The 72,089-nt window shown below is 43.1% G+C and overlaps 1 protein-coding gene across 1 annotated transcript; it reads left to right on the forward strand.

Moving 5' to 3' along the window:
- The first annotated feature begins 27,818 nt into the window (after positions 1 to 27,818).
- On the forward strand, positions 27,819 to 59,090 carry DHDDS (dehydrodolichyl diphosphate synthase subunit). The gene is made up of 9 exons (XM_075195773.1): positions 27,819 to 27,927; positions 34,622 to 34,696; positions 35,465 to 35,581; positions 44,896 to 45,038; positions 47,407 to 47,523; positions 48,660 to 48,761; positions 49,111 to 49,225; positions 57,710 to 57,817; positions 57,971 to 59,090. The coding sequence occupies exons 2-9, from the start codon at positions 34,634 to 34,636 to the stop codon at positions 58,202 to 58,204; spliced, it is 999 nt and encodes a 332-aa protein (XP_075051874.1). The 5' UTR covers positions 27,819 to 27,927; positions 34,622 to 34,633; the 3' UTR covers positions 58,205 to 59,090.
- Positions 59,091 to 72,089: the final 12,999 nt, after the last annotated feature.

Consider the following 72,089-nt stretch of genomic DNA (forward strand, 5'->3'; position numbering starts at 1 on the left):
TTTGTTTCCTACCAGTTATGTCAACTATCATTGTTGGTTCTTCTCTCTCACTCTCAGTTAACCTCACTGGCTGTAGACTACAGGTATGACCTGACCCCTAGTGCTGACTATTGTTTTCCCGCACTGCATTTGCTGCTATAATGTGCGCGGGTAGGTATGAGTCTCCTTGTCTATCTGAAGTCCCATTTGGAGGAAATCTACGTGACCCACCCTTAGGTGTATACTGTCTTTCTTTTTTACAATCTCTTGCAAAATGTCCTTCCTCGTTACAATTGAAACACCTGATTATTCTATGTTTCTTATTATGTGGGTTGTATGCTGGTGGTCGTGTATGCATCCCCTCTAAAGTCTGTATACTTACCGTCATTAACTTATCACTTTTCTCTTCCCTTCTTTTAAAAAGATTTTTGTCATGTTCCACAGCAGACTCCCTAAGAGAATCTACTGTGATGCCTCTCCAATTAGGTAATGTGGTTTGTATCCTTGTCTTTAAATTTTCTCTAAGGCTGTCCATTAATACCCCTACAGCTACCTCTCTGTGATGTGGGTCCTCTTCTATGTTTATATCCCAGTGAACCGTGCTATCGCTGTTAAAGCTCTAGGGAAGTAATCTGATGCTGTTTCACTATCCTTCTGTTTAATGGTGAAAATTTTACTCCAATTCACCACTATTGGAAAATAGATGGCTAAATGTTTGATAATTTGTTCTATATTTTCTTGGTTAATCTCATCCGTCAAGGTGTCATCTTCCTCCAACAAACAATCTTTAATAAATTTTTGTATGTTAGTATTGGGAGGAAGACACGCCCTCAACACTACATGCCAATCCTTTTTGGTTGGTTCGTGTGCATTTCCTAAGTCTTTAACAAATTTCTGACACTTAGCCAACTCTTTTCTAGGATCTGGGAATTCAGTCATAATGGAACGTAATTCTGATCTAGTCCAGGGACAATGCATTGTAACATTCTTTAAAGGAACTACACCATCCTTATCGGCCTTCCCATTGGGAACTGATATTGTGCGGACTCGATACGTACCCACTGGTTCACTGTCTTCAGAGGTCACTACTGGATTTGCTGTTTCAGTATTTTGAATGCTATCACTCCTAGGGGTCACACTACTCTCACCTATCTCAGCCATTGCTCCTTTCCCATACTTACACTGAACCTCTAGCATATTAAGAGCATGGGCAATGGCTGAAATTACAGTGGGTTCTTCTTCGTGTTCTGATACACTTGTTTTAAACTGACTTAAAACAGGATATAACTTAGCAATTTCTCTTTTTTCAGTTTTAATAATGGCTGTACTTACCCCTCCCGCCACATAGGGTGGCGGGGGTGCGCTTGCGCTGAGTTCACTGCGCTTCTCAATGGCTACTTCCGCCGCGCTATTTCTCTCTTTCGTTGACTTAATCAACCACACTTTATCTTTTACATTATTTAGTACCTCCGAATTAAAACTTCCTATTGTTGGGAAAGGCCTAACACACTCCTTGGTCATCTTGACCCACGTGTCGCAATAAACCGTTGAGTATTCACCATATTTCTTACACATAAGAAACCTCGCTGAACCAATAGGCCCTTCCTTAGGCAGTACACTGGCCATCTCTAGCGTATGCTTAGCACCCATGTTGAACAATACCTTCTACACGGAACATAGACACACCGCAATGCTCTGTTCTTTCCAGCAAACAATACCCTTTTATGTGGAACACAGATATACCGCAATACTCTGTTCTTTCCACCAAACAATTTCAACCCTGTTGCTACAATCACCGCTAGAGATCTCTAATGCCCGGTGGACGTATTTCCAAATAGCCGCGTCCACTCGCTTCTTCTCGTTCCGAACGAGAATCCCTAACACAGAAATAGTTCCTCGATAGCCCGGCTACCACAAATTTCTGTTGAGTTTATTATCACTGGAAGCACTAAGTCGATACAATCGCCAAGCCTTTCCAATATAATTCCTCCACGCACTTCCAGTTTTACACTCACGGTTGTGTTTACCGTGCGGTTAGATCGCACCGCTCATTAATACTAATTATCAGTAAACCTTGCGATCTATTGGTGGCGCTTTGCGAAAACCCGGTTTTCGCACTCGGTATACCTGCCCTGTATACCGTCCTTCAGTTGGGCAACCTCCCTCTTCAGACAGCAACTGAGCTCAATCAACAATAAAACAGTGTATCTACGACACAAAAGCACACACCATACACCTTTTCTGCGCAGAAAATCAAAAGTTCCCAACAATAGTAGTAATGTTTCAGAAGCTTTCACAAGTGATTATACTATACATGAATAACAACTATCAAAACTATTGTTTAACCACGTGGCAAATCTACCGGAAGTTCACACACGCTAAGCAGGAAGTACATATACGCTAAGCAATGTAATACATAAAAATGCAATATGACAATAAAAAGAAACAGTTTTCTCTTTTGTCCCAATATTCAGTTAGCGAACCTTAGATAATGCAATACGGACATTCGGTTTCACAACACAGAGTAAAATTCAGGTTTTGAACACATTGCATTCTTACCCGTATATGACGCGTCTCCACCCTTTGTTGGGGAACCGAAATCTGTTGGTCTTGCGTATCGTCCGGCAACGAAACCTCCAAACTCACGAGTCCCCAAATTGTTATGAGCATTTTTGTCGCTATCCAATAATGATTGTCGAATCTCGATTTGTGTTTCCAACGCACAAAGATTTATTCTCAAAAAGTAGCAGAATATAGTCAAGCGAAATAATAATAAGTACAGCCGTTACTTATCGCAGGCGCTCTGGATCCAGTGTACAGTCATTCAAGTCTGAAGTCTGTGGTCAAGGTGACTGAACACTACATGAGAGCTACTGCTTATATGCAAACAGAGATACAGTGAAACAATGCAGGGGTTACACATCATAGGCTGATTCAATCTAAGGAATCCAAAGGTGGGGGTCTCTCCAGGGGATGAGCTCTGTTCTTCCCGCCAAACTGCTCTGTTCTTCCCACTACACTCCAATTACAATCAGTCCATTTGCATTTGACAGTTAATATCATATTAAAGGTTTATTCCCTGACATCAATAACTAGAGTATGCAATGTGCGATCTCTTCGCCGAATGCACCGAACAGCTGCTGATGTAAAGGGAATGACACATTTCTTTTAACCTGAACCATATGTATCACTAATATGCATATAACTTATAATATTACACATAAACACTACTATATTTCGACATAAATAACTATGTGTTGCAACTATCATTAATGTGTACTATTTTACAAATGTGTGTGTTGGTGCGAATGTATGTAAAAGCGTAAATACTGTTGTTGCCACGTGTTGCGGCTGCGTACGCCCTTCCACGCCGTAGCGTGTCATACACATCTTTTCAGACAAAGACAACCAAGTTTTCTCAATTTTAATTGAAATGACTTTATCCAATTTACTGACTTCGACAGTTCCACCCTTTGATAGTGTAATAAACTATCACCTAATCACCGTTTCAAGTTCAGGGTTATACAACACTTCTTCACAGACCATGATCTCGGTATCTTGCACCTCCCTTTCAGTCTCGTTCTCAGAGTTTCTCCTAGAAGACTGTTTTCCACACTTCAACACAGTAGGAACACATTTAACACATAAACCAATTGCTAAGATGACACCCAGTATAAGGAGAATGAGCTTACCTACACTAGCAACCATTTCCTGTACCCATTCCCCCAGATCAGAGAACCATTTCACAGGGTTCAACCACGAGAACCATCCTGCCACCTTTTCCCCGATCTCATATAACGAAGAATTATGGTTCCTTCAAAATTCCCACTTCAGTTGCAGAATTTCATCCATCTTCCGGTCTACAATCTCCTTAGGGTCATCTGTATTATTGGTGATGTACGTGCAACATTTGACACCAAACTGGGTGGCCAACGTCACACAGTACCCGCCAGTAACAGAGGTGAGATAATTTAGTACCAGTCTATGTTGCACCAACTCCTTCTTGTACGCTTGTAGCTCCCTTCCAGTATACCTGAAAGTGTCATCATACATCTCAGTGATATTGTCTATCAATTTAGCTAGGTCTTGTATATATTTAAACTTGTATATATTTAAACCATTCCCCGAGCGGTCCTGGTGAGATCTAGAGCAACCATAACTTGAAAACCAGCGGTTTCACTAATCAATTTTGTAGCTATGCGTTCCTCCCCAGGAATCATATTTCTCTTGCCACGGTGTTCATACTGTGTGTGTATGTATGGTGGTGATGTAGTCTTGTGAGTACTAGAGATGAGCGCACTCGGATTTATGAAATCCGAGCCCACCCGAACGTTGCCGATCCGAGTCGGATCCGAGACAGATCCGGGTATTGGCGCCAAATTCAAATCTGAAACTGAGGCTCTGACTCATAATCCCGTTGTCGGATCTCGCGATACTCGGATCCTATAAATTCCCCGCTAGTCGCCGCCATCTTCACTCGGGCATTGATCAGGGTAGAGGGAGGGTGTGTTAGGTGGTCCTCTGTCCTGCTATATCTCGTGCTGTTCAGTTCAGTGCTGTGCTGTGCTGTGCTGTGCTGTGCTCAGTCCAGTGGTGCTGTGTCCTGTGCTCTGTCCTTCTGAGGTCAGTGGTGCTGCTGGGTCCTGTGCTGTGTCCTGTTCAGTCCAGTGGTGCTGTGTCCTGTGCTCTGTGCTTCTAAGGGCATAGTTATTTCCCCAATATTCCCCTGTGTTTAAAAAAATAAAAAAAAGTTATTTAAAAAAATACCAAAAACTAATTTAATTTTTTTTTAATTACCACAAAATTTGCACAACCAATCCTGCAGTATAAGCCCATTGGTACTGCAATATTACCAAGTTCACACATTCAGCAGTAAAAGTCCAGTGGTACTGCAATATTACAAAGTTCACACATTCTGCAGTATCAGTCCAGTGGTGCTGTGTCCTGTGCTCTGTCCTGCTGAGTTCCGTAGTGCTGCTGGGTCCTGTGCTGTGTCCTGTTTAGTCCAGTGGTGCTGTGTCCTGTGCTCTGTGCTTCTAAGGGCATAGTTATTTCCCCATTATTCCCAAGTTTTTAAAAAATAAAAAAAAAGTTATAAAAAAGATAAAAATATTTTTTTTTTAAAAAAAAATATAATTATAACCAAATTTGCAAAACCAATCCAGCAGTATAAGCCCATTGGTACTGCAATATTACCAAGTTCACACATTCAGCAGTAAAAGTCCAGTGGTACTGCAATATTACAAAGTTCACACATTCTGCAGTATCAGTCCAGTGGTGCTGTGTCCTGTGCTCTGTCCTGCTGAGTTCAGTAGTGCTGCTGGGTCCTGTGCTGTGTCCTGTTCAGTCCAGTGGTGCTGTGTCCTGTGCTCTGTGCTTCTAAGGGCATAGTTATTTCCCCATTATTCCCAAGTTTTTAAATAATAAAAATAAAGTTATAAAAAATATTAAAATATTTTTTTTTTTAAAAAAAAGTAATTATAACCAAATTTGCAAAAACCAATCCAGCAGTATAAGTCCATTGGTACTGCAATATTACCAAGTTCACACATTCTGCAGTATCTTGTGCTACATATAATGGAGACCAAAAATTTGGAGGATAAAGTAGGGAAAGATCAAGACCCACTTCCTCCTAATGCTGAAGCTGCTGCCACTAGTCATGACATAGATGATGAAATGCCATCAACGTCGTCTTCCAAGCCCGATGCCCAATCTCGTAGTACCAGGCATGTAAAATCCAAAAAGCCCAAGTTAAGAAAAAGTAGCAAAAAGAGAAACTTAAAATCATCTGAGGAGAAACGTAAAGTTGCCAATATGCCATTTACGACACGGAGTGGCAAGGAACGGCTTAGGCCCTGGCCCGTGTTCATGACTAGTGGTTCAGCTTCACCCACGGATCTTATCCCTCCTCCTCCTCCCCCCCCTACAAAAAATTGAAGAGAGTTATGCTGTCAGCAACAAAACAGCAAACAACTCTGCCTTCTAAAGAGAAATTATCACAAATCCTCAAGGCGAGTCCAAGGGTGTTGGTGGTTGTCAAGCCTGACCTTCCCATCACTGTACGGGAAGAGGTGGCTCGGGAGGAGCCTATTGATGATGTAGCTGGCGCTGTGGAGGAACTTGATGATGAGGATGGTGATGTGGTTATTGTAAATGAGGCACCAGGGGGGAAACAGCTGATGTCCATGGGATGAAAAAGCCCATCGTCATGCCTGGTCAGAAGACCAAAAAATGCACCTCTTCGGTCTGGAGTTATTTTTATCCAAATCCAGACAACCAATGTATGGCCATATGTAGCTTATGTAAAGCTCAAATAAGCAGGGGTAAGGATCTTGCCCACCTAGGAACATCCACCCTTATACGTCACCTGAATAACCTTCATAGTTCAGTGGTTAGTTTAGGAACTGGGGCTAGGACCCTCATCGGTACAGGGACACCTAAATCCCGGCAACACCCTCCTTGTCACCTTCCTCCACAATCTCCATCAGATTCAGTCCTGCAGCCCAAGTCAGCAGCCAGACTGAGTCCTCCTCAATACGGGATTCATCCGAGGAATCCTGCAGCGGTACGCCTACTACTGCCACTGCTGCTGTTGCTGCTGTTAGTCGGTCATCTTCCCAGAGGGGAAGTCGTAAGACCGCTAAGTCTTTCACAAAACAATTGACCGTCCAACAGTCGTTTGCCATGACCACAAAATACGATAGTAGTCACCCTATTGCAAAGCGTATAACTGCGGCTGTAACTGCAATGTTGGTGTTAGACGTGCACCCGGTGTCCGCCATCAGTGGAGTGGGATTTAGAGGGTTGATGGAGGTATTGTGTCCCCGGTACCAAATCCCGTCGAGATTCCACTTCACTAGGCAGGCGATACCAAAAATGTACAGAGAAGTACGATCAAGTGTCCTCAGTGCTCTAAAAAATGCGGTTGTACCCACTGTCCACTTAACCACGGACATGTGGACAAGTGGTTCTGGGCAAACGAAGGACTATATGACTGTGACAGCCCACTGGGTAGATGCATCCCCTTCCGCAGCAACAGCAACAGCTGCATCAGTAGCAGCATCTACAAAATGGCTGCTCATGCAAAGGCAGGCAACATTGTGTATTACAGGCTTTAATAAGAGGCACAACGCTGACAACATATTAGAGAAACTGAGGGAAATTATCTCCCAGTGGCTTACCCCACTTAGACTCTCATGGGGATTTGTGGTGTCAGACAATGCCAGTAACATTGTGCGGGCATTAAATATGGGCAATTTCCAGCACGTCCCATGTTTTGCCCACACCATTAATTTGGTGGTGCAGCATTACCTCAAGAGTGACAGGGGTGTGCAGGAGATGCTTGCGGTGGCGCGCAAAATTGCTGGATACTTTTGGCATTCAGCCAGTGCCTACCGCAGACTAGAGGCACATCAAAAAAGCATGAACCTGCCCTGCCATCACCTCAAACAAGAGGTTGTGACGCGCTGGAACTCCACCCTCTATATGCTGCAGAGGATGGAGGAGCAGCAAAAGGCCATTCATGCCTACACAGCCACCTACGACATAGGCAAAGGAGTGGGGATGCGCCTCAGTCAAGCGCAGTGGAGACTGATTTCTGTGTTGTTCAAGGTTCTGCAGCCATTTGAACTTGCCACACGAGAAGTCAGTTCCGACACTGCCAGCTTGAGTCAGGTCATTCCCCTGATCAGGCTGTTGCAGAAGCAGCTGGAGAAAGTGAGGGAGGAGCTGGTAAGCCATTGCGATTACACCAAGCATGTAGCTCTTGTGGATGTAGCCCTTCATACACTTTGCCAGGATCCGAGGGTGGTCACTCTTTTAAAGTCAGAGGAATACATTCTGGCCATCGTGCTCGATCCTCGGTTTAAAGCGTATGTTGTGTCTCTGTTTCCGGCGGACACAAGTCTACAGCGGTGCAAAGACCTGCTGGTCAGGAGATTGTCCTCTGAAGAGGACCGTGACATGCCAACAGCTCCACCCTCATTTTCTTCCACATCTATGGCTGCGAGGAAAAAGCTCAGTTTTCCCAAAAGAGGCACTGGCGGGGATGCTGATAACATCTGGTCCGGACTGAAGGACCTGCCAACCATTGCAGACATGTCTACTCTCGCTGCATTGGATGCTGTCACAATAGAAAAAATTGTGGATGATTACTTTGCTGACACCATCCAAGTAGACATGTCAGACAGTCCATATTGTTACTGGCAGGAAAAAAAGGCAGTTTGGAAGCCCCTGTACAAACTGGCTCTATTTTACCTGAGTTGTCCCCCCTCCAGTGTGTACTCGGAAAGAGTTTTTAGTGCAGCGGGGAACCTGGTCAGTGAGCGGCGAAGGAGGTTGCTTCCTCATAACGTTGAAAAAATGATGTTTATAAAAATGAATAATCAATTCCTCAATGAAGTACAGCACTGCCCTCCAGATAGTACAGAGGGACCTGTGGTTGTGGAGTCCAGCGGGGACGAATTGATAATGTGTGATGAGGAGGAAGTACACACTGTAGGGGGAGAGGAATCAGAGGTTGAGGATGAGGACGACATCTTGCCTCAGTAGAGCCTGTTTAGTCTGTACAGGGAGAGATGAATAGCTTTTTTGGTGTGGGGGCCCAAACAAACCAATCATTTCAGCCAAAGTTGTTTGGTAGGCCCTGTCGCTGAAATGATTGGTTTGTTAAAGTGTGCATGTCCTATTTCAACAACATAAGGGTGGGTGTGAGGGCCCAAGGACAATTCCATCTTGGAACTTTTTTTTTTGCATTATATGACCAATCAACAGTCGTTTGCCATGTTCAAAAAGTAAAACCAAATTTAAACAAATTCAAGAAATTAAACCAAAAGTAAAATGCCCTGTCATAATTTAAAACAAGAGGTATTGACGTGCTCTAAAACTACTGTATTGTTGTTTATATTTTATAAACACTACACTTGAAAGCTTGAGTCTTTCAATGAAAAAGTAACTGTCCATTGCACGAATATTTGCAACAGGGACAATTTTAGGGTTAAGAAAGTCAACTAATAACACTTCGACGCTGTCTGTCTTTATAAACACTACACTTGGAAGTTGGAGGAGGTATTGTGGCCCCGGCACCAAATTTACTACCGGGGCCAATCCACTGTGCAGTCCATATTTAGGTGTATCAGATATTAAACAACGGTGACAGTTGATGCCCAATTTTTTAATTATATTGTTGGCGCTGTAAAAAATTGTGTTCCGGGCACACCACACTACGCAGTCCATACCCTTTTTTGGTGGAATTCTGAACCCGTGGAGGGTTTTTTAATTATATTGTGGCCTCGGTACCAAATTGTGTACCGGGGCCACCACACTACGCAGTCAAGATAGATAGATGCGTATCATAGATAAAGTACATTCAGTGGTGTGGGGCAAATTGAAAAATATTCAAAATGCACTGACATTATCAAAAACAAGAGGTTTTCACAAACTGAAACTCCAACATGAATATGATGGAGAGGATGGAGGAGCAGCCGTATGTGCAGTGTAATGCAGACCTGTTGAAGGTTTTTTATATATTTTATTGTGGTGCCCAGTGCCCACTACTCTACGCAGTCCAGATACTACTTTTGGGTGTAATTCAGACCTGTTGAAGGTTTTCTATATATTATATTGTGGTGGCCAGTGGCCAGTCCTCTACGCAGTCCAGATACTATTTTTGGGTGTAATTCAGACCAGTTGATGGGTTTTTAATTGTATTGTGGGGAACACTCCTCTACGCAGTCCAGAAAGATACCTCGTTGCAACGTTTTGTACTAAAAAAAAAAAATTATTGTGAGGTGTTAGGTGTTCAGAATAGCCTTTAAATTAGTAGAAATTATTGTTATTGAATGTTATTGAGGTTAATAATAGCGTAGGAGTGAAAATAAGCCCAAAAACTTGATTTTTACACTTTTTAGTTTTTTTTCAAAAAAAATCCGAATCCAAAACCTTAAATCCGAACCAAAACGTTTCGGCAGGTGTTTTGCAAAACAAATCCGAACCCAAAACATCGAGAAAATCCGGATCCAAAACACAAAACACGAGACCACAAAAGTCGCCGGTGCACATCCCTAGTGAATACCGACCATTTCCTCATTAGTAATAGTCATGATTTCAGGAACCAGATTAGCTAAGAAACACAAACCCTTGGAACTCGGAGTCACCCAGGAATAAGCTTTTCTCCCACAAACAAAGTACACATCATCAGGGAGAACATAAGGAACAGTATGCCCATTAATTATATCACACAGAGTTTTGATAAAACTACCCAAGCCTAGTGTCTCCATTTGCTCAAGACACGTGTCAGCATTAATGACATTCTTACAATTATCTATAGAGACTTTTCCAATGGATACTTTCTTATGTTTGGTTATACGACCTAATTTGTGACATCCATCAACATTCCTGCCTATTGGTGACTTTGTAAGTCTCCCTCTAAAATGAGCGTGGCGAGCCATTGTCTGATCTGATGGGTCAGCTTCCCAATTCTCCAGACGCTTGGCATGAGAGATATTTAGGCACAGCAAAGATCTGTCTACAGAGTATTGTCAAAGCGTTAGACAAGGGGACCTAGTGTTATTGTATCACCCCTCTATGGGCCTCCCACCCCTCAATTTGAGTACTTCGGAGATGTTTAAAGGGAAAGGCACTAGTCCTATGTTATGCTGCCCCTGCGGCATGTGAGAGCACACCCAGCACTCGGTTTGGTTTAGGACCTTACCCACCAAGGAGTGATAATCCTCCAGAGGATGTCCGCCCACATTCAGATTACCGGTGGACTGGCATCGTTGGATGCATCTCTCTTCAACTAGGGAGTCACAGAACTTGCAGATACAATACTCATCAGACAATAGCCCCTCACACTGTCTCCGAGTTCCTGAGCTAGCAGACCTTTTCATAACCCCTGGACCAAGCTTGATAATGGGGTGCTCTGAGTACTCTAGTAATTTTTCCTCGATCTCCATCTCATCCGTATCACTGCCAGAACCTTCCTCTGTCCTCCATCCTCCTTCACAAAAATGGAATGTCCTAGAAAAAGTAAAAACAAGGAAAATCCTGGAACAAAAGAAAAACAAAAAGCGCCACTCCATCGCTGGATAGTTCTGATGCAACATCTCTGGTTCAGGTGTCTTGACTGCAGGCTTTAGGTCTCCCCGAACAGATTTACGGGTGACAGATCTGTGTTGTTCGGTCTCAGTTTATCTCGCACTTTCTCTGGGTTACTGACTCTCCTGCAGTGGGTGGAATGGACCCAAGTGTCTCTCTCTGCAACCTACAGCGATGTAGTACTGGTCAGCAGCACTTGGTACGGGCCTTCCCAACGGTCTGTTAAACAACCTGAACGTACGAAATTGCGGATCATAACATAGTCCCCAGGTTCAACATCATGACAGTTTGTTTCTGGCATACCAGGTGACAGCATTTTGAGTTTTTGTTGTTGTTGTTTCAGCTGTCTGCTCATTTTTATAAGATATTGCACAGTCACTTCATTATTACACTTTAAGTCGTCTTGCGGACTCACGATCAAATTAAGTTGTCGGCCGAACAGTATCTCAAAGGGGGACAGATTAAGAGGAGGTCTAGGAGTGGTTCGGATGCTATGGAGGACTAGTGGCAAAGCTTCAGGCCACGCCAACCGAGTTTCAGCCATTACCTTACCAAGCTTGTTATTAATAGTACTATATACTCTTTCCACCTTACCTCTGGCTTGTGGTCGGTAAGGGGTGTGAAGTCTGCTACTGATTCCCATGAGCTTACACATATTTTGGAAGATATCACCAGTAAAGTGGGTACCCCTATCACTTTCAATGATTCTAGGGATACCGAAAATCTTGTACAATTTTCTTTGCAGTGAACACAGCAGTATTAGTGGCTGACGGATATGCTTCTACCCAACCGGAAAACACATCAATACATACTAACACATACTTTAGATTCCTGCAAGGTGGTAATTGTATATATATTCAATTTGTAATACCTGAAAAGGCCCGTCTGTAGGAGGGATGTGGGATGGCTCAGTTGAAATAGTTTTCCCGAAATTTTTACTCAAGCAAGTAAGACATGATATTGCTTTCTTACCAGCTTGAGAGGAAAATCCAGGAGCACACCAGTATGCTCTCACCAGTTTGCACATACCTTCTTTACCCAGGTGAGTCAGACCGTGTGCTGTTTCAGCCAAGCTTGGATAGTACATTCGAGGAGCTACAGGCTTATCTTGTCCATCCCTCCAAAGTCCTGAGGACTCTTGACCACATCCCTTCGCCTTCCAGACCACCTTTTCCTGCAAGGAACACAAATCTTGCATTTCAATTAATTTCTGCATGTCTAATGTCTGAAAAACCATCATAGTCTCGGTCGATACAGTCATCGGTGTCCCTGCTGCCCATTTAGCAGCTTTGTCCGCCCTATTATTGCCCAATGACACCGGGTCTTCTTCAGAGGTATGGGCTTTGCACTTTATGATGGCTACCGTCTTGGGTAACTGTATCGCTGTCAAAAGTCCTTTTATGTGTTGTGAGTGTGCCACTGGCGTACCTGCTGCTGTCGTAAAGTTTCTAAGATGCCAAAGGGCCCCAAAATCATGCACTACCCCGAAGGCGTACCTAGAGTCAGTATATATATTGGCTGATTTACCCTCTGCCAACTCACACGCTCTCCTTAATGCTACTAGTTCCGCCACCTGGGCTGAGTGAGGTGGACCAAGGGGTTCAGCTTCTACCACATCCTGATCGTCTACCACCGCGTAACCAGTACATAGCTCTCCCGTCTCTGTCTGTCTATGACAACTCCAGTCTGTATAAAACGTAAAACCTACATTTTCTAAGGGGGTATCACGTATGTCGGGCCTTGCAGTAAAGGTCTGATTCAGGTGTTCCATACAGTCATGCGTGTCAGTCTTCTTGCCTAACTCATCATCAACCAGGGTCTCCTCACCTCCCACCCTTTGTGTCTCTAGAGACACATATGGAAGGTATGTAGCTGGATTTAAGGTGCTACATCGTTTGATGGTGATGTTTGAGGGTGCCATCAGGGCTAGTTCCCACTTTGTGAATCTAGCTGAAGAAACATGTCTGGTTTGGGCTGAATTTAACAGAGCTGATACAGCATGGGGTGTATAGACAGTTGAATTATGTCCTATTACTACGTCCTCGCTCTTACTTACCAGAAGAGCAGTTGCTGCTACACTTCTGAGACATGTTGGGAGTGATCTTGCCACATTGTCCAATTGTGCACTGTAGTGTGCTACCGGTCTGCTAGCGTCACCATGTTTCTGTGTGAGGACACCTGCTGCACAACTATCAGCTTCTGTACAGTATAGCTCAAAAGGCTTTTCATAATCAGGTATTCCCAATGCAGGTGCTCTAGTCAGACTATCTTTAAGATTAAAGAACGCTTGCTCTGACTCTTCTGTGTGTACGACATGTTCTGGTTTTGAGGAAGAGACTAGCTCCTGCAATGGTAATGCCAGAATAGAAAAACCTGGGATCCAGGATCTACAGTATCCACACATCCCCAGGAAAGTACGAATCTGCTTCTGGCTCTGCGGCAGAGTCATGTGTTGTATGGCCTCAATCCTGTCGGTTGTCAGGTGTCTTAGCCCCTTAGTGAGGCAGTGTCCTAAGTATTTGACCTTAGTCTGACAGGCTGTAATTTATCCTTTGCCACCTTGTGCCCTGTTTGTGAAAGATGAAGCAACAACAATTTAGTATCATGTAAACATGACATAAAAGAATCAGAGCACAGCAACAAATCGTCCACATATTGAATTAGAACAGACCCATTGTGGGGTTGAAAGGATTGCAAACAGTCATGTAAGGCTTGGGAGAAAATACTGGGGCTATCAATGAACCCCTGGGGTAGTCTGGTCCATGTGTATTGCACTCCCCGGTAGGAGAAAAGGTATTGGCAGTCAGGATGAAGAGGGACTGAGAAGAAAGCAGAACATAGGTCAATGACAGTAAAGTGACTAGCAGACGTGGAATCTGCATGAGGATGACAGCTGGATTCGGCACTACGGGGAATTGGCTCTCAACAACTTTATTAATTCCCCTTAAATCCTGGACTAATCTATAGCCCCTCCCCCCACTCTTCTTCACAGGGAAAATGGGACTATTTGCTGTACTGGCTGTACAAATTAAAATCCCTTGTTGTAACAGCCTTTCAATAACAGGATATACCCCTAGTTCCACCTCCGGTTTTAATGGATACTGTGGGAATTTTGGAAGTACAGTATATGATACATCCCATTTTACATAGCAAGTCTCTCCCTAGCAAGTTAGTAGGAGCCGCTGCAGCCAAGAGCAACGAATGCTTAGTATGCAGAGGCCCGATAGTAACTTCAGCGGGTTTAGTTAGAGGATAATGTAACACTTTTCCCGTTACCCCCATAGCTGGAATAGTTTTACTGGTCACCTGTAGATTGAAAGGAGAGGTTATTACAGATCGGGCCGCCCCTGTATCTACAAGAAAAGTTTGTTTCCTACCAGCTATGTAAACTATCATTATTGGTTCTTCTCTCTGACTCTCAGTTAACCTCACTGGCTGTAGACTACAGGTATGACCTGACCCCTAGCGCTGACTATTGCTTTCCCGCGCAGCATTTGCTGCTGTAATATGCGCGGGTAGATGTGAGTCTTCTAATCCATGTGAATTCCTCCTTGGAGGATATCTACGTGACCCACCCCTCTGTGCATTGAATCTTTCCTTTTTACAATCTCTCATGTAATGTCCTTCCTCATTACAGGTTTCTTGTTATATGGGTTGTATGCTGGTGGTCGTGTATGCATCCCCTCTAGAGCCTGTATACTTACCGTCATTAACCTATCACTTTTCTCTTACTTCTTTCTAAAAAGGTTCTTGTCATGCTCCACAGCAGACTCCCTAAGAGAATCTACTGTGATGCCTCTCCAATTAGGTAATGTGGTTTGTACTCTCGTCTTTAAATTTTCTCTAAGGCCATCCATTAATACTCCTACAGCTACCTCTCTGTGATGTGGGTCCTCACCTATGTTGGATATCCCAGTAAACCGTGTTATCGCTGCTATAGCTCTAGCAAAGTAATCTGAGGTTGTTTCACTATCCTTTTGTTTTATGGTGAAAATCTTACTCCAATTTACTACTACTGGAAAATAGATGGCTAAGTGTTTGACAATTTGTTCTATATTTTCTTGGTTAATCTCATCCGTCAAGGTGTCATCTTCGTCCAACAAATAATCTCTAATAAATTTTTGTATGTCAGTATGGGGAGAAAGACACGCTCTCAACACTACACGCCAATCCTTATTGGTTGGTTTGTGTGCATTTCCTAAGTCTTTAACAAATTTCTGACATTTTGCCAACTCTTTTCTAGGATCTGGGAATTCAGTCATAATGGAACGTAACTCTGATTTTGTCCAAGGACAATGCATTGTAACATTTCTTAAAGGAACTACACCATCCTTATCCGGTTTCCCATTGGGAACTGATATTGTGCGGACTGGGTACGCACCCACTGGTTCACTGGTTTCAGAAGTCACTACCGGATCTGCTGTTTCAAGATTTAGAACGCTATCACTCCTAGTGATCACACTACTCTCACCTATCTCAGCCATTGCTCCTTACCCATACTTACGCTGAACCTCTAGCATATTAACAGCATGAGCAATGTATACTGGCCATCTCTAGCGTATGCTTATCACCCATGTTGAACAACACCAATCTACACGGAACACAGACACACCGCAATGCTCTGTTCCTTCCGGCCAACAATACTCTTTTCTTTCCACCCAACAATTTCAACCCTGTTGCTACAATCACCACTAGAGATCTCTAATGCCCGGTGAACGTATTTCCACTAGCCGCGTCCACTCGTTTTTTCTCGCACCCGGCGAGGATCCCTAATACAGAAATATCACTGTGGGCCCCAAGGGCTATCAGCTCCTCGATACCCTGGCTCACCACAAAAATCTGCTGAATTTATTATCGCTGGGAGCGCACGTTGATAAAATCAACCTGCCTTTCCAGTATAATTCCTCCTAGCTGCTTCACCAATTCGCACTAACGGTGTGGTTAGATCGCACTGCCTACCAATACTAATTATTAGCAAACCTTGCGATCTATTGGTAGCGCTTTGCGAAAACCCAGTTTTCGCATTCGGTATACCTGCCCTGTTTACCGTCCTTCAGTTGGGCAATCTGCCTCGTCAGACAGCAACTGAGCACAATGAATAGTAAACAGTGTATCTACATTACAAAATCACACACTATACACCTTTTCTGCGCAGAAAATCAAAAGTTCCCAACAATAGTAATAATGTCTAAAACATAAATACCAAACATCAAACGGCGCTAAAAAACAATACTAACTTTAAGTCAGTAATCACATATCTTATAATATGTAATTACCTTTCTAAAATCAACATAGAAGTCCAAATTATCGGTATAGATAGAACCGAACTGGCTACAATGTTCAAAAATAGAGCAGCAATATAACTTCCACAATGGTAGTCACTTTCAAATAATACGTGGATCAATTCTTCAAAACATCACGGCGTCCTCTTAGGGAATGCACTCACCAGACCTCCGTGATCAAACAGCGGGGAATCTTTCCACGATGACGACTTCACTCCGGAGTTCACTCTCCAATGCTGGCACTGTTATCCGAGCTGCCCCGCTACTTCCAGGATACGATCTGAACGGACACACTCACCAAGCGGAGATGAGTCTCCCCCAATCAGTGATTGACCAATACCGCAACAGCTCCTGATGTATGAGAGCTGATATCCGACCGTATAATTCTTCTTATAATCACTTTCTTGGTCTGTATTTCCTCAAATACATATATATAAGTTCCGCAATCTTCATTGATTGTCACTCACAGCGGTGAAGTATAAAGCAGAAATGATATGTGGAAGAAAGCGGAGAGCACCGCATAAGATGTTAAAAATGCAAGAACAAATTATCCACAGAATCGCCTGCAATTCATCGGACTCAGTATTCACGGTAAGAGGTACAAATCCATAGAACCTCCCCAGCCAACGCGTTTCAATTCAACTGAGTGCATTCCCTAAGGGGACGCCGTGATGTTTTGAAGAATTGATCCACGTATTATTTGAAAGTGACTACCATTGTGGAAGTTATATTGCTGCTCTATTTTTGAACATTGTAGCCAGTTCGGTTCTATCTATACCGATAATTTGGACTTCTATGTTGATTTTAGAAAGGTAATTACATATTATAAGATATGTGATTACTGACTTAAAGTTAGTATTGTTTTTTAGCGCCCTTTGATGTTTGGTATTTATGTTTTAGCCATTGCATCTTTTATTAAACTCCGTTGTGGATAGGAGTTACCATACATAGGCAGCTTTGAAACTAAGAGCCCGCGCTGTTTATTCTATCTATATTTGCTTGTAATAGTAATAATGTCTCAGAGGCTTTCACAAGTAATTATACTATGCATGTATAATAGCTATCAAAACGATTGTTTAACCACGTGGCAAATCTACCGGAAGTTCGCGTACGCACAGCCGGAAATACACATACGCTATGCAACGTAATACAGTTAAAACGCACAATGACAGTAAAAAGAAACAGTTTTCTCTTTTGTCCCTAGGTTCTAGTTAGCGTGCCCTAGACAATGCAAAATGGACATTCAGTTTCACAACACAGAGTAAAATTCAGGTTTTGAACACATTGCGTTCTTACCCGTTTATGACGCGTCTCCACCCTTTGTTGCAGAACCGAAATCCGTTGGTCTTGCGTATCATCGGCAACGAAACCTCCAAAGCTGACGAGCCCCCAAATTGTTAAGTGCGTATTGTCGTTGACCAATAATGATTGTCGAACCTCGATATGTGTTTCCAAAGCACTAAGATTTATTCTCAAAAAGTAACAGAATAATTCAAGCGAAATAGTAATAATAAGTACAGCCGTTACTTATCGCAGGTGCTCTGGATCCAGTGTGCAGTCATTCAATCCTGAAGTCTGGGGACAAGATGTCTGAACACTAGATGTGAAGCTGCTGCTTATATGCACACAGAAATACAGTAATACAATGAAGATGGTATAGCTTGCTTCTATTGGTCCAGGTTTCAGGAAGGTCCAAGGGGTTGTCAATCATTGGCTAGTTCATCCTAAGGAATCCAAAGGAGGGGGTCATCTCTCCAGGGGGTATGCTCTGCTCTTACCGCCAAGATTCCTTAGTCTTAAGTAGTTCATAATTCCCTCTCATTCATAACTTGTGTATGCACTCTGCGATTCCTTCGCAGAGTGAACCAAACAGTAGCAAATGTTAAGAGGTTTATTATGATACCACACATGATATGATTCCTTCAACCTGTTCCATATATTTCACTAATGTGCATATAACTCATATTATAACACATAAATACTACTATATTTCGACATAACTGACTATGTGTTGCAACTACCATTAATGTGTACTATTTTACAAGTATGCGTATTTGTGCGAATGTATGGTAAAAGACCAAATACTGTTGCTGCCACGTGTAGTAGCTGCGTACGCCCTTCCACGCCGTAGCGTGCCCTTGTACGTCGTAGTGTACCGTATGCATCTTTTCAGACAATGACAACCAAGTTTGCTCGATTTTAATTGAAATGACTTTATCCAATTTGCTGACTTCGACAATATATATATATAAAATAATCAATTATATATATTTTCTTAAGTTGGCGAGAGGATATGCAAGATGAAAATGCAGAGAGATAGTCAGTGATGCGGGACTACACAGATGGTGAGAGATCAGGAGAGGAGAGAGAAATTTGTGTATCATTCGTATAGAGATGATACTGAAATCCAAAGGAGCTTATTAGTTTTCCAAGAGAAGTGGTGAAGATAGAGGATAGCAGAGGAAATAGGACTGAGCCTTGTGGTACTCCCAACTGATAAAGGAAGCGGACCAGAGGTGGATCCAGAGAAATTAACAATGAAAGAGCGATTAGATAGGTAGGATGAGAACTAGGATAAGGACAGTATATTGAAGGTCTAGGGATTGTAGCGTTTTTATGAGGAGAGAGTGATCAACGGTATCAAATGCAGCAGAGATCCAGGAGTATTAGAAGAGAGTAAGACTTTAGTTTAAGCTGTGATCAAATCACTGACAACCTTAGTCAACGAAGTCTCTGTGAAGAGTTAAGAAAGCCTGACTAAGGGATCCAATAGGTTGTTTGCGGTAAAAAAGTGTGTAAGGCGAGTGTAGACAATTCTCTCGAGAAGCTTGGAGGGGCATGGGAGCTGAGATATGGGGCAGTAATTTGAGAGTTTGTGTCACAATTTTTTCTTTTTTTAGAATAGGAGTAATCACTGTGTTATTGAATAGTGATGGAGAAACCAGTAGAGAGAGATAACAGATTTTAGTTGGAGGTGGAATGAGGTGGCATAGGAGACAGGGAGCTATCAATTTGTAAGGGTATAGGATCAAGAGGACAGGAGGTAGAGTAGGAAGATAAGAATAGAGTAGATACTTCCTCTTCGTTTGTGGGAGCAAATGAAGAGAGGGTGTTAGAGGGTGCTGCAATGTAATTGAGTTAATTGCTTGTCGAGGGAGATGATAACATTTCAAGTCAGATTTTATCAATCTTGTCCTTGAAGTAGGAGGCAAGCTCCTGGGCACTGATTGTAGTTGGAGGGTTTGGGGTGGGAGGGTTAAGAAGAGATTTAAATGTGTTAAAAAGGAGTTTGGGGTTAGACGCCTGAGTAGAGATGAGATATTAGAAGCATGTTTGCTTAGCAGTGTCCAGACCATTTCGATAGGAGTGGTAGATAGCAGAATATGTGAGGAAATCATTAGCGGTACAAGATTTACATCAGTGACATTCTGCTTTACGAGAACGTTTTTGAAGATTTCTGACAACAAAGTCAACCTGGCATATAAAGAGTCGCTGGAGCCACTTAATCCAGGGCAGTTGCTACGGTCTGGTAAAAATGAGGTACTGCCATATCAGCAGAGGACAATGTAGAAATTGGGAGAGAAGGTGTTGTTGAGACGTGGAAAACTGTTGAAAATTAATAGAGTTAAGATTCCGTCGGGTATGAGGAGGCTTGGAGGAGTTTGACAGCAGAGAAGTTAAAGAAATGGGGATGAGCGTGTAGCTGATAAAGTGATGATCCGAGAGGGGGAAAGAAGTGTTAAGGAAATCAGAACCTGAGCAGTCTTGAGAAATCAAGATCAAGACAGTGGTAATACCGATGAGTAGAGAAGATATATATAATCTGAATTATCTAAAGTTTGGTAGTAATGGATATTGATATTCACGAAGCTTAGTTACTGCACTATGTATTTTTGTTTATGTAGGTTGCCCTGACAACTGGAGCCAGCTTGGACGTCAGGGAACTTGTGTCCCTAAGTGGCTGTGTATCAGTTGCACCGATAGGTCTATGCTACTTGTGCTGTGGGTGTTCCAGCGGACGGAGTTGACAGGCACCAGCAGCATCCACCTGCATTGGGTAAATGGTTTACAGCTCTATGAGAAAAGACATGTCATAACGGAAATATTGGAAAGATGGAGTAAATACCTTTTTTTTATTATGATATGGTGTTATAAATCATTGAGTGCCACCTCTTCTGGCACTCAATGTAAGACATTATATGTAACTGATATTCTATGTATTACACATTAAATGAGACACGTCATGTAATGTATTAAGTCTTAATAGTAATCTATTCCTTTATAGATTATACAGGACTATATCAGGAGAACTAGCTAACTAGTTAAATAAGGTTATAAGTATCTAGCAAATATCGAAAAACAAGAAAAATCGTGGAAAAATATAAAGAAAGTAGAGAGGAAAGTTTTATGTCATAACTGAAACATTGGAAAGATGGATTAAATACCCTTTTCATTAGGATATTGTGTTATAGACCCTTGTGTGCTGCCTCCTTGTCACGGTTCTCAAACAGAAGTACAGCTAGGAGTCATGAATTCGGTGAAAAACACTGTGTTTATTTGCAGAGAGGTGATAACAGGTAATAAGGAGCAGTGATAAATACCAGGTTCCAGCTGATGCAGCAAGTAGCATGAAATGTCCAGAAACAATCAGGTAAGGACAACAGGAAATGACATCAGGATTAGGACAACAATAACCAGCAATGACTGCTGGGAGGAACAGGTATAAATAAGGGGAATGAGACACACCCAGGTGCATGAGATAATTAGTGAACATACAGGTTAACTCCTTAAGCACAAGAATAATGCACAATAGCAGCACCTCTGGGGAAAAGAGGTACTGCTGGAACACAAAATAGAAATACAAATAATAGAATGACAAAAAGGCAGGAGCTGCCATGCAAAGCAGCATGTAATGCATACGCTGTAGGCAGATCATGACAGTACCCCCTCCCTTAAGGGCGGATTCCAGACGCCCAATTACCAAAAATGTCTGAATTCATCGGAATCATAGTCCAGAATTGGGGGCCCGGCAGAAAAGTCCTCGTCCATGGGTGGATGGGCAAAGGAGACTATGCCAGCTGTCAGTTCCAGCTCTGTAGACCTTGCTCTTCTCTTACGTCCTCCTCTCTTACGGGACTTTCTCGGAATTGGGGCCTGAGCCAACTGAGTGGAGCACAAAGGTATCTCTTGGCCAGGTGAGATGGGTGGACCTGCTGACAATACAGAGGCCCCGTAACAAGGCATAGCGGGAGGTGTTGGTGAAAACTTGTTGATCACTGCCTCGACAAATAGTTGTAAGTCAGAAAGAATGGGGTGATCAGACTCAACAAAAGGGTTTGCCCATTCCATAGCCTCTCCTCTAAAATGTGTTAACAAAAACAAAACTTGCCTCTTTGGGTCACTGGCAAGGCTAGGTACTGAGGGGAAATAAGAAGCACAAAACCTCAGCAGAGCACTAAATTGAGAAAGGTGCCCCTCGAAGGTAGATGACAGCTCACACTTGGCACCCTTGGCAACGGATGGTTCGGACTTGGCAGCAGGCTTGACAGGAGACCCGGACTGGGTGGCAGGCTTGACAGCAGGCCCGGACTGGGCGGCAGACTTGGGAGCAGGCCCGGACTGGGCGGCAGACTTGGGAGCAGGCCCGGACTGGGCGGCAGACTTGGGAGCAGGCCCGGACTGGGCGGCAGACTTGCCAGCAGGCCCGGACTGGGCGGCAGACTTGCCAGCAGGCCCGGACTGGGCAGAAGGCTTGCCAGGGACAGCGCTTTGAGAAGCCTGAGGGCAGACAGCGCTTTGAGAAGCCTGAGGGCAGACAGCGCTTTGAGAAGCCTGAGGGCAGACAGCGCTTTGAGAAGCCTGAGGGCAGACAGCGCTTTGAGAAGCCTGAGGGCAGACAGCGCTTTGAGAAGCCTGAGGGCAGACAGCACTTTGAGAAGCCTGAGGGCAGACAGCACCAAGTGGTAACTCGGGCTGAACCGCATGGACTGGCAACTCGGGCTGGACCGCATGGACTGGCAACTCGGGCTGGACCGCATGGACTGGCAACTCGGGCTGGACCGCATGGACTGGCAACTCGGGCTGGACCGCATGGACTGGCAACTCGGGCTGGACCGCATGGACTGGCAACTCGGGCTGGACCGCATGGACTGGCAACTCGGGCTGGACCGCATGGACTGGCAACTCGGGCTGGACCGCAAGGACTGGCAACTCGGGCTGGACCGCAAGGACTGGCAACTCGGGCTGGACCGCAAGGACTGGCAACTCGGGCTGGACCGCATGGACTGGCAACTCGGGCTGGACCGCATGGACTGGCAACTCGGGCTGGACCGCATGGACTGGCAACTCGGGCTGGACCGCATGGACTGGCAACTCGGGCTGGACCGCATGGACTGGCAACTCGGGCTGGACCGCATGGACTGGCAACTCGGGCTGGACCGCATGGACTGGCAACTCGGGCTGGAGGGACAGAACCCCCTCTGGAGCAGACTGTAAGAGCAGCGCCCCCTCTGGAGCAGACTGGAAGGGCAGCGCCCCCTCTGGAGCAGACTGGAAGGGCAGCGCCCCCTCTGGAGCAGACTGGAAGGGCAGCGCCCCCTCTGGAGCAGACTGGAAGGGCAGCGCCCCCTCTGGAGCAGACTGGAAGGGCAGCGCCCCCTCTGGAGCAGACTGGAAGGGCAGCGCCCCCTCTGGAGCAGACTGGAAGGGCAGCGCCCCCTCTGGAGCAGACTGGAAGGGCAGCGCCCCCTCTGGAGCAGACTGGAAGGGCAGCGCCCCCTCTGGAGCAGACTGGAAGGGCAGCGCCCCCTCTGGAGCAGACTGGAAGGGCAGCGCCCCCTCTGGAGCAGACTGGAAGGGCAGCGCCCCCTCTGGAGCAGACTGGAAGGGCAGCGCCCCCTCTGGAGCAGACTGGAGCTCAGGAACAGAGACAGCGGCTGAAGACTCAAAACTGGACACAGTGGCAGGAGACTCGGAACCGGACACAGTGGCAGGAGACTCGGAACCGGACACAGTGGCAGGAGACTCGGAACCGGACACAGTGGCAGGAGACTCGGAACCGGACACAGTGGCAGGAGACTCGGAACCGGACACAGTGGCAGGAGACTCGGAACCGGACACAGTGGCAGGAGACTCGGAACCGGACACAGTGGCAGGAGACTCGGAACCGGACACAGTGGCAGGAGACTCGGAACCGGACACAGTGGCAGGAGACTCGGAACCGGACACAGTGGCAGGAGACTCGGAACCGGACACAGTGGCAGGAGACTCGGAACCGGACACAGTGGCAGGAGACTCGGAACCGGACACAGTGGCAGGAGACTCGGAACCGGACACAGTGGCAGGAGACTCGGAACCGGACACAGTGGCAGGAGACTCGGAACCGGACACAGTGGCAGGAGACTCGGAACCGGACACAGTGGCAGGAGACTCGGAACCGGACACAGTGGCAGGAGACTCGGAACCGGACACAGTGGCAGGAGACTCGGAACCGGACACAGTGGCAGGAGACTCGGAACCGGACACAGTGGCAGGAGACTCGGAACCGGACACAGTGGCAGGAGACTCGGAACCGGACACAGTGGCAGGAGACTCGGAACCGGACACAGTGGCAGGAGACTCGGAACCGGACACAGTGGCAGGAGACTCGGAACCGGACACAGTGGCAGGAGACTCGGAACCGGACACAGTGGCAGGAGACTCGGAACCGGACACAGTGGCAGGAGACTCGGAACCGGACACAGTGGCAGCAGGCTCCAAGCTGGAGGCAGATGATGTGACCTCAGAGCTGGAGGCAGATGATGTGACCTCGGCACAGGAGACAGAGGCTGGCACCTCGGCACAGGAGACAGAGGCTGGCACCTCGGCACAGGAGACAGAGGCTGGCACCTCGGCACAGGAGACAGAGGCTGGCACCTCGGCACAGGAGACAGAGGCTGGCACCTCGGCACAGGAGACAGAGGCTGGCACCTCGGCACAGGAGACAGAGGCTGGCACCTCGGCACAGGAGACAGAGGCTGGCACCTCGGCACAGGAGACAGAGGCTGGCACCTCGGCACAGGAGACAGAGGCTGGCACCTCGGCACAGGAGACAGAGGCTGGCACCTCGGCACAGGAGACAGAGGCTGGCACCTCGGCACAGGAGACAGAGGCTGGCACCTCGGCACAGGAGACAGAGGCTGGCACCTCGGCACAGGAGACAGAGGCTGGCACCTCGGCACAGGAGACAGAGGCTGGCACCTCGGCACAGGAGACAGAGGCTGGCACCTCGGCACAGGAGACAGAGGCTGGCACCTCGGCACAGGAGACAGAGGCTGGCACCTCGGCACAGGAGACAGAGGCTGGCACCTCGGCACAGGAGACAGAGGCTGGCACCTCGGCACAGGAGACAGAGGCTGGCACCTCGGCACAGGAGACAGAGGGAATGGGTGCCTCAGGACAGGCAGCTGGAGCTGGCAGATTGGGTCTCTTCGCAGAGAACAGGAATGCTGGAGCATAAACAGATTTGGAGTGCCGAGAGGAAACAACAGGAGATGGTTCAGTAAGCTGACGTGGTCTACGGACAGGACAGTCCTGCAAGAAATGTGCATTGCTGGCACAGTAGAGACACAGTTTGTTGGTTACTCTGCGCTGTCGCTCCACTTCGGTCAGATGGGGGCGTGGCCCACTTGTGAACCGGGCATTAGTTAAACTGCAGTTGTTAGTTAAATGCAAATTTGACATGGTATTATTGCAAGGTGTTGGCGGCACGGATTCAGCAGCAGACAGAGTTGGCTGGGTCAAATCAACAGCATTAGATTTCAGTGAAACCGTCTCTGATAGTCTCCTGAGTGGGTCCAAAAGCAAAGCGGAAAATCCGGCCAGCTGGGAGCGCAACAATATAATGTCCATTTGTAAGGTTTGTAGCAGGGGTAATTCCATGATAGGTAAAACAGACATGTTGCAAAAGACAAATGAAAACTTGATTGCAGCAAAAAGGTCCCAGAATAAAACAAAACTTTCACCTGACTCCAAAGCTGTTTTTTGGGCTGGTTATACTGTCACGGTTCTCAAACAGAAGTACAGCTAGGAGTCATGAATTCGGTGAAAAACACTGTGTTTATTTGCAGAGAGGTGATAACAGGTAATAAGGAGCAGTGATAAATACCAGGTTCCAGCTGATGCAGCAAGTAGCATGAAATGTCCAGAAACAATCAGGTAAGGACAACAGGAAATGACATCAGGATTAGGACAACAATAACCAGCAATGACTGCTGGGAGGAACAGGTATAAATAAGGGGAATGAGACACACCCAGGTGCATGAGATAATTAGTGAACATACAGGTTAACTCCTTAAGCACAAGAATAATGCACAATAGCAGCACCTCTGGGGAAAAGAGGTACTGCTGGAACACAAAATAGAAATACAAATAATAGAATGACAAAAAGGCAGGAGCTGCCATGCAAAGCAGCATGTAATGCATACGCTGTAGGCAGATCATGACACTCCTATGGAATATATATATTTTTTTTATATATATATCCAAAACGTATCTCCAAAACGGCAGGACTTGTGGGGTGTTCCCGGTATGCAATGGTTAGTGCCCACCAAAAGTGGTCCAAGGACAGACAACCAGTGAACCGGTGACAGGTTCATGGGCGCAAAAGCATCAATGATGAATGTGGGGAGAAAAGAACACACATTGCATCGCAGCTTGCTGCGAATGGGGCTGTAGCAGCAGACTGGTCAGCGTGCCCATGGTAATCCCAGTGCACCAATAAAAGCACCTACAATGGGCATATGAGCACCAGAACTAGATGATAGAGGAATGGAAGAAGGTGGCCTGGTGTGATGAATCTTGTTTTTTTTTCACATCATGTGGATTGCCGGGTGTGTGTGTGCTGTCTATCTGGGAAAGCGATGGCACCAGGACGCACTATGACAAGCAAGCTGGCGGAGGCAGTGTGATGCTCTGTGCAATGTTCTGCTGGGAAACCTTGGGTACTGGCATTCATGCACTGGCGTGATCAGGGGGGGGGGCGTTCGGGCAAATGCCCCTCCTAACAGTGATGTTCCGTCTGCAGGCAGACACTATGTGAGGTCCGTGTCTGCAGAGACAAATAGGCAAGGTATGCTGCCCGACCACTGAAAAGATTGTAGATCCACCCTTGCATTCATGTGCATGTTACTTTTATACATACGTAAACAGTATTCGCTGATGGCAGAGGCCTCTTTCAGCAGGATAATGCACCCTGCCACACTGCAAAAATTGTTAAGGAATAGTTTGAGGAACATGACAAAGAGTTCATGGTGTTGACTTGCCCTCAAATTCCCCAGATCTCAATCTGATCGAGCATCTGTAAGATGTGCTGGAAAAATAAGACTGAGCCATGGAGGCCCCATCTTGCAGCTTACAGGACTTACAAGGATCTGCTGCTAATGGACTGGTGCCAGATTGCACAGGAACACCTTTAGAGGTCTTGTGGAGTCCATGCTTCAATAGGTCAGAGCTGTTTTGGCAACACAAGGGGGACATGGCTGATTGGTGTATATAGTGATTACGGGTTTTAAACTGTCCCAATACAGTAACTATTGTATAGTGAACTACTGCCAATGTGTTGTTACTTAACGTGGTGAAAGCACAGAAGTAGGTATGGTTTATTAGGCAAGGTGTAAAAAGCACATGGGTATTTAATTAGATTATATATGAACGGGGAAAGGAGATAAAATGCTCATTTAAGCCGCCACTCTCCATCTTTAACAAAACTAAAATATATATATATTTTTAAACAAAACTTTTTATTTTTTAAACATTTTGTTTTTTCAGTTATTTTTTTAATGAACCAAGCTTGGGCGACGTGTAGCCCAAGCTTGGCTACATGTCTGTTATGAAATAAAAAATCCCAACATGAATTCACTCCCACAGCTGTTGAATGCAGCTAAGAACTCCACTGGGCTGGGAAGCACACCGACAATCATAACAAACATTACATGAAAATAAAATTATCTCTGCCCTTAGTATAACATTAACTGCACGACACGCTTATTACAGTACCCTATCTTGAAAGACTGAACTTGCCAAAATTGTTAAACTCGCTAGAAACTCAGTTCAATCACATTTTACACGTACGAATAGAGGAATCCTACACTTGCTTTTAAAATAAGTTATTTATATATATATATATATATATATATATATATATATATATATATATATATATATATATTATTTTTTTATTTTTATTCAAAGGGGAAGCCACAGCCATGGATTTTGCACGCCCAAAGAACTTGAAAGGTCCCTCCCATACCTATTACCAGTGCTTCCATAGTACCGTGTCACTACGTTATGGGGTAAAAGTGCCACGGCGGAAACCATTCACACCGATATAGCACGGAGCAGAACCTATCACCAGTCACTGTCATGCAAGTGGGCAGTCCTAGCGGTAGGATGTCTTCTTCATTGCTCTCATATGTTTCCGCCCACACATTGACATCACAAATCGGAGACGAAATGAGGTCAACATTGTGCGCTATGGCCGGGTGCCTGTGAGTGCGGAAGTCTTTCATGGAAAGGAGGTGATGATAGCCGGGTAAGGGAGATGGACTTTGCAATTGTATCGGTCAGTTTTCATAAAAAAGTAGCTGGTTGTGTTTGCTTGTAGGGGTGAAATATGAAGCTATAACACTACTGTCCATGTAACCTGTTGCAGTCAACTTATGGAAGTAAAAATATCAGCATACTCGTTGTAGTTCCAATACAGCTGAAGAATACATTTCATAAGCAACTTGTTCTGGCTGTGTTTTCTAAGTTCTGGTTCTAATTTATGGCTATACCTTGGTGACCTCTATGAATGGCTCACGCTTGGTTAGCCAGAAATTATGTTTTGAATTGTATTATAAACTTGTTGTTTCACTGATTCATGCTTCCATATCTCACAGAAAGTATTCATGTATCTTAGAGTTGAAAAATATAGCACGGAAGATTAACTTTAAATCCATGATATCCACGCTGTCCATGATGTTGTAGTAATGTTTTAATCTATATTGGTTGTGCCTTTTATAGAAAAACTTGTATGCTCTAAACATGACTTGTAATTGCTAGTTCCAGATCATTCAGTTTAGGAGTGGGTGACACCCAGGGGAGGGCTGGTATATTTTAGCCCGGGGGGCAAGATCTGCAGCTTATTTTAAAGGGGAAAAATGCAAGTGCTGACACCTACTAACTATCAAACTTTTACTTAAGCTTTGATACACATAAAACAACCAAGTAGGGTTGCCATTGTTTCTTGAAGTTCCTCTTCTGCATGGCTGTAAGAGTTTGCCATTTCTTGCTCTCTTAACTGTACTTCTAGTATTCAGGCTTTCAAACACTTGAAAAATCCTCTTTCAAAAAGTTTATTAACTGGATCCATAAACTATATTTCACAAACACAATCATTACTGTATATTGCCATGCTGCTTTTCATTGCTCACATACCATTAAAACTATAGGCCTCATTCACCAACAAATCAAAACTAACATAATGTGCATTGTTTTAAGAAAAACAAAAAACTAAAATAAATAAAAAATGCATGTACATCCAGTATATGCACGTTCGTATTCAACTAGGAACACATCTGAAGATAGGTCTGTTGATGAATGTGGGTGTAGGTCTGCTCTGCTCTGACAGGCAAGACCTGCAGGATACCATCAATACATATGTGGAACATCAAGTCGCAAAGAAAAAAATAAAAACTATTCAATTAATGTCACCTTTTATTAAAAAAATAAAAAAGGGGTATTTTTTTTTCTTCCCATAAATACATTTATTAGGAGGTTATTAATGTCTACTGTACAGAAAAGACATTTTTACAGTTGCTCCTAATAGAGAACACATGTTCTAGCCTGCATACACAGCTGTCGTCCACTAGTAATCTGTTCTTACACCAGGTCTTTAGCTGGTGCAAGAGATACCATTGAAAATTATGTAACTTAGAGATGCCCAAAGCTTGTATTTATTTATTATTATTAATATTTATTTATAAGGCGCCACAAGGCATCCGCAGCGCCGTACAGAGACAAACAAAATCACAATACAATGGGAGATAGCACAGTACAGTAAACACAGCAACTCAGTACGCTCAATGCACAGCTAGAGAGGGCGGGGAAGGGGGAGGGAGGATCCGCAAACGACGGGGCCCAAGAAGGAGGGCGCGGAAGACAGTGAGACCCCCAGAGGGGACGTGGGGTGGAGGACCCTCGAGGAGGAGGGCTAAGTAGCTGGAGAGCAGAGTTAGAAGTGGTGGAAACAGGAGGAGAGATGGCCCTGCTCAGAGGAGTGTACAATCTAAGGGGTGGACAGAGAGAGAGACGCAGGGGAGAGAAGGGGGACAGAGGCAGAAGATAAGGTAGGAAGTTAAGTGGGAAACAGAAAGGCTTTAAGAAAAAGGTGGGTTTTTAGGGCCCGTTTGAAGCTGGACAGATTAGGGGAAGTTCTGATGGAGGGAGGGAGCTTGTTCCAGTGGAGGGGGGCAGCGCGGGCGAAGTTTTGGATACGCACGTGGGAGGAGGTTATAAGGGGGGAAGAGAGGCGACGGTCAGAGGCAGAACGGAGAGGGCGGGATGGAGCATGAATAGAGAGGAGGGTGGAGATGTAGGGCGCAGTGGAGTTGGCGAGGGCCTTGTAGGTGAGTGTGAGGAGCTTAAAGAGGATTCTGAAGGGGAATGGGAGCCAGTGAAGGGCTAGGTAGAGGGGGGAGACAAAAGAGGAGCGGCGAGAGAGGAAAATAAGCCTAGCTGCAGCGTTAAGGACAAATCGAAGGGGATCGAGATGAGAGTGGGGGAGGCCAGTGAGGAGGAGGTTGCAGTAGTCCAGGCGGGAGATGATCAGAGAGTGGATAAGGCATTTGGTGGCATCTTGGGAGAGGAAGGGCCGGATGCGAGCGATGTTGCGCAGCTGGAAGCGGCAGGATTTAGCAAGAGAGAGGATGTGGGGGCAAAAGGAGAGAGAGGAGTCGAGGATGACACCAAGGCAGCGAAGTTGGGGGACAGGGGAGATAGAGGTGTTGTCGACAGTGATGGAGAGGTCAGAAGGGGATGGGGTATGAGAGGGAGGAAAAACTATGAGCTCAGTTTTGGCAAGGTTAAGTTTGAGGAATCGAGAGGACATCCAGGAGGAGATGGCAGAGAGGCAGGCGGACACCCTAGAGAGGAGGGAGGGAGAGAGATCAGGAGAGGAGAGGTATAGTTGAGTGTCGTCAGCGTAAAGGTGGTAGCTGAAGCCGAAGGAGCTGATGAGTTCACCCAGGGAGGAGGTGTATAGAGAGAAGAGTAAGGGTCCCAGAACAGAGCCCTGAGGGACCCCGACTGGAAGGGTGGATGGGGGGGAGAGAGACCCAGAGGTGGTGACAGAGAAGGAACGGTGAGTAAGGTAAGAGGTGAACCAGTACAGGACTGGGCCAGAGAGGCCGAAAGACTGGAGGGTGTGAAGGAGGAGGGGGTGGTCAACGGTGTCAAAGGCTGCAGAGAGGTCAAGGAGGATGAGAAGGGAGAAGTGGCCCCTGGCTTTTGCAGAGAGGAGGTCATTGGTGACTTTAGCCAGGGCAGTTTCAGTGGAGTGGAGGGGGCGGAAACCAGACTGGAGAGGATCAAGGAGGGAGTATTCAGAAAGGTAGGAGGTGAGACGGCTGCAGACGAGCCTCTCGAGAATTTTGGAGGCAAAAGGGAGAAGAGATATGGGGCGATAGTTCGAGAGAGAAGTGGGGTCGAGATTAGGTTTCTTAAGAATGGGGGATACAAGAGCATGTTTGAAGGAGGAGGGGAAGATGCCAGTGGAGAGGGAGAGATTAAAGAGGTGAGCGAGGTGGGAGCAGGTGGTGGGGGAAAGGGAGCGAAGAAGGTGGGAGGGGATGGGATCCAGGGGGCAGGTAGTGGGGGGGGAGGATAAAATGAGAGAGTGGATTTCCTCGCCGGTGGTGGGACGGAAGGAGTGGAGGGGAAGGTGGTTGGGGGGGGGGGGGGGGAGGACAGAAGAGTGGGAGGGGTGGAGGAGATTTCAAGTCGGATGGCCTCAATTTTAGAGGAGAAGAAGGAGGCGAAATCAGAGGCAGTCAGGGAGGAGGAGGTGGGGGGAGGGGAGGGGAGGGGGCCAAGAGAGTGCTGAAGGTGGCAAAGAGGCGGCGGGTGTTAGAGGACTGGGAAGAGATGAGGGATTTAAAGAAAGATTGTTTAGCGAGTGAGAGGGCAGAGCTGTAGGATGAAAGGATGAATTTAAAGTGGAGGAAGTCAGCCAGGGAGCTGGATTTTCTCCAGTGACGTTCGGCGGAACGGGAGCATTTTTGGAGGAAGCGGGTAAATTTGGAGTGCCAGGGTTGGGGTTTGGAGCAGCGGGGGTGGACGGAGTGGGCAGGGGCGACCGCGTCCAGAGCGGAGGTGAGGGTGTGATTGTAGAGGGAGACCGCCTGGTTGGGGCAGGCCTGGGAGGAAAGGGGAGAAAGGAGGTTATCGAGAGAGGAGGACAGAGAGGCAGGGTCAAGAGCATCGAGGTTGCGTATGGACAGAGTAGGTTTGGGCAGGGGGAGGGGAGCAGGAGAAGAGGAGAAAGAGAAGATGGTGGTCGGATAGAGGAAAGGGAGAGATGGAGAAGTCGGAGAGATTACATAGGTAGGAGAAGACAAGATCAAGGGAGTGACCAAGGCAGTGGGTAGAGGAGGAGGTCCATTGGGTGAGACCAAGGGAGGAAGAGAGGGTGAGCAGTTTGCTGGAAGCAGGGTAGGTGGGGTTGTCGATGGGGATATTAAAGCCACCGAGAATGATCGAGGGGAGATCGGAGGAGAGGTAGTGAGGAAGCCAGCTAGCAAAGTTGTCAAGGAAGAGGGAGGTGGGGCCAGGGGGGCGGTAGATGACAGTGACGCGGAGATGGATGGGGTAGAAGAGGCGGATGGAGTGAGCTTCAAAAGAGGAGAAGGAGAGGGAGGGTTCAGGGGGAATGACACGAAAAGTACAGGTGGAGGAGAGTAGGAGGCCAACTCCACCACCAGGGCGGGCACCAGGCCTGGCGGAGTGGGTGAAGGAGAGGCCACCATAGGAGAGGGCAGCGGGGGAAGTAGTATCAGAATCGGAGAGCCAGGTTTCAGTAACGGCAAGAAGGTTAAAGGAGTTGGATAGAAGGAGGTCGTGGATAGCAGTCAGCTTGTTGCGGACGGATCTGGCATTTCAGAGGGCACAGAAGAAAGGGGGAGAGGAGAGGGGGGAAATGGGGATGAGGTTAGCAAGATGAGCAGCGCGCGGGGGATGGCGGGGAGGAACGGGAGAGGTAGGGCGGGGGGAGAGTATGGGTATGGAGTGAGAGCGGGGAGGCATAGTAGGGAGAGAGAGTAACAGAACAGTGAGATAGTGGGGACAGTGAAAAACAGGTAAGAACAAAGGCAGGAAGACAATGAAAAGGTGGAAGATAATAACGAATTATTGTTGTATTGGAAGCTGCTGCGTGTGCTCGAGCTCAGCATGCATTTACTGTACATTGACTACATGCATACATCCAGTCCACTCCATATTCCGCTTCTGAAATTGTAGGCTGTGTTAAAGGTCCTTTGCGCCCGAAGATTAATTGGGTGTTGCTGCATTCTCTGGCATATGGTTAGCTTCTGGGCACGCACAGAGCGATTTTACGTAAAATATGGCCATCTGAGGACGACGTTAGCCATTCAATCCTATGGGGAGAGCATTGCAGGAGAGGGAACTTTTTATCCCTCTCTGGCAGAGATTCTCCTCTCCCCTGCGCTGATTAACACAAATGTCATCTGTGCATACATGGCCCTAGGTTGTGCATGTGCAGTAGAGACTCAGGGCTAGATTTACTATGCTGCGGGTTTGAAAAAGTGGGGATGTTGCCTATAGCAACCAATCAGATTCTAGCTTTCATTTATTTAGTACTTTCTACAAAATGACAGCTAGAATCTGATTGGTTGCTATAGGCAACATCCCCACTTTTTCAAACCCGCAGGTTAGTAAATCTAGCTCTCAGAATCTTCACTAGAAAAGAGTAGTTGCCGGGACTGTCTTCTATGGGATGCACTGTCCTGACATGACTTCTTTTGTAAATTCCCCCGAAAATTCATATGTTATCGTTGTGGGGCAAAAACTTGATTAACTTTATATAGGGCCCTTACACTTTCAGGGGGCACTTCCTCCCCTCTCATCCTGAGACATGGCTGATCTTCATACACAGAATGTATCAAAAGAAAATTCAATCTATATAATACTGAATCTGATATTAACATACACTCAAAATGACAGGTTTTCTTTAATACTTGTTTTATTTTCCTTTCTAAATTGTAAGCTTTTCCAAACAAGGACCTCCTGGTGTTTACTTAATATTTGCCATTTGATTTGTATGATGCTGAGGAATATGTCTGTGATAAATAATACTTTCTTGGTTACTTTAAAATGACTTTAAGCCACAGACTTGGAAAAATCTTCCTCAATTTTAGATTAGCATGGAAAATGATTAAATGTACAATTCTATTAAAATAGATTTTGCAGCCACAACTTTTACAGGTTCTATTGATCATTTGAAATCATACAATCCAAACTGCCTACATGGTATAAATTGTAGGGTCCAATTGTATGTAGGTACTCATTTTTTATTACCATTAAAATATATATCTGCTCCCAAAATCTCAAAACATTCATATGCACTCAGTTGTTGAACTGCCAAATGCAGGAACCACCAGAACATATGGACCTTATTACACAATATAGAGCATTACTGTACCTTTGCTTATGCCATATTACAGCAACATGAGTGCACCATTATACAAGCAAATACATCTGAACATCTTGATGCTACTTGTGAGTCATTAGCATCAATACGGAGTCGAGGCTTTCCACTGTCATACCAAGGATGTCAGCATGAAGTGTCAATGTATGCTAATGTAAACAAATTTAAGCTTTTTACATGTATCAGATGCCATTAGCTTTCACTGGACAATGGAACAAGGTGATATTACACTATTAGACTTTTTAATAACTACAATGGATTATCAGGTTTGAAAAATGTATTTTACTTTAATGCTTCATATATGAATATTTTAATTTGGGGGGTTTAGTAGTCCTATATATATTTTATGTTGAGGCAGCCTTGAATTTTGATATATATTTGTAAATGTTGTTGTTATTATTATTATTTTTTTTGTACAAAATGGTTTGTATATTAATGTAAATTGTCTTTTAAATGTCTGTCAATCCTTGAGATAATAAAAATGCATACATTTTCTGTTCTTACATAGTGCTCTGTTTTCTAGATCGGCCATATCATGTCTTGGATTCGGGACAAGGAGCTATCATTGGTTGAACGGCTGTGTGCAAATGTGCTGAAGGTATGAAGGCATGTTTAATACAGATATAAGGGAAACACAGGTGCGTTAGGGTAATAGTCGTGTTTCAATAAGTCCACACTGCACAGGCATCCAATTTGGATGCAAAGCAACAGAAATTTAATAGAGGGGATGCAGACAGTGAGATGATAGATTAAAGATGGCCAATAATAAATATATAGCACATTCCCAACATATTAAAAAAAAAAATATTGCAATCTATGAAATGCAGGAAAAATATCGGACAATTATTCTAGTCAAGGATATACTTCTGAAAATACATTGGTACAAGTTAGAACATAAACATCAATTCCTTGGAGGGTAGGTACTGAAATACAAGTTAATCACCAAGTAATAGATTTATGTTACCTAATAAAAAGTAGTTGTCCGACATAATGATTTCAGAAACACACACCGATCAACCACATTAAAACCACTGACAAGGGATACATCAATCTATTACACACAACTGGATATTATCAGACTATCTAGCTAAATCAACAGTATGGGGCAGATTAAAGCATAAAGGCATTAACCATACATAATTAAAATAAAAAATAAGCAGAACCCAAGTATGGGTCTGCCATCCTATCTGTAGCCAAAGGTCACATCTTTAACATAACCATTCCACTATATGACCGTGCAAAGAATCTGGCCTATGCAATAAAAGATGTCTCTGCATTCACATGTGTTTGCTGTTATTAAAACGATTTAGATTAAGTCGAACATTTTTTGGGTTAATGCAGTATATTTTGTCTCTCTTTAAAATAGGCTGGTCCAATGCCCAAACATGTTGCCTTCATCATGGATGGGAACCGAAGATATGCTCAAAAATGCCACGTGGAGAGACAAGAGGGCCATTCACAGGGATTTGAAAAGCTTGCAGAGGTTAGATGCTATACCAGGCTGGTGCTACAAAGTAGAATGTGAACAATTGTCCATTTACATTTTTTGCATTTCTAGTCTGGAGTGTAGAGTAAGCACCATATGGTATAGGCCTTCACATTAGGAATTAATACATACAGAGCCTTTTTTACAGACCATACACGCAGACATAACGCTCAGCTAACCAGTTTTGCCTTGTTGCCATTTTGAAGTTCCTCGTTTGTTGGCACCATGTACATCAAGCTACTATTTATTATATATATATATAGATATATATATATATATATATATATATATATTTATTATTATTATTATTATTATTATTATTATTATTATTATTATTATTATTATTATTATTATTTAAAACTCCCTGCTTTGTCTGTGATGGATAGTTAAATTCTGGTGACATCCCTGCTTTTGTGGAAGAAGGTCCACAAAAAAGGGCATATCTTAGATAGATAAAGCTTGATAAACACATGATATCCCATAACTTCAATCTACCACCATGGTCTTATCTGTGTAGCGTTTGTATATTCTCCCTGTGTTTGCGTGGGTTTCCTCCTGGTGCTCCGGTTTCCTCTCACACTGTAAAAACTTGCTGGTAGGTTAATTGGCTGCTAACAAATTGACGTGTGTGTGTGTGTTAGGGAATTTAGACTGTAAGCCCCAATGGGGCAGGGACTGATGTGAGTTCTCTGTACAGTGCTGCGCAATAAGTGGCACTATGTAAATAGATGATGATGATACTATTTAAGTGCCACACCAATAGAGTATCTGCTCTGTTTGATGTAATATATATATATCACCGTTCCCTATTTACTGTGGTTACTTGTAGCTGTAATTAGGTCACAATTTTGTGATGAATCCTTTGTGGCCCACCACAAAAACGGTGTCAATATAATCGGTCACTGTTTACAATTTAACCGCATTAATATCATTATTATTATTATTATTCTTTTTTTTTTTATATGGCGCCATAAAGGGTCCACTGCACCTTACACTGAGCATAGGACAAAACAGGACATGACATACAGGGAATTGCAAAAAGAGCAGGTATACACTGGGTAAGGAGGTATGAGTGAAGTTCAGAACAAAAATGAGGTAGGGGTGCCCAAAGGTAGCAGAAGGAGGAGGCGGCCAAGAGTGCCCTGCTTGCAGGAGCTTACAATCTAGAGGAAAGGGGCAGACTAACAAGAGACACAAAGTGGGGAGTCAGGGGACAAGCTATCTGAAGGGAGAGTTGAACAAGAGCAAATGGGATGAGAGGAAGAATTAGAGTGGGGTGTACTATGATTGGTGAAGAATGAAGTTTTGCTGGCTATTAGATAGAAACATGATAGAACGAAAGAGATTGTTCAGCCACATCTGTTTTTTCCCTTTTGTATGAGTGGAAATGTTGTCACAGTTATTACAGGGTAGTGAGTGATTGGCTGTTGTGCTTCATCCTTGTGCAGCAACTCTTGGAAGGGACTTTGAGCAAAAGGCCAGGCCTACTTGGGCTCCGGCATTGCCTAGACTGTGGGCCAGCTTTCCTTGCACATTCCAGTCAAGGGCCCAAGTTTATCTTAAACCTCCATCCTGAGGTAGCCTTGGGCAAAGGCCTTAATTCTGTCCAGATTGATCCTTCCAAGGAAGGTATACCTCCATCGGGTTAGTCTACATCTGGAATGGGTCAGAAGAGGAGGAATGAGAAGGCGGGACAACAATGAGGATGTGGCTCTCTGCCATTCGAAGGGAGTCTCATGGGTATATTTACTATGCGGCTGTTCCGTACCGATTCCTGGTGCTTTGTCATTTTCTTCACACGGCAGTTTTATTAAAGACAAAACCTGATGACACTTTTGTTAAAGACACAGCCTGTTTTAAAAATATGAATTCAAAGCACCGGGAATCGTTACGGAACACCCGCATAGTAAATTTACCCCGAAGTTTGTTTGTATTTTTCGGGTACTAAGGCCATCAAATGCTTCATTAAAGTAGTACATTTAGCTCTGATGTCCAGGACCAGAGTAACTAACCAGATTACATTTTTAGGAAATGCCCCGCTCACTGGTTCCTATCGCCACAGATCAGTTCTTTAATTAGGTGGTATGAGGGAAATGGACAGATCAGCTGAAGTGTTTTATTATGATGATTCAGAGCACTTTTCCAGGGATGATTTGAAATTGTGTGACAGGGTGTGCAGTGGACCTTTCAGTCTCTCTGTTCACTGAAAATAGTTCCTCTCCCTGATGTGGTGTCCTTCTTGGACCCCTCACACAAGGGAATGGAAATGTTCTGAAAAGTTGCGGTGATGACATACAAAGTTTTTGGTAGACTATACATCCAGAAAAATCTGATGATCCCTTTCCATGAAAGGAAACTGAAAACGATCATTAAAGACAACAGAGAAAGCAGAAGTGCCCTCTTATGCAAAACAGACCTAAATAAGCTTGCTCTTCATACTCTTGTTCAGCAGCCAACTATTGAAGGACCAGTCTTCAAAGTCCCAGATTAGCACAAAGGACTTTTTGTTGGACTGTGATGCCCTTTGAGAGCCAAAGAGGACAAAGGCTAAGTACTTAGAAATCAACATGTCCTAACTACTGATTGAGCTCTATGGGATTGCCATCCTTTTTTCCAGTAATGTCAGGTCTAGCTCCATGCTTGACCCCTCGGTGCTCAATATAATTGTTAGATGTACAGGATATCATTTTTAGAGTTTTTTCAATTTTGCAGCAAAACACTTCATGATACTCTCCAAGGTTTTCTGGATGCAGCAGTCATCTGCTTGGTTTCAGAGTACCAAAATGGTCAGGTTTCTACTTCAGTTCTTTCTGGTGCTCAAGAAAGACTGTTTCTTACTTTTTGTATTAGAGCTAAAAAAGCCTTCAGGAAGTTTTGTGCGATTTCAAGAGGGGGTCATTTTTGGTCATTGATTCAGGCCATGATAGGGAATTTCTGGCATCTCAACATCCCCAGCCCTGAGGACCATCAGCAATTCCTCCATTTCGCCTTCCAAGGGATGCACCTTATTTTTCAGGCGCTTCCCTTAGGCTTGTTCTCAGCCCTCCTTGGCCTCCTTGGGGGCAGCACGGAGGCTAAGTGGTTAGCAATTCTGCCTCACAGTGCTGGGGTCATGAGTTCAATTCCCAACCATGGCCTTATCTGTGTGGAGTTTGTATGTTCTCCCCGTGTTTGTGAGTGTTTCCTCCAGGTGCTCAGGTTTGCTCCCACACTTCAAAAACATACTAGTAGGTTAATTTAACTGCGATCAAAATTGACCCTAGTCGCTCTCTCTGTCTTTGTGTGTATGTTCGGAAATTTAGACTGTAAGATCCAATGGGGCAGGGACTGATGTGAACGAGTTCTATATACAGCGCTGCGGAATCGGTGGCGCTATATAAATAAATGGTGATGATGATATTACTAAAGGTATGGCCTCCATGGCAGTGCTCTTGTGACCTCATGATCTTTCCATTTCTAGATGGTCTGCTGGTGAAGGCCTGCTTCATGGACCATTGCCACAACAGATGACCTCCTTTTGTGCTTGGGCATGTGGCAGTTTTCCTTTATCATTGCTCTTAGGGAGCATGTTCTTATAAATACTTTGCCAATCAACATCTGGTAGATGTGAGACATTTCCCTTGCCTGATCACCTGGACGTTGTTCCTTCAGAGTCTGGCTTTCTGGCTTTTGTTCCAGCCATCTTGACGGAGTACATCCTGGGGTTGGACAACTAGGACACAGACTTCCTGAGCCATCAATGCCTAGGAACCAGGGATTAGTTGCTGCACTCCTAGGTTTGTACAAGTGTATGAGTGCTGCCAAAAGTAGGTATTTTGGCATTGTCTAAATCATAATCTTACACTTTACAGAACCTGTACCTGAGAGTGCTTCCCTCCAAAATATTGATGGTCCCATGGCTTTTCTGGTTCATGTACCTTTTTACCTCCATCTCTCGATTCCTTGAGTTTGCTTAAGATGCAGAAGTCTGCTTTCTTTGTTTTTGTTGTAGTACCGATTGGTGTTACTTCTGTATGATGGTGTTTCTATGGGTTGCAGGCCATATTCTGACACTTTATTGTTTTCATATTTCTAGTTAATACCTCAGTCATATGTTTGGTTCCCCCTCTAGTCACATCAGTTCCTTATGTCATGTTTCACAAGGTTAATATGGTCCTTTGTACAGTCTCGTCTTTCATTCTTAATGCAGTCTCTGGTTTTCACATGAAACAGGAGTTCGTGGTGCCATGCATATGCCCCTATCCTAGAAATCCCAAGGTGATGCATCTGCAGCTCAACTCCATTCCTGTGGGCTTATGCTGGGGCAGGGAAACCAGTATCCCAAAGACCACACTGCACTTCACCGGGGTGTTGGTCCTTCATAGGCAGTTCTTTGGCAGTCCAAGTCTGCAGATAGGCTAACTGGTTTTCCTCGCGTGCTTTTTCTAAGTTTTACAAGGTAAATGTTGCCACCTCAGCATAGGTAGTCTTCAGCAGGAATGTGTTCCAGACAGCTGATCATTGTTGGTCTTCTGTTCTTTTCTTATTATTCTCATCTATTTTCTGGGCTAGTAGAAAACTGATGGAGATTAGGAAGATTATAGGAGGGCGGAGGTGCTTTGTAAACTGATTATGTTTAACCCACAATCTAACTTGCAGCCTGTTAAGTTTCAAAAACATAAAAAAAAAACTCCAACAAAAAACCCCAGAACTTTAATATCCTTTTATTCAGTGTCCTTTTTCCTAGTGCTACTCATGAGGTACTGCTCCTGGTTTTTGTTTTTTTTGGGTTTTTCCTTTAATCCCAAGTACCTACACTATGTAATGCTGAGGAATATGTCAGTGTTGTATAAAGTACATGTGTGGAAGCCATCATAGTGCTTTCTTGGCATCAGTAAAATTACATTTCAGGCCCAGACTTGGAATGGTGTTTCTAAATGCCATAAAGCATGAAAGATAGTAAGTGGTACAGTTTTAGTAAGATAATTTTGTAATCACAACTATTAAATCGTCTGATTTAATTATCTGACTTGGCCAAAGTGTCTGTGGGCATGGGTCATGAACTGCCAGGAGATCCTATCAAAGGCCTTTTCAGCATTTAGGAATAAGATGGGAGGGAGTTTTCCTAGTGTTAAGTATGTGGATAAGGTCAGTGGTTCTCCTTGTGTTATCTCTGGCCTGCCTACCAGGGATAAATCCCACCTGATCATAGTGGACTAGGCTAGGGAGTACAGAGTTTAAATGGTTGACAAGAATCTTTGCATACAATTTCAGGTCACTGTTGAGCAGGGAAATTGGACGATGGCACAGTTCTAAGCATCTTTTTCCTCTTTGTGAATAAGGGTTATATGAGCCTCTAAGAAGTCTTTGGGCCAGGGGGTGCCTTTCAGAATAGAGTTAGAGACTGGAGAGGCTAGGGGCCAGAAGAGTTGCAAACTTTCTAAAGGGAAGCTGATGAAAACCCGTTGGGACCTGGTGCCTTGCCAGCTTTTTTAGCCTTGATAACCTGCTCCACCTCCTCCAAGGTGATGGGTTCACTAAGACGGTCAGCGGCCTGGGGGGTCAGCTTAGGAAGACGGGCGCCCTCCAGGAATTTCTCTGTACATTCCGCCTGACTCTGATGGGCAAGGGCTTGGGGGGGCTGTTAAGGGAGGTTACAGTTTTTAGTAATACTTCTGAAATTCAGAACGGATTGATTTCGGGTCATAGACCAGGACCTCAGCGGAGTCCCTGATGGCCAGGAGATTGGGGGCCGAGATTTTGGTCCTCAGCTGAGTGGTCAAGAGCTTGTCTGTCTTATCGTCCTCTTCATAAAAACGCTGATTCAGCCATTTCCACTTGTTGACCACTCACTTGGTAGGAGAGCAGAAGGTTGAGTTTGACTCTTATGGAGATTATCTGTTTAAATATAGCAGGGTCTGGGTTGGATTCATGTTGCTGGGAGGAGATAGGAAGGTGTGTTGTTAAAGCTAGTGTCTGCCTCTTGGTGCTGGCTTCCAGGGCCAGAAGATGATCTCTGATAACAGCCTTATGGGCATTCCAGATAGTCGTAGGTGAAATATCAGGGGACTCATTTGTTTCAAAATATTCAGATAATAGGGATTTGAGGTGGGTTACCGTGTTGTGGAGGAGAGATTTATTAAGTCTCCAGGAGAAGGAGGGTCAAGAGGCTAAGGAGGAGAGGTCCGATGAAATCAGGGCATGGTTTGACAACGTCATTGAATGAATATTAGAATGAATGAGTTTAAGAGTTGGGTCGTGGCTGAGCAGGATCATGTAAATTCAGGAATATGTATTGTGGATGGGGGAGTAAAAGGAATAATCTCGGACCAAAGGGTCAGAGATTCGCCATATATTGTACAGGTTGTGCAACTTCAGGAAATCTTGCAAGGCTTTAGAGTTTCTCCTATCCCTCCTGTCGGGGAGAGCAGTCAAGGGGGGGGCAGACATATCCAGTAAGTGGTAAGGACCGTGTTGAAGTCTCCTCCCACTATCGGCTCCCCCTTACGGACCTGAGAAAGTATTGTCCCTAAACGCTTAAAGAATTTGTTGGTCCTGATTCGGAGCGTAAATATTCACTAGTGTGCAAGGAAGGTGGTTCAGATTACCCACTAGGATAATAAATCTACCCTCCCTGTCGCTATGTGTATATAGAAGATCAAAAATAAGGTTGCAAGAAAGAACAATTTCCACCCCATGTCTCTTCTGGGTAGAGTCACAGGCGTGATAGGTGAGAGGGAATTGTTTGGACCTATGTTTCGGGTGGAAGTGTTTAGTAAAGTGAGTTTCCTGAAAGAAGACTAGATCACCTTTTAAGGGCATGTAGGGAGGCGTTTTCACCCTTTTTTTTGGGGGAGAAACGAGACCGTTAAAAGATATCCGGCAGAGGGTCATGAGAAAGTCAGAGGTGAGGAGTCGGGAAAGAGATCGGTGTAGCAAAATGTGGTTCTGGCTAGTTAAGGGAGTGTATAAACAGGCCGACCAGGAAAGGGGAGGCATGGTACGAGTGCAGGGAGTGTCGGAAAGGCAGAGGAGAGAGGTCAGGTGTGTGGTGCTAGATACTCGTCCAAAGTGCTGGTAGGAAGAGTGGAGCTGTACACTGTACAATTTTTGATAGCAGCCAATTAACCTACCAGTATATTTTTGGAGTGTGGGATGAAACCGGAGCACCCGGAGGAAACCCACGTAAACACAGGGAGAACATACAAACTCCACACAGATAAGGCCATGATCGGGAATTGAACTCATGACCCCAGTGCTGTTCGGCAGAAGTGCTAACCACTAGGCCACTGTGCTGCCCATATTTTTTTATGTATATGTTTATGCATATTAAAGGTGAAGGTAAGATTTAGGTAGTTGGTGACACAGGAGCAGATAGGCAAGGGAGAGGAGAAGGGGTGTTAGTCAGCTTTCACCGCTACAGTGGGGCTGATACGAGAAGAATTCAGTACCTGGTGCGCTCCAGTTAGCATATATGTACAGACTGCTCGATTGCTTCCACATGGTGGCATTTTGATGGTAAGGTGCTATGTGCGAGGAATACACAAGATGGCAATGCAGATTTTGGTTCTGAATAATAGCGTGGAGCGAGTAGTTGTAGTACCAAAGCGACAGAGTCCACGTGTGGGACCCAACAGTTAATGACCAAAAGTCTGAGATGTTGGGTCTGTAAAGTGTATATATAGAAAGCGCTAGCAGTGAAGTTTGTGGGCTCTGGGAAGCTCCTTGAGCAGTTGAAAAGATTGGGCCACATGGTAGAAGAGCGGAACTGGAAATGACTGTTAGAGATCTGCTCACCTGCCGTGAATTAGTGGGGAAGGCAGTGGAATTCATCTGCTTTGCTGCTGACTCCCATTGAGCACGATGTTGTAGCGAAAGTTCACCGTTGGGAGCTCTGCTTCCAGGTGCATGAGCAACCGCTATATGAGAGCAAATATCAGTTGGTAGTATCCAGCCTGCAGTTAAAGCAATAAGCACAAGATGGCAGTGGTGGGGTCTAGCTGGAAAGTCACTGTGAGTGCCCAGGAACTGGACGAGTGGTAAATGTCCCTGTGCTTACCTGTTGCATACGAAAGAACAAAGATTGCATGAGGAGTCTATGCCAAAAGTCTCTGAGGGAGTGTTGGCTTATGTGCAAAGCAGTTTAGCAGGTGTCTGCATAAATGTCATAAGGACCCAAACAATAAGATGTGCGATGAGCCATGGAAGCACTTAAGGGGCAAGAAGTAGTAAGTTTCCAATAAATAAAAGAGAGTATACTACAACCTTACCCAGTGTGGTCAGTTCAGCTGGGTGACAACAAAGATGCACGACAGGATTTGTGGAGGGTGCTGGGAATAGGGCTGGAACTCTGCACCCCCTGGGGGAGGAAATGTCACTTCTGCTCTGTGGGCAATGTGTCCTGCCTTGTGTGCAATATGGGAGGGCAATCGTGCTGTCGACACCATCAAACAGCAGCCTCCATAGACTGTGCCGTCTGGGTGAAAGGTGGGTTCCTGGGTGGAGAAGGTTCCTCTTATCGGGGCAGTCAAGGCACCTCACTGTTGGCGTCTGTATGGTAGCCGCTGGGAATCTGGGTGCTCAATATGGCAGACAACATGACGCTCCAGGGTGGGTACCGCACACCACGCTCCGGGTCAGCAGAGGTGACCTGGTCCTCCTAATGTCTTCCGTTGATGGTAGGCAGGAGACTGGGCCAGTAGATTGCCGAGGCCTCTGCCGGACCTGGTAAGTTTCACGCCAAGATCCACTCATCGGCAGGAAGGAGCCACCTCTGGTGCCAAGGCAGTGGGTGAAAGTGACTCCATTCGGAGGTCAGTGGTCTGAGAGGGCTATCCTCCAGTGGGGTAACCGGGAAAAAAATGTCATGAAACTGGCGGTACGTCCACGGTTCTCAGAGCTTGCATAAGACCTCTCAGGCCATTTGACTACCAGGTCGCGCTACCTTATTCAACTACTTTTTAAAAGCTAATTCCACCCAAAACTAAAAAAAAAAATAGTTTTGGATGAAATGACTATAAAATAAAGTTTTACTTACCAGCACTCACTGTATCTGTCTACTGATTTAGTCAGACTTCTTCTAGGTGTCTGGTTTGGTTATTGCTTCAGGTTACCACTTTGCATTCTTTTCCTAAGTCTCTGCTTTTGGACTAAACTAATAGTGTTACGTCTGGGTGTATGGTTTGTAGAGGAAGTATATTTATTAACTTGGTGTCCAACCTTCTAGTCGTATGGCCTACAATCCATGGGGCTAGTGTATCTCAATGAATTGCATGAGAATGTATTTTATGGCATGTGCAAAAAAAAAAAGCTATTTTTCTCCCTCCATATAGACATTGCGTTGGTGTTTAAACCTTGGAATTTGTGAGGTGACTGTGTATGCCTTCAGCATTGAGAATTTCAAGCGTTCAGAGGAAGAGGTGGAAGGCCTAATGGAACTAGCCCGCCAAAAATTTATGCGACTTCTGGAAGAGAAGTAAGTGCTTACTTAGATTAAAACACAAAGGAGGGTTGGGTAATTCTTTTATGTGCAATATTATACCATAAGCAGAATTGTGTATTAAGTTGACAGTAGGTTAATCTGAAAATGACTGACATACCTATGTTGGGTTGCTTAGTGAAAAAACTTTTGATGTCACAGCACATCTTCTGGCTGGTTGTTTTGCTCTTGGCCATAGTTGTTTTGCATTTTCTATAGTTGTTTTACATCTTTTTTTTTTTTTCATAGCTTGAAGAGTGTTACAGTACACTCACAATCAGAGTACACTGTCACTTTGCTAGTTAGGGTGGAAGCGCTCACAGGACTTAAAGGAAGTAAGGAAATGGTTGGATTTTTTTGTTTTGTTTTTTAAACTTTATATAAAGAGGAAACAGCTTGAGAAATACAAACATCATATTGATCAAAAGAATATGAGTAAACAAGATGTCTGCTCTTATTTTTATGTTTTGTACTAGTGGGGGAGAGGGATCAGGGATGGGGGGGGGAGGAGGAGGATGGGAAGTAGGAAAGGCACAAATTTCAACAATGATATTACTAATGAAAATATATGCAGCATGTGCGAGGACAGGAAATAGTTGTTTATAATTAACAGAATCAACATTTCGATGGGGCACAGCATTGAGGTAACGAATACAGTGTTCCTGAATGTACAATTACCCTCCCATGTGTGAAAAAAGGTGCAAGACTTTTTGACTAGTAATTTAAAGTGCCACACACCACAGTGATTGTTCAATATTGAGGTATGTAAACCTATCGCTTGCCGAACGCTAGTGATTATTGTCAGAAGTGCATATGACCGCTACCACCATAACCATACTCTAACACAACACTAGTAGTAGGAACTGCAGGCAAGGTGCCTCAAGCAATTGAGTGAGGTACATGTGACCATCTTTGCCAACTACACAGGTTAATCAAAGTAACGATACTGCAAATAGGAGATATATTTGATGGGCGGACAGTACACCTAACGTCTAGAGGCCAATCACACTGGAGTATATGCAAGCTAATGACAGATGGTTGGAATACATTAATAAAAAGTTGAACAGTTAATAATAACACTGCAAAAATAAAAAACAGTGCAGGAGTTGCAGTGTAAAGAGAACAAAACACTGAAACTATATATGTATCATGGTAGTGTACAAAATATTGCAATTGGAGACAAGTGAAATAAAAAAAGGTGGCATGTCAATAAGGATGCGCAAAATGCTATCTGAAAAGAAAAAAGTGTAAGGGAGGTAATTGACGCCATGAAGGGGTCTGTATGTTGCACACACAAGAAGTGCGAGACTGACCATAGGGGACCTATTTAATGAACTAGACGAACCCAGCAAATTCCAACAACAGCAATAATACACTGAGACCATATTAGGCAGATGGGAGGAGTTCAAGTAGTTAGCCACCCTGTGGGGGCCTGGACCTATTGGAAGGACAGATACAGTTAGACACCAAATAAGGGGCAGACAATGATAGGTCAGGGCAAGGCCAGGTGGAGAAACAATTGTGGAAATGCACCAAGCTCAAGTTGGAACCCATAATTCAGTAATGAACGGGTGCTGCTAATACTGTGGCTTCAGTAAAATAGCTAAAGTATTCAGCTGGTATGGTAACTGTCCCAACGTGCAAATGGATTACGATTCTGAATTCATCCACTCATCTAGTCAACTGTACTCCCGAGCACCACTACTCTCTGCTACTCAGGGATGCCCTTAATAGAAAGCAGGAGGATGCCAAATGTTCATTGAGCCCTGAAAAGGTTATGATTTGAAGTCTGTGTATCCAGTGAACCTCTAACATAAATGACAAAGTAACATCTGATATGGGTTATTTGTCACATGAGATAAGAATTATAAAATTTTAGGACTTGGGGACTGGATGATTGTAACCTGATGTTACGACACCGATATAAAAGAGGGTGTACTTTCTTTTCCACGTGATATGTGTTGCAAACATAATGTACCTTCTACTGTAAAACACTAGGACATTAGAAAATACTAAGGTGTATAGCCGTGATTTCCATTTGCAAAAACAACTACAAGTTTTCTTTAGTCTAATTTGGGGTGCATACATTTGGAAAATGTGCAGTAACTATTTGTTTTTATCTTCAACATTTTGAAACACTTGACAATAGCAAATTAACTAAGTCCTGCATTTGTGCAAAAAGTTGTTCTCCATATGTATCTGTATATGAATGATTTTGCTAGTAAAATGTATGAGAACTGAGCCAGTAAGAAAAAAAAAAAAAGAGACCATTTCATTTTGATATTTGAAATTGCTCTAACTGTTAAGCGGTGTAGTACATTATACTTTACATTCTGTCTTTGATTAATCTTCTCTTCATACACAGGGATAAACTTCAGAAGCACGAGGTTTGTATTAGAGTGCTGGGTGACTTGACTTTGCTTCCCCTGGACATCCAGAAGCTTATTGCCCAGGCTGTCTTGGAAACTAAGGCCTACTCTAAGTGAGTGTTTGAAAGTATTTGCAGCAGCATAATTATAAACAAAGAGTGGTTATGTTCTTTGATTCACAGCTCTGAGGACTGTAGTGAATAATTGTTTCGTTGTTTTCTTTGAAAATTAATTAAATTTCATTTTAACTTTGTGTTTTATAAATATGATGTTTTATGGGGAAAAAAGAGCAATAAACCAAACTGGCTTTGGTTTTATTGACAGAAGTTGTCTTAATGAGTGGTCAGAAAATGAATCCCCTAATAGATTCTCATTGTAGATTCAATTGGAAGCGTTATACACCCATTTTTAAATATTAAGCGACCCTTTTATGGAGTTGTGTAGATTTATTTTCTATGCAATTAAAAAAAAAAAATGAAGAATATTGTACAGATAACACGTTCCTAGTAACACAAATCAACAGTATCTAAGTAAGTAATCTTCCTGAATATGATGATTCTCTCTATATAAAACAATGGTCACTTTTTATTTACTGGGGTCTCCCTGAAGTGTCTCTCCTAAAGTCTGGTTCAGGCCTGCAATGAAATCTGCTGTTTCAGAAAGTTGCTGACCTTCTTGAATGTGTGATTAATTCATGTCAATCAAAAGCTCCAGACATTAATCTGCATGTTAATTACCAAGTCTACATTTAGTAGAAAAAGACTCTCCTAACCTATAGATTACACACTAAAAAAAAGGGTCCATTGTTTTGGGCTACGAATTTATGATACTCTTTTTTTGAGAATTTGTGATCTACAGAATAATAAACAATTATTAATATAAGTTTTTATAGTAGTACTTAGTCTTCTAACAGGACCTATGTACTTAACCTTGTAGTCATCAGTAAAATAATTTAATATTCTGCATGCAAAGGAGTGAACTAAAATTTAAGGGAATGGGCAGCCATATGTTGGATGTCATTTTCCCTCAACCATGGTTTGGTTATAAATTACCTAACTTTAGTACTAGAATAGTTCATCCAAAATGTTTTGGTTTTTTTTGTGTGTGCGTGTGTTTAATATTGTACTAGCATACATTGTATTCCATAATGTATCACTGTGGTTCGTCAGACCCATATATCTGATTTGTGTTTCTCTATATAGCTACTGAAAATTTTTAACACGTGTCCCTCTGGATTTTTTGTCTTCAGGTGTTTCCTAAATGTTTGCTTTGCTTACACGTCCAGACATGAGATCAGCAATGCTGTTCGAGAGGCAGCCTGGGGAGTGCAAGAGGGTCTTCTAGATCCCAGGTAGCTTTCTAGGAGAATGTTTTGAATATTCATGCATGTATTTGTGGATGTATGTCCATGAGCAGTGATTATTTTTAAATATATTGTAAGGTATTGTATGACTACTAGATCACATGTCCTTGTCTATCTGTGTGAATGGTAAGAATGAATAATTGTAGATATGCGGTTGGAGAATTGCTAAATTCCAGATCCCTTTTTTTTCTTTTTAGAATGTTTTATTGCGAGTTCATAAAATATTTTTCAATATATCAGCAACTTATATTTCTTCCTCCCACCCTCTGATTTAATCTGGACCACAGCCCAAAAAAGGTTTCACAACCTCTGCTTAAAATCTCGTATATTTTTCTAGTGATGTATCTGAGAGTTTATTGGACCATTGTTTATATACCTCAAATTCTCCAAACCCTGACCTTCTCATCCGTACCTCTGGTGAAATTCGTCTCAGTGACTTCCTTCTGTGGCAGGTAAGTCTCCCTCAATTCGTTTTGCATTAAAAGCAGAACAATATTTTGTGGAATTATATTTTTAACAATCCTTTTTAGAGAGCTATTCAAATGGAAAATCCATTTTAATGGCGGAAGATAAGTGAAGTTGCCGATTTGTTAAATATTTGTTCAATGTAGAAAAACATGGTTATTTCTTTAGTCAGAGCAGCCCTTTCTCTCATTTTTGAACACAGCCAATCTGAAGCCAAACTGATCAGTGTACAAATTGAGGAAACCTGATGATGTGTCAATAATGGATGGTTGCACTCCCAACCCTGCACTTATCCATTATAAAACGGTACAAGAAAAGCATCAGTTGAGAGATTGGTCGAAAATTTATCTGATCATAGCTGTAAAATGACAGCAGTCTTTCTGTGACTTTGGTTATCTACAGCCATATTAACAAGCATGTTGATGGGCAAACTGGAAGTTTATTTTGCTTCAGCTGACTTACTTTCAGTGTTCATAGGTGCCTCTATGTAATAGTATCCAGTTGCAGGTTTCTGTCTTGCAGCCTGCATATGTATATCTAAGAGTTAAAAAAAAGTCCGTTATCTGTTGTATAATTTTATGTAGACTTTTTGTTATATTTTTAGAGTTAACTAAATGTCGCTAATGGAATGTCATTTACTTCACATTCTAAAAACCTTCTAAATTCTACACTAAACTGTTGATTCCTATTGATACATGTTTACACCATATCTACTTTAATATTGTAACTGGTCTTGTTACAGTCATTATCAGGATTATCCAGTGGACAAAAACAAGTTTGTACTTTGCAGGGGATATATTGCAATAAATGACATGCAAATTTTGGTTAATTTTAAAAAAAAAAGTAATTATATATATATATATATATATATATATATATATATATATATATCTATCACACAGTTTTATTTTTTACGTACACAGACAGGGTTAGGTCAATATATATTTGGACACTGGCATAAGTTTTGTTATTTTTAGCTGTTTACAACAACACATTTACGTTAGTTATGTAATTAATATTGGTGGAAAGTGCAGACTATCATCTTTTAGTTTGAGTGTATGCACATTTAAATTGGAGGAAGGATTTTAAGATGTACAGCTGTTTCATATGTAGCCCCCTCTTTTTCAAGGGGCCAAACGCAATTTTACATTTGACTCATAAGCTGTTTCATGGACAGGTGTGGGCTATTCCTTCGTTATTTTTTTATCAATTAAGCAGGCAAAAGGTCTGGCATTGATTTCAAGTGTCGCATTTGCATTTGGAAGCTGTTGCATTGAGAGCTTCTTTGACCACATGTTGACCACATTTGAAAGCAAGTGAAACAGGCCATCCTTAGGCTGAAAAAGCAAAAATAATTCATCAGAAATAGTGGGGACCTTAGGTGTGGCAAATCACCAGACTGGTACATTCTGAGGAAAAAAAAGAATGCATTGGTGAGCTTGGCAACACAAAAAGGCTTTGACGTCCACGGAAGACAATAGCTGGTGGATGATCGCAGGATCACTTTACATGGTGAAGAAAAATCCCTTCACAACATCCAGCCAAGTAAAGAACACTCTCCTGGGGGTAGGAATATCATTATCCAAGTCTACCATATAGAAAACCCTTCACAAGAGCAAATACAGAGGGTTCACCACAAGAATCTAAAAAAAATAAGTCGGTCCAGTTCTGGAACAACGTTCTTTGGATGTATGAAACTGAGATCAACCTTTACCAGAATGATGTCATGGCATGTTCATGCATGGCTTCCAGTGGCACTGGGTCACTAATGTTTATTGATGAGACAGAAGCAGCAGGATGAATTCTGAAGTGTGTAGGGATATACTGTATGCTTATATTCAGCAAGTTTATTGGGAAGCGCTTCACAGTACTATGCGCCAACACCGATGTTCCAGTGCTTGATCGGTTGATGGTTCACAGAGACCAACCCCTTGTCACCATGGCTATGCTGTCCTGTTACAATCCGCTTGCACTTAGGATATTCAGTGTCTCTCCCTCCTTGACCAGCTTACACAGAGATGTTTCACAGTGTCGCGATCTTCTGATTCCCCAGCTGACACACAAGACTTAATTCACACTCCACACTAACCATGTTTGATAATGATCTTCAGACAAAGTGGCTAATATAGACAGACCACAATTCATAGCATTGGAACATCATGGGGGAGCATAATCCCCCCCCACTAAGCTTATCTCTGCTGCCCTTATTTTTGGTGCCCTTTTAAGAACCGCTGTGCTCACAGATCATTTGGATATCTTTCCTCCATAAATGTCAGCCCAGCTGAACTGCACTGTTTCATGCTGTGAGAGAACACAGTTGAGCTAGTTGGAGCACTACTATTCCTGTGAAAGTACAACGGGTAATAGTTTCACTGCCTATTGGGATACACAATGATAATTTTTTTTTTTTTTTTTACTTGGAGAGATCTATATATCTATGTATTGAGAGATATACACTATATGGACAACAGGGACTGTAATGACATTGTATTTAAATACATATACTTTAATATGGAGTTGGTCCCCCTTTTTGCAGCAATATCAACTTCCACTCTTCTTGAAAGGCTTTCTGCAAGATGCCTGGAGTGTTTCTGCAGAAATTTATGCCCATTCATTCTGTAGAGCATTTATGAGGTCAGGCACTGATGTTGGATGAGAAGGCCTGGCTCGCAAATCTCCATTCCAGTTCATCCGAAAGGTGTTCGATGGGGTTGAGGTTAGGGCTCTATGTGGGCCAGTCAAGTTCTTCCACACCGAACTCATCAAACCAAGTCTTTGTACTCCTTGATTTATGCGCTGGGGCACAGTCATGTTAGAATAGAAAAGGGCCTTTCCAAAACTGTTGGCACAAAGTTGGAAGCATAGCATTGTCCAAAATGACTTTGTATTCTGAAACATTAAGATTGCCCTTTACTGGAGATAAGGGGCCTAGCCCAAACCCTGATAAACAGCCCCATACCATTATCCCTCCTCCGCGAAACGTCACAGTTGGCATAATGCAGTCAGGCAGGTAACATTCTCCTGGCATCCGCCAAACTCAGACTCGCTTGGCATTGGTCTTGGTGATGTGAGGCTTGCATGCAGCTGCTTGACCACGAAAACCCATTCCATTAAGCTAACTACCGCACAGTTTTTGTGTTTACATTAATGCCTGTGTAAGTCAGAACTCTTCAGCTATTTTTTTTTTTTTTGAGGTTTGTGACTTTCCTCTGGAGACTGCTGTGTATTTATACAGTACCAGTGGGGCATGTGCCGGGAGTATCGGTTTCTTCACTGTGGAAGTTTTCTCTTAGCTGCCTGGGCGTCTGGTGGGCATGCACGCATTATGGATGCACGCGCAGAGGACGCGCACATGTGCAGTGTACTGCAGGGTTGCTGGCAGCGCTACACTCGAACAGTTCACCTGTCAGGATGGACAGATGAGGACAATTAAAACCTGCGATACACACTTTGATGTCAAAGCAGGCACCTTATTTAAGCAACTGAAGCCCATTATATGAGTTCATTGTTGGCTATAGGTGATTGTACGCTGCAGGATCTAGCAGCTATCTGGATTAAGTGCACTTTGAACCAGGAGCCCGCCCCAAAAGCTGAAGGACACCCCAAGGTAAGCCCTTAGAGTGAGTATTTTGTACTATTAGAATAGGTTACTTAGAACAAAAAACTATTGTTTACAGTACCTCTGTGGAGCTTGTGCAGGAAAAAAGGAAATGTAAAGTGTGCAGTGCAGCTTGTGATGGCCGATTGCCGAAAGATTGTACTGATCCGTTATGTGTCATGCACCCCTGAAACGAAGAGCTTGACCCATCCCCTGAACAATTCCAGCAATTCTTTTCATGGATGGTTAAAGCGATGCAGGATTTTCAGGCTCCAGAACAGGGAACAAAGAGGGACAGGATTTCTATAGGAGAAAATATGGAGGAAATGAGGCCAGAGCCATCCTCCTGAAACATTCAGTTCCCCTCAGGAGTGGGATTCGGACTGGGGTGAAAGAGGATCCCAGAATGTTTAATTTGTATACTGTGAATGTTATTCTTAAGCATATTTAACAAGGTTCTAGGCATTAAGGAACCAACAGTTCCGGTCAAACCTCAGGATGCATTGTTCTCGAAACACCAAGTAAAATATAGAGTATTCCATACCCATAAGGTGGTAAAAGACTTGGGGCTAGATTTACTAAGCTGCGGGTTTGAAAAAGTGGGGATGTTGCCTATAGCAACCAATCAGATATTAGCTTTCATTTATTTAGTACCTTCTACAAAATGGCAAAGCTAATATCTGATTGGTTGCTATAGGCAACATCCCCACTTTTTCAAACCCGGTAGCTTAGTAAATCTAGCCCTTGATCTCTAAGAAGTGGCAACCCTAGACAAAAGTCATCCTAATATGGGGAGACTGAACCGCATGTACCCCTGCCAGGATGAGGGTATGCTGAAATGGTGTTTGGTACCTAAAGTGGATTCAGCCATAGCCGGCTTATCCTCAAGGACCACTCTCCCATGGGATGATGGGGGACCTTTTGAAAGAGGCCATGGATAGGTGAATGGAGACTTCATTCAGGAAATTAGAGTTATGCCTGAGGAGATGTGTAAAGTCTGGGATAGCCATGGGTTCGGTAGCTAGAGCCCTTAGGATGTGGGCCAGCACACTGCATACACGTATTGAAGATAAGATAAATAGATTGTGTCTTCTAAAATCCTTAGAGATTATACAGAAAAGCATTGCTTTCTTGTGTGAAGCCTCATTGGATACGATTGTGTTCTCTTCCAAGAGCATGGCCTTGACAGTTCTGGCGAGAAGAACACTTTGATTACGTCCGTGGGCGGTAGATCAATCCAAAAGCCATCTCACAATGCTTCCATATGAAGGTAATTTCTTATTTGGAGAAAAACTGGATTATCTGATGCAGAGACTAGCAAGTGGTAATGCTAATCGTCTGCCACAAGACCGTAAAGGGAGACGTTTCCTCTCTTACTCTCCAAGGCAACAGTTTAAAGAAGCCTGTGCCTATAGGCCTGGGAGACAATATTCCAGACACCAAGATAATATGGCAAGACAAGGACCGCAAAGAACCCAATGACTATCTACAGATCAAGTCTCCACTAACTCCAGTGGGCGGCAGGATATTGCACTTTGCAAAAATTTGGAATCGGACCACACAAGACAAGTAGGTCCAGGAGATAGTCACCAGAGGATATGCGATAGAATTCCATCCATGGCAAAAAGGAAACAGGTTTGTCCAGTCAAGAAGTCCCACGTCCTTCTTGGAACAGCAAGCATTGAAAGAAAGCCTCTGTTTTCACCAGGCCTTTTAGGCTATCGTACAAGTACCAACAAAACAGGAAAACATGGGGTTCTATTCCAGACTGTTCCTCGTCCAGAAAGCATCAGGTGCCTTCAGAATGGTATTAGATTTACGAGCTCTCAATTGCTATCAACTCAATCCTCAAGGCGGTAGAAACAGGAGATTTTCTGATGGCAATAGACTTAAAGGATGCATATTTTCATATTCCGATCGCGACCCATCACCAGCAATTCCTGAGATTTTGCATTCAGGGATGCCGCTTCCAGGTTACTTGTCTTCCGTTTGGTGAATGTTCTTGGAGATGTGGAAAGGCCAAAGTCCTTTTTATAGTTCTCATAGCGACACTCAAAGAGAGAGGAGTGACTTTGCTGAAATCAGGATGTTGTCCAGATACGCACACAGTCAGAAGAAGCAGCCTTGGAGGTTACATCCCAAATAATTCAGTTTCTGCAACAGCACGGTTGGTTAATCAATGTATCAAAAAGCCATTTGTCACCGTCGCAACAGCTTGTGTTTGAAGGAGTGCAAATAAATACAAGAACGGACAAGGTCTGTCTTTCTCAAGAAAGATTGGACAAAATCCAGTCCTTAGCGCATCAAGTTCAGATTCAACCTCGAGTTTCAGCACGAACCTGTCTTCGCCTCCTAGGAATGTTTTCCTCAACAATGGGAATCCTTCCATGGACAAGATGGCATATGAGAAATCTTCAAGCAAACCTCTTTGCACAGTGGGGTAAATTCCAAAATCAACCTCTCAAGGTCGGCAAGACAGTCCCAAAGCTGGTGGCAGCTCCGAGCCCTGAGAAAGCAAGGTGTGACTCTCGATGTCAGACTGGTGTATTCTTACCACAGATACCAGTTCAGTCGCTTGGGGTGCTCACATGCAGGCGATGGTCACACAGGGCACTAGGCAAGACAAAAAGAGACTTCTCATCTTGGAGATGAGAGCGGTCTGGCATGCAGTCCAGTACTTCCAGTTCTACTTGCAAGACAAACATCTGCGAGTATTCTCCGACAACAGGACTGTAGTTGCCTTTATAAACCAACAGGGTGGTTCCAAGAGCAGAGCAATGCCAGCCAAAATAACCACCCTAATGGCATGAGCAGAGACTAACCTGAGATTTCTCTCAGCCCTTCACGTGGCAGGCAAAGACAACGTAGTCGCGGACTACTTAAGCAAAAACCAAATCCACCCAGGAGAATGGGAGTTGCATAAAGAGGTTTTTCAACTTATACGACGCAGATTTGGAATGCCAGAAATAGACCTGATGGCCACAAGGAACAATGCCAAGGTACCCCTCTTCTACTCCTGTCACAACAGGGCTCTAGGGATAGATGCCCTGTCAATCCAGTGGAACTTCAAGCTGGGGTACGTGTTTCCTCCCTATCCAGTCATCCATCAGGTACTCGGGAAGATAAGGAAGGAAAAGGTGGAGGTAATAGTCCTCCCAGCGTGGCCGCGTCGCCGCTGGTTCACAGTAGCACGAAGGGGTGCTGCTGGAGCATCCATGGCCGTTGCTGGTCAGTCCAGATCTCCTACATCGGGGTCTGGGTCTGCATCCAAATCCAGACTCCCTTGGTTTGATGACGTGGAGACTGAGCGTCAGCTATTGAACTCCAAAGGTGTTTCAGATGAGGTAATACGGCATTCTAATTCGGTCAAGGAAAAATAATTCCTCCTATATTTTATTACAGAATTTGGAAAAAAATCATTTATTGGGCGAAAAACATGGCGAAGGATCCCATGTCCGCTAGTGTTCCAGATGTGTTGGTTTCTGAAAGATGGTTTCGTGAAAGGACTAGCACTGTCTACACTGACGGTGCAAATATCTGCTCTTAACATCTTTCTTGATACTAGGCTGTCATCTCAGGATCTTGTCTTCCAATTCTTTCAGGCACTGAAGAGGTTACGACCAAGAGTGAAACGATTCTTGGCCCCTTGGGACCTTAATATTGTCCTGGATGCCTTAACCACTGACCCCTTCGAACCATTGCAGGACATCTCTCTCAAATGGCTCACTCGGAAAGTGCTCTTTCTAGTGGCAATCACTTTGACTCGCCGGATAGGTGACATACACGCCTTATGGTGTGAGGAACCCTTCCTGAACATTTATGAAGATAAGGTGATTTTGAGGACGAACACTGATTATCTACCCAAGGTTGTTTCTTCCTTCCACATCAATCAAGAATTGGTACTACCGTCTCTCTATCCTCATCCCACTAATAGTGAGGAGAGGTGGCTTCATACTCTAGCTGTGGTGACAGCCATATCTACCTACATTGTCAAGACAGAAAAGCTTAGGAAGACAAAGTAACTATTTGTACTTCCTGAACGTCCTCGCAAGGGGCTTGCCCCATCCAAACCCACATTGGCGAAGTGGATTAGAGAAGTGATTGCACAGGCCTACAGGGGGAAAGGGAGTGACGTACCCAAGATACTGAAGGCGCATTCAACGGAGGCGGTAGCAACCTACTGGGCGCATAGAACCTATGCATCGGCAACCGACATCTGTAAGGTAGCCGGATGGTCGTCGATGCACACTTTTTCTAAGCATTATCTGCTTGACGTTTCAGCCTCTACGGAGACATAGTTTGGGAGAAGAATTCTCCAGCAAACGGTGTAAATAAATTTTTGTTGACTGATATTAAGATGTTGTTTTTTTTTTTTTTTATTGCCCTGCCCCCCAAAATATTGTACTGCTTTGGTATGTCCCATTGTCAGGGCTGCCATGGCGTTGGGAAAGAAATTTAGAATTATACTCTCTGTTAATTTCCTTTCCTTGACATAATCCAAGGCAGCCCTATATTTTCCCACCCTTGTTCTAATAGTTATGTTACAGGACGGCTTGGGAAGTTACAAAAGACACTGAGGAAGAGGAGGGGCTGCCTTAAATAGTGTACAGTTGGAACAAAATTCTTCCTGTCTACACGAAGCTGATCAGGGTATTAACCCATTGTCAGGGCTGCCATGGAGTATGTCAAGCAAAGGAAATTAAAGGTGAGTATAATTCTCAATTTTTTTGAGGGTGCACTGTAGTTTAACCTCTAGTGGAATTTGAAGGTCAGATTTAAAATATACTTTTCGTTTCACAAATTAATCTGTATCCCAATCAGTCTTTCCTTTTTCTACCGTATAAAATAATAATGTATTCTCTTTCTCTTATAGACATCACATGCCTGCTTGGTATTCCAGTCAGTCTTATGGCCAGAGTACACCTTTTGGAACCTCTGTGAGGCTGTGTTGAGATATCAGTACAATCACAGTGCCATCCAGGTGGGTGGAGCAACAATTGCTTTTCTTCATGAAAGCAAAAAGGATGCTTGTGGGTCATTCCATTTTTCTTTTTTTCTTGTTGCAACTGTTGTTTCTCTGTTCATTTACATCATTGTTTTATATCTCATCTCTGGCAATGTTCTCTATCTACAGAAGGCCAAAGAGCTATACAGCAGGGAGCAAGCTAGGCTTCAAATAGAAAATGACCAGGCCTGGGTCCAAAAGAATGTAAGGAGTGTTGAGCACAGTGATGCAGAGGAAAAGACAAAGATTTATCAGATGCTAATGCATCAGTGCAGAACAGGAAGGGAAGAGAGGACGCAGAACTTTCTACTGGCACTGGATATGAAAAGAGAGAAGTTTCTACAGACACTCTGCACAAATTAAATATGATGAAATATTGCTTGTTCTAGAGCATGGTTTCACGATTCCTTTTTTCAAGTACACTAGGTCTTGTTTTGAGTTTTTGCTTAATCATATACAGAATAATAATTTTATTTGAGTGTGTAAGGAATTAGTGCTCCTGTTTCCACAAAGGGAAATCTTTAAAACCTGATCTGAGGAGTACTTGATGAATAGAGTTAAGAAACGCTGTTCTAGGTGCATACTGGGACAATAACGTAAACTCTCTATCATAAAAAAAAAATTCTGACTATGGTATTCTACCATAAGTCTGCTGGAGACCCAAGTAATGTCATTTAAATAGATCGGATAAAGTATACACATAATGATGCAGTCAAAGATATATCTATTGAATTTTATTTATCAGCTCTTTAGTCAGTCAGCACTGACTTGTTATTTTTATTTGCTGTATTTAAGTTTATGTATTGTAACATTCTTAGGAACTGGGATGATTGACCCAATATTAAACTGATCAGGAATATCCTGTACGTCAAGTCTACCTACAGATTTGAAAATGTAATATTTACAAATATACTGAATTTGACATTCCTGGATACCATGTACATGTCTGATTCGTTAAACTACACAGTACAACATACTGTGCAATGTAGGACATGTTGATCATTGCGATCCTCGCACAGAACCAGAGATTGCCTCCGTTTGGATTAAACATTTTATGAAAAAAGTGTTGATTACTTTTAATGTACTTTTTTTCATTTTTATGTTTTTTTAAAAGCAATATGTTTGTTTTTTAAGAGCCAACCACTTTATTTTCTGCCAAGACACAGACAACTTACATAGTTTGCATAAGGGATTCCCTTGTCATTAAAGTAATTTATATGTAGTGAAATTAATTAAACGTTCAACATTGGTCTTGTGACTTATTTTAGTGTTTGGTGGGTAATGTTGCATTTATTTTTTGGCACATGTGACTGCCCCTACTTTTTAAGGATTGTTGATCCCCATGGAAATGAACATGTACAGTCATGGCTAAAGGTTTTGAGAATGACACAAGTCCATCAGTCAGTATGTGTGGCTCAGAAGATTGACACATATTGACTCTTTGCATAAACTTAATGTAATTGTCAATAAAAGCCTTTGACACTTATGAAATGCTTTGTCATTTTATTTCAGTATACCATAACAACATCTGACAAAAAGGTCTAAAAACACTGAAGCTGCAAACTTTGTGAAAACCAATTTGTCATTCTCAAAACTTTTGCCCATGACTGTATAATCCTGTTTATAATCACTTTAAAAATTCCCGCTTCGTTAATTACATTTTTTTTTCTTGTCCTCTAAAATACTGTTCGGCCAAGTTTCATTTATGTTTTAAATAATATATGATAGTGAAGCAACATTGAGATTCTGTCTTTTTATTACATTTATCACTCTCCTACAGTTTTTCAAGGGGAGAAAAAGGCTCAGCACTCTCTACACTCTTTGAATTTCATTTTAAATATCTAATCCTACAAAACAAAATACTGTTTTGCATGTGGTGCAATACGATGTGCATGAGTGCCCACATTCAGTAAAAATTTCCTTATTCCATCCATCTACTCTCATCAGGATCACCATTGTGCACTAAAGCAGTCAGTCAACTTTATCTGCTAATCCATGGCACATTTATGCAAAAATATTTCTAACAAAATAGAATTTGTCATCTGACCTCAATTTTTTGCAGCTTCAAGATCTTTTAATGCCTTTTATCTACAGTGTGTTGATTGACAATTTACTTTATATTAATAGAAGCAGTTAATGCAGTGAAGACTTGAGGATACATTTAGAATGGGAGTTCTTTAAAATGCCTCCAAAAATAAGATTGACAAACGACCTTCATGTAAAAAGCAAACCAAAATGTACAAAATATGCATTTGACCCAGTATGTATTTTCAAGCAATTTTGTGAAAATTGGCAGGAAAAAAAAAAAGTACTCTTTTGTACATAGGTTTAATGTCGGTTTCCTTTGACCAATGTGATCTAATTAAAAGTTGTATTAAATTTATGCAAGTACAGATCCAAATATGTAGCACCAAAAGGAATAGGATGAAAATCAGAAAATGCTCTATTTGGAAACAATGCAAATATGCCTGGCTCAGCTTTATCAGTTTGCCATATTTAAATATCAGTGTGCCATAATACAGTTATGTTGCATTACAATTGTTATTAGAACGCCTGCTTTATTTTGTAAGTCATTTTAAGAGATCCACTTCTCCCCCACATTCATTAGCTTCGCAGAGTGTGAAACTAGCTTTGATTAGATGGGAGAATACGATGTCTGATATCTCTGATGTTCTTCTTCTTTTTAACTTTTATTTATATATATATATATATATATATATATATATATATATATATATATATATATATATATATATATATATTTATTTATATTTACACACACAGTTTTCAAAACAAAAATATATAAGCAAAAACGATTAATGAACAAGTGAGGAGGTTGGGAACATTATCCATCTTATCAAGTACATAACTTAGACACGGCATGCTGAACAATAGCAAGGGGGGCAAGAAAGGAAGTGCTGCCTTTTACCATTGTGCTACATTATACTCCGTACACATGACCATGCACCATAACCATTTGAAATAATGTTTTGTTTTTACGCATGCTAAATTGAAAAGTAACAAAATGGTGCATTGTAAGTAGAAAAGAATATTAAGAATTGCCGAGCTGGCAACATAAGTTAATACTTTCTCTTCCAATCTTCCCAAATACTTTTTAATGCAAAAAAAAAAAAAAAAAATGCACAAATCCACTCGGTGCAGTACTATTACCACAGCCGCAAAACAATCTATAGAACACTGCTAGAGGTGACTGCTAAAACATACCACTGATTCTAGTGCTAGAGAACATTAAAGTGATTAAGCAGAAATGTATTTGCTTGGTATTCACTGCAAATGTTATCCCTAGAAAAGCTATTCTGATTATGTTGAAGCTCACTAGGAAATCCTTATCTATTCATGTTGAAAGTGTAGCTCTTATTTTTGCTTGGTGATCTTCAGAATATTATTTCTGAAACCTTAGCTTTTTTTTTTTCTCTTCCCTTATCCTTGCCAGCAGATACCAATGTGTTAATCCTCATCCACATAAAGCCGCTTCTCCTTCAACCAGGTGTACCTTTTCCTGTCTTTCAGCAAGAGATTATGTAGTTAGTTTTTGGGGTTTTTTTTGTTTTTTTTTTTATATTATTAAGAGGAGCTTACCTGTGTGTACTATATCTGCTGCCAGGAGGAGTTAATCTTTTCTTGAAGCCTCCGGCCATCATATGTTGGCGCTTAGCAGGAGGAAGCGGGAACAACTCAGATTGGAGAAGGGCTTCCCCAAGTAGGAGCATCCACCATCAGGTTCCAGCGCATGCAGCATGGCTATGGCCTATACCGTTATGACAGGGCATTGTGGGAGTGTGCACATGTGAGGTGGCCTGATGCATGCTGGGAGGATAATAGCCTGGGAAGTTTGAACAAATTGGTTTCTATTCAGAAGGCACAAACCTTTAGCTTTTGCTAAGGAATTTTGCGGAGCGGTAACGAAACTGTTGTTCAACTTCTTGCACCAGCTTGCTGAATCTTGCTCTGCTCAGCAAGGATTGATGATAAACTGTCCCGAAGACAGTTTTCAGAGCAAGTCCCCAGGAAGTATGGCTACTGTTACCTATGATAGAGATTTTTTGACCTCTTCTCTTTTATTTGGTCCTCTCCGTCTACTGATGCCGCTAATTAAAGAGAAACGTCTGTGATTTGACAGAAAAAGTGAAAGTTTCTGATTGGTGCAACTTGTAGTAAAGGTCTCCCTCAAGGGAAATTAGGTGCAAATTGTATACAAAATAAATAGCAGCAGCCACCTCTTTAGAAAGCAGAGCTGTTTAAATGGATGAAAGTTGAATTAGCGGAAATATTTGTGACCAAACAGAATCTTTGTCAAGGCCTAAATCATCTTGAACGCTCGTAAGTTTAGATAGAAGAAACTGAATCGGAGGATACAGCATGATAAATCGGACTTTTCAGATGCTGAGTTGAGAAATTGCAAAAGAGGGAAATTTCAATACAGGTCTGGTGGTGGACTGTTTAATTGGTCTATAAAGTTATGGAATCTGAGGGCTTTGTGGATAAGTTCTTTTTCCTAGTTACCCAAAAAGCATAACTTCTATTCTGCAAGGCAGTTAAAGATAGCATTGAAGAATGAAAACATCCTGATAGGTGCCAATCTAATTGTGGCTGGGTCCATGTGTGCAGTGGCCTTGAAATGTGTCTGAGGGGTTAATTTACCTGTGCTAGGCACTGCATGTAGAAGTTAATTATTAAAAATTTATTTATGTGTAAAAAAATAAATATATTTATACAAACTGCTATTGAAGTTTAGATTCTGACAAAATTAAAACAGCACATTTATGAAAAAATCATAGTTACCAGAACAAGACATGTAATGATTGTTGATACAGTAGCAGGTTTGTGTAATGTCAATACATGATTATCTAATGTAACAAGAATTTAATAGACAAAGTTTGCAATCAAAAGTAACAAACATTATATAACAGCTGTAACAATTTACCAGATCATAAAAAAAATTGAATTGCATGTAGATACCTAAGGTGCAGGGGACCCAGACTGGGAGAAAATATATTTCTATTAAAGATAAATCTGGGGATGTTGTAAGAATATTCTGGTTTCGTACCAAATTGTTTGATGAAAGTATTCCCGAAGTTGCTCACTCAACTGAGTGGGTAACGTGTTGGTATAGCTTTCCCAGATTTCAAAGAATTTCCAAGTGAATCTTTCTCTTTGAAGAGAAGCCACCAACCAGTCCATTTGCATAATAAAGAATAACTTTTCTTGAAAAAGATTGGGTGGAAAACATTGGATCCACATGTGGAGAAAACAATTTCGGCTGCAGCCAGGAAATGCAAGTAGAAGCTTTTTCCTTCCCTTGGAAGCAATTACATTTTTTGCAGAATACCTACAATGGCCCATTTAGGTGTAAATGGCAAATAATTTACCCGGTCCTTCATAGCCAACCTCCACACGCAGATCCAGAAACTCTTTATTATAGGACCGTCTCAGAAACAGTGGGACAGATCAGCCTGAGATCATCCACACTTAGGACAGCCAGAGTCCTCAGACAGACCAAAATGATAAATCTACAGTGAGGGGAAACGTATTACCTGAAAAAGTGTTAAACATTTCCACATATATGGAGGCAGCAGGAGTAGCATAGTAGAAGTACAAATGGTTTTAATACTTTAACCACTAAATAATGCCAGTTTGAATAGTGTACTGATTTAAGTATTACTTAAAACATTATAGTGTAAGGAGATTACTTTCTTTTGCAAGGGATAAGATGTTAAGAGTGTCAAGGAGATTGTTACAGTCATATATATTTTCTTGCTATAATCTGCTTCTCAATCATTCAGTGGTTATCTCACTATGCCAGGCACACACTTCAGGAACTGTTTATACCACCCTAAATGGACTCGGTGGGGAACAACCAGTGATTTTTCTATACTAGCTGCGTCTCCAGCTCTCCCCTTTTGCTGGGAACTTTTATTGTACTGTTTTTCTATATACATTTTGATATAGCTGTATTCTGCAAGTGCACCCTGCTAACCGATTCCTGTATTATCATAACCATCTGTTGAAACCAATTGTTCCCCCAAATGCAATGGAATCCAAGTCACTGAGCTTCCTGACCTGATACCCAGTATTACGCTGATTGTGCTTGTGTTTCGAGTTATATAGACAATGTCCTTTTATTGTCAAAACCTTGCGAGATATGTGGTTTCGGTTGTCCATACTGTGTGTTATCATGCTAGCCATTGACATTGCACCTTAGTCGGTTGAAGTTGGAAATCCTACGTGGGTGTGTGGACGTCGAAGAATGTCCAGGAGTTTCATTACAGTTAATTTGTCCCCTGCTATATCTACTTAATATAGATCTGTAATGTATGTTTTAGGATTATTGTAGCTGACATACAGTATGTGTGCGCTATAAAGTAACATCTGTGTCTAGGTGATCTTATAATCCAGCTTTTATTTTATAATCATGTACAGGTATATTGACAAACCCTCTGGGAGTAAAATGGGTGTCACGACTGAGTATAGCGTACCTGCTATCGTTGGCACTACTCGAAGGAAGTTGCGGAGTCTAACGTGCCCCTGGTGTTCACCAGGGACCCCGCAAGGAGGTATGTACTCAGCTGCAGGGAACACGCAGGTCGCGGTCCTTCCACGAGTCAGATAGCGAAGCACGAGAGAAATGTCAGACAGGCCGGTTCGGCAATGGTGCCGGCAAGGCAGGTACACTGGGAGAATCCAAAGGGGTGGTGAGTCAAGCCGGGTCGGTAGCGTTCTGGCAGTGAGGTACAGAATGGAGATCAAAAAGAGTAGTCAAAGCAATCTGGGTCACAAGGGTCACAGGCAAACGGTAGATAATCAGGAGGCAGGCAAAGGTCAGGAGACTAGTAATCACAGGTACACAGGAAACGCTGGAGGACAGGTAGACCTGAAACTCTGGCACTGGAGGTGGGGTCAAGAGAGGCTTAAATAACACAAGTGCCCCATCCGCTTCAGCACCCCAGCGCCATCCTATTAGCGCGTAGCGCTTCCTAGACTTTGCGTCCCGTTGCCTAGCAATGGGAACGCTTCCTGCACAGTAGCCGGGCGGCCGAGCGGGGAGGAAGTGACGCGTCTGGTTGCTAGGCACCCAGACGCGCGGATCAGCGGGGCGCCGGGATCCAGGCGGCGCCTGACAATGGGAAAAACTAAAACCTCTTCCACAAGGTCTCAAGTTGCTCAGAGTATTCCTCCACCCTCTGAGCTCTTCTCATTCTCTGTGGCTAACTCTGATGTTAAATCCACTACTCATTCTGAGACCCCAACGGTATCTGATACTGCTAGGGAAATGCTTACGGTAATAATGCCTGTTATCGAACAGAAGCTACATAATGTTCAACTGCTGTTGCGGCAGCTGTGTCAGAATTGGAACAAAATGTTAAGCGTATTGCCTCCTTGGAAACCATGGTGAGTGTCGTGAACATAGAGAGCTTGCAGTTATTTATAAGGGATAATTCATAACTGCAATGTAAATAGTTGTATCAAATGAATCCATTGATAAGTTAGTGTAACAGTTAAAGACGCAGAGTCTGATCATCATCATCATCAACATTTTTTTATATAGCGCCAGCAAATTCCGTAGCACTTTACAATTGGGAACAAACATTAATAAGACAATACTGGGTAATACATACAGACAGAGAGGTAAGAGAACCCTGCTCTAAAGCTTACAATCTATAGGACAATGAGAGTTAGAAACACAAGGGCATGTGCTACATCATATTGCACAATGGACCAGCCAGACTGCAAAGGTAAAAGTACTGAGTGGGCTGTGTGTGTTGCAATGTTGGTCAGAAGGTTGTTGTCTTGCGTTAGCAGTGTAGAGGATGGCAATAGGGTAATCTAGGGAAATTAAGATGATGGTTGAGGAATATCATAACCTTGTCTGAAGAGGTGGGTTTTCAGTGAACGCTTGAAGGTTTGAAGACTAGAGGAAAGTCTTACTGTGCGAGGGAGGGAATTCCACAAAGTAGGTGCAGCCCGGAAAAAATCCTGTAACCGAGAATGGGAGGATGTGATGAGAGTGGAGGTGAGACGTAGATCTTGTGCAGAACGGAGGTGTCGAGTAGGGAGATATTTCGAGTCAAGTGAGGAAATGTATGTCGGTGCAATTTTGTTGATGGCCTTGTATGTTAGTAGAAGAATTTTATATTGGATTCGTTGAAATACAGGCAGCCAATGTAGAGACTGACAGTGGCTCAGCAGAGGAATAACGGTTTGTAAGGAAAATCAGTCTAGCCGCTGCATGCAAAATAGATTGTAGGGGTTCAAGTTTGACTTTGGGAAGACCATGAAGGAGGGAATTGCAATAATCGATGCGGGAGATGATGAGTGCATGAATTAATGTTTTTGCGGTGTCTTGTGTCAGATATGTGCGTATTCTGGAAATGTTCTTTAGGTGTATGTAACATGATTTAGATATAGAGTTGATGTGGGGAATAAACGACAGTTGTGAATCAAGGATTACACCTAGGCAACGAGCTTGCGGGGTGGGATTTATGGTCATGTTATCGACAGAAATAGAAATGTCAGGCAGGAAGCTTCTGTTCTTGGGTGGGAATATTATTAATTCAGTTTTTGAAAGGTTGAGTTTGAGTTGGCGAGAAGACATCCAAGATGAAATGGCAGAAGGACAGTCAGTAATGCGAGACAACACAGATGGTGAAAGATCAGGAGAGGATAGATAAATTTGTGTATCATCCGCATAGAGATGATACTGAAATCCAAAGGAGCTTATTAGTTTTCCAAGAGAAGTGGTGTAGATAGAGAATAGCAGAGGACCTAGGACTGAGCCTTGTGGTACTCCAACTGATAAAGAAAGCGGAGCAGAGGTGGATCCAGAGAAATTAACACTGAAAGAGCGATTAGATAGGTAGGATGAGAACCAGGATAGGACAGTGCCTTCAAGACCAAGGGATTGTAGCATTTGTATGAGGAGAGAGTGGTCAACAGTGTTAAATGCAGCAGAGAGATCCAGGAGAATTAGAAGAGAGTATTGGTTATTATTTTTTGCTGTGATCAAATCATTGACAACTTTGGTCAGCGCAGTCTCTGTGGAGTGTTGAGAGCGAAAGCCTGACTGAAGAGGATCCAATAGGTTGTTTGCTGTAAGAAAGTGTGTGAGGCGTGTGTAGGCAATTCTCTCGAGAAGCTTGGAGGGGCATGGGAGCTGGGAGATGGGGCGGTAATTTATGAGAGAGTTAGGGTCAGAATTCTGTTTTTTTAAAATGGGAGTAATCACTGCATGCTTGAATATAGATGGAAAAATACCAGTAGAAAGAGATAGATTACAGATTTTAGTTAGAGGGGGAATGAGCACAGGAGACAGGGACATACCCATTTGTGAGGGAATGGGATCAAGAGGACAGGAGGTAGAGTAGGAAGATGAGAAGAGAGTAGAAACTTCCTCTTCATTTGTGGGATCAAATGAAGAGAGTGTCAGAGGGTGCTACAAAGGAATTGAGCAGATTGCTTGTCAAGGGAGATACATTTCAAGCCTGATCTTATCTATTTTGTCCTTCAAATAGGAAGCAAGATCCTGTGCACTGATGTTAGTTGGAGGATTTGGGGCAGGAGGATTCAGAAGAGAGTTAAATGTGTTAAAGAGGCGTTTGGGGTTAGAAGCCTGAGCATAGATGAGAGATCGGTAGTATGCTTGTTTAGCAGTGTCCAGAGCATTTCTGTAGGAGTGGTAGATATCAGTATATGTGATGAAATCATTACAGGCACAAGATTTACGCCAGTGACGTTCTGCTTTACGAGAAAGTTTTTGTAGAGTTCGTGTTACTGTAGTGTGCCACGGTTGGCAACAAATTCTACGCGAAGTATGTAGTGTCGCTGGAGCCACTTGATCCAGGGCTGTTGCTAGGGTTTGATGAAAATGGGGTACTGCCCGATCTGGGGAGGAGAATGTACAAATTGGGGAGAGAAGGTGTTGGAGAGAGGTGGAAAACTGTTGAAAATCAATAGCGTTGATATTCCTGCGGGTACGAGGAGGCTTGGAAGAGTTTGACACTAGGGAGGGTAAAGAACTGGGTGTGAGCGCGTACCTAATAAGGTGATGATCCGATAGGGGAAAAGGAGTGTTAAGGAAATTAGAAACTGAGCATAGTCTAGAGAAAACAAGATCAAGACAGTGGCCATCCTGATGAGTAGCAGATTCAATCCACTGGGAGAGGTCAAGTGAGGAGGTTAGAGAGAGTAGTTTGAAAGCAGCATTGGAATGTGGATTAGAAATAGGGATGTTGAAATCACCCATGATGATCGTGGGGATATCGGTAGATAAGAAGTGAGGGAGCCATGCAGAGAAGTGTTCAAGAAATTGTTGGTGTAAACCAGGGGGGCGATAGATGACAGCAACACGCATAGAGAATGGGTTAAAAATCCTAACAGCATGTACTTCAAAAGATGTGAATGTGAGTGAAGTGATACTTGGTAGAACTGTGAATGTGCACCGTGGGGAGAGAAGTAGTCCAACCCCCCCTCCTTGTCTGCCTCCTGGTCTGGGGGTGTGGGTGAAATGGAGACCACCATGTGAAAGGGCTGCAGGTGAGGCAGTGTCTGAATGCGTGAGCCATGTTTCTGTTCTTGCTAGAAGGTTGAGGTTGTATGAGAGGAAGAGATCATGTACGGAGGTAAGTTTGTTACAAACAGAGCGTGCATTCCAAAGGGCACATCTAAAGGACTTTGGAAGAGAGGGGAGACAGGTTATGTGTTTGAGGTTTGCCAGATTTCTGTAGTGTTCAGATATATGTGTGTGGGAGAAGTAAGGGGGACCTGGATTATGTGATATATCACCAGCTAATAGAAGCAGGGAGGAAGAAAGGTAGGAAAGATGATTGTAAGATGTGTGTCCTTTTAGTTTCTGGCGGCAGGGTGAGGCTGTTAAAGTTATTGAATTTAAATAGGAAAAGAGTTCACGAGTGTTCACTAAAGGTGAGTGAAGTAATGAAGGGGCAATGTGGACAGAGGTGTGTGTTGCAGGAGGGGTGAGGGATGATATAGTTGGGACTAGTAGTCAAATAGCAAAAATGAGGAATTAAAGGAATTGCCTAATTGCAATGTCCAGTGTAATCGGATAAGTAGTGCAGAGCTAGGCTGCAGCAAATGTAGTGTATTCCTGGATGTTATAAAGTAATGATGTGGGGAGCCATGTGGGGGAGTGGGTGGAAGTGTTGAATGGAGAGTAATAAAGAGCAGGTAATTGAGTAGCTGAGATTTTGCAGACTCATGAGAGGAGATTGGTTGAAAGACAGTATAATTTCTTCCTACTTGTAAAGGGAGACAAAGCTTAAATAGAATTGAAGTACAGTGGTGAGATAGGGGGACTGAAATAACTGTAGCATGGGTAGGAAGTGGTTGAGCAAGTAGTACAGCAGTCTGATTAAACAGAGTGGATTTTGCATTGAAAACAAACTGACAAATAGAACAAACATTTTTATGAGATGAGAGGAAAATGAGATCAGAGTCCAAAACAGTCCTCATGTTGCATGTAGCTTGTAGCCAGAGTGAGTTGAAAACATCAGAGGTAGAATATGGAATTTCAGGTGAATACTGATGAAATTGTGTTTGATGGCTTTGCACACCCCAGTGTGAACAGATAGAAGTGTCACCTGGGGGCAGTTCAAAGGACTCCCGGGGTGAGATCTAGACTATTTGTGACACTTGAATAGACTTTTAGGTACCGCTCAGCATGTGGTCTGGCTCAATGAGGCCATGTGCTAACATAGCCTGTATGTAATACTGTATAGACAAAAAGAAATCAGTTTTAAAATATGCCACTTAAAATCAATAAAAGTAGTGATCAACCACATATTCCTCAATAGCATGATGAAGGGCAGCTCATATGTTAAATTAAGAATTCTGCCCCACAGAGAAATGAAGAAAAGGAGTGTAAGCTCTGCGAATGCACTGTACTTAGGCATGTTTGATATGAAAAGATGGACAAAGTCATAGGGGATTTATTAATGATAAAATTGGATCGATGTAACGCTGTCCAGGAAAAATATATCACATAGTAGAATTGGTTAGTAAATCAGGCAACATGTAAATTTGGTTTGAAAAAGTGTCCCAGGACACAACCCCCGATTAGCATTAAACACTGCCCCTGTGAATGCCGTCCCATTTGAGTTTGCTTAAAAACCTGTGTCTGGAGGGACAAAGTGTCAGACTTCTGGGGAAATCAAGTTACATTGATAAGCTGTCCATCTTCCTAGCCAAATTCCCCTTGGCCAGAATGCAAATTATGTAAGTGCAAATCTGAAGGTAATCCTTTTTATTTTAAACTGCTTTTGCTTGTTATGTCAAATTTATTATTTGTTTATTCATTATTTTTCTTTATATCTGGGAGCGTGTTCGTGACAGTGAGCGACGTGAAGGATAATTCTGCTACTCTACATTCCACCATAGAAGCCCAATCTAAAACCATCCTGTCCCTGACAAAGAAACTAAATGGTCTTGAAAACTGCAATAGACGGAATAATTTACGCTTTGTGGGTATTCCAGAATCTGTAAAAGTACCAGATCTCCTTGCCTTTCTTCAGACAGATCTAATTTCTACATTGCGACTATGTGATATTGGTCCACCCGTCAGTATTGAAAGGGCATATCGTGGATCCACTAACATCAATAGTAGACCGCGCTGTTATTGCCAAGTTTCCAAATTTTAGAGATAGGGAGGCGATGCTTTCCTCCTATAGATGAAAGGGATGAGTCGGGTTTTAAGGTTTTGACGTTTCAAGATTTGTCTGCCATAGTGTCCCAGAAGAGGAAGGAATTTGCCACTTTGTTCCTTTTTGAACATCATGTTAGATTCGTTCCCATGTATCCTGCAAGGCTACGTATTTCTGATAATGGTCAATCTCACATATTTACTGATTCTGATTGTGCCAGAGAATTTATCCATGGTATGTACATACCTCATGATCTGTCACAGAGATCAATATCCTAGGTTTGGGAAGTGCACACTTTATATCTGTTTGTCCAATATGTTCTAGTTGTCAGTTTTATCATTCTTTCGTTATGGCAAAACGGGCGCATGACTTGTGATTGGGAGGAAAATGGAAAAATAGAGTCATTGGAAGGCAAATAAGTTTTGTCTCAGACTTGGTCTTTATTTCTGCATGCTTTATGTATTATGTGTTTATCTATAACATGTTTGGTACTTACAAAGGGTTTTTGGAAACTGTTACAATATTAGTAGAGATGCTCACTGACCCCCATGTTTTGGTCTTGGTTTTGGATCTGGATAACCGTCCTGTTTTGGTTTTGGTTTTGTTTTGCTATTTTGTTTAAAAAGCCAATGTTTTTGGGCCTAAAATTACCAGATTTTGTGCTCCACCTGTTTCTTGGATAATGTAATTGTAAAGCTAATAAATTATCCAAAAAACAGTTTAATTCCTGGTAGGCCTTCATTAATTATACATACAGACCAGATTGTCTTCCTCTCCATCTATGAATATTGGCAATGCAACCATCGTCTTTGGATGTATATTACACCCTACACTTATACTTATAAAGAAATGGACAAAGGCAGTTTGGTTTCTGTCTCTCTAGGCCCCCCTCCAGTTGTAGAAAATACAAAAAAATGCAGCCGTTATAGACTGTACAATATTAATTGAAATGGACAAAGACCGTTTGGGGTCACTTTGTGTATGACAACCTACCCTTAAGGAGAAATTGCCCAAACAGCAGCCTTTCAAGATGGTACGTGATATGGAAATGCCCCAAGTCCCTTTCCTCTTTGGGGGTAAATTGCACCCTACAATTACATAGAAAGTTTTAAAAATATGTTATCGTCATCATCTTCAGCTTCATCCTCACCCTCATCAGTGTGTACGTCATCATCACAGACTATCAGTTCATCACCACTTGAATCCACCATTAGAGAACAGTCAGTGCTTGGATGTTTTGGATGGTGAAGGTCTTCCTCGGGGAAGATGCAGTTCATTTTTATAAACATCATTTTCTCCACATTTTGGGAAGTAACCTTCTACGGCGATCACTGACTAAGTTCCCGGCTGTGCTGAACACTCGTTCAGAGTACACACTGGAGGCTGGGCAGGTTAAGTATTGCAAAAAAAGATTGTACATGGGTTTCCAAATGGCCTTCTTTTCTTCCCAGTAAGGAAAGGGACTGTTTGACATTTTCATATCAACTACATCTTGAAAGTAATCCTCCACCATCCTTTGCATGTTAATACTCATATTGGATGGAGTTATGGGCAAGGTCACACCTTTTTTTTAA

The sequence above is a fragment of the Mixophyes fleayi genome, chromosome 2 (genome assembly GCF_038048845.1).
Source record: "Mixophyes fleayi isolate aMixFle1 chromosome 2, aMixFle1.hap1, whole genome shotgun sequence".
Classification (NCBI taxonomy): Eukaryota; Metazoa; Chordata; class Amphibia; order Anura; family Limnodynastidae; genus Mixophyes; species Mixophyes fleayi.

Bases quoted from the DNA above. Each gene is read 5' to 3' on its own strand.
- DHDDS (XM_075195773.1), top strand. From the start codon at position 34,634: ATGTCTTGGATTCGGGACAAGGAGCTATCATTGGTTGAACGGCTGTGT. The intron at 35,582-44,895 runs GTTAGATGCTAT...CCCTCCATATAG, and splicing joins GATTTGAAAAGCTTGCAGAG to ACATTGCGTTGGTGTTTAAA. The intron at 47,524-48,659 runs GTGAGTGTTTGA...TTTTGTCTTCAG, and splicing joins GAAACTAAGGCCTACTCTAA to GTGTTTCCTAAATGTTTGCT.